We start from the raw sequence: 72,089 nt of genomic DNA on the forward strand, positions 1-72,089 counted from the left end.
ATTTTATCTAAAACTTCAGTGCACGGTTGCAGGGATCAGCTGACACAGATCGCTGGCACAGGCTGGTTAGTTATTTAATGGTTTCAGCTTAGTTTATCTAAAACTTCAGTGCACGGTTGCAGGGATCAGATGAAACAGATCGCTGGCACAGGCTGGCTAGTTATTTAATGGTTTCAGCTTAGTTTATCTAAAACTTCAGTGCATGGTCGCAAAGATCAGCTGACACAGATCCCTGACACACGCTGGTTAGTTATTTAATGGTTTCAACTTAGTTTATTTTCTCTAAAACTTCAGTGCACGGTTGCAGGGATCAGCTGACACAGATCGCTGGCACAGGCTGGTTAGTTATTTAGTGGTTTCAGCTTAGTTTATTTGATCTAAAACTTCAGTGCACGGTCGCAGTGATCAGCTGACACAGATCTCTGGCACAGCCTGGTTGGTTATTTAATGGTTTCAACTTAGTTTATTTGATCTAAAACTTCAGTGCATGGTCGCAAAGATCAGCTGACACAGATCCCTGGCACAGGCTGGTTAGTTATTTAATTGTTTCAGCTTACTTTATTTTCTGTAAAACTTCAGTGCACAGTTGCAGGGATCAGCTGACACAGATCTCTGGCACAGCCTGGTTGGTTATTTAATGGTTTCAGCTTAGTTTATTTGATCTAAAACTTCAGTGCACAGCTGCAGGGATCAGCTGACACAGATCGCTCGCACCGGCTGGTTGGTTATTTAATGGTTTCAGGTTAGTTTATTTGATCTAAGACTTCAGTGCACGGTCGCAGGGATCCGCTGACACAGATCGCTGGTTAGTTATTTAATGGTTTCAGCTTAGTTTATTTTATCTAAAACTTCAGTCCACGGTCGCAGGGATCAGCTGACACAGATCGCTGGTTAGTTATTTAGTGGTTTCAGCTTAGTTTATTTGATCTAAGACTTCAGTGCACGTTCGCAAAGATCAGCTGACACAGATCCCTGGCACAGGCTGGCTAGTTATTTAATGGTTTCAGCTTAGTTTATCTAAAACTTCAGTGCACGGTTGCAGGGATCAGCTGAAACAGATCGCTGGTACAGGCTGGTTAGTTATTTAATGGTTTCGGTTTGGTTTTTTTTATATAAAACTTCAGTGCACGGTTGCAGGGATCAGCTGACACAGATCGCTGGCACAGGCTGGTTAGTTATTTAATGGTTTCAGCTTAGTTTATCTAAAACTTCAGTGCACGGTTGCAGGGATCAGCTGAAACAGATCGCTGGTACAGGCTGGTTAGTTATTTAATGGTTTCAGCTTAGTTTATCTAAAACTTCAGTGCACGGTTGCAGGGATCAGCTGACACAGATCCCTGGCACAGGCTGGCTAGTTATTTAATGGTTTCAGCTTAGTTTATCTAAAACTTCAGTGCACGGTTGCAGGAATCAGCTGACACAGATCGCTGGCACAGGCTGGTTAGTTATTTAATGGTTTCGGTTTGGTTTATTTTATCTAAAACTTCAGTGCACGGTTGCAGGGATCAGCTGACACAGATCGCTGGCACAGGCTGGTTAGTTATTTAATGGTTTCAGCTTAGTTTATCTAAAACTTCAGTGCACGGTTGCAGGGATCAGATGAAACAGATCGCTGGCACAGGCTGGCTAGTTATTTAATGGTTTCAGCTTAGTTTATCTAAAACTTCAGTGCATGGTCGCAAAGATCAGCTGACACAGATCCCTGGCACAGGCTGGTTAGTTATTTAATGGTTTCAACTTAGTTTATTTTATCTAAAACTTCAGTGCACGGTCGCAGGGATCCGCTGACACAGATCGCTGGCACAGGCTGGTTAGTTATTTAATGGTTTCAGCTTAGTTTATTTTATCTAAAACTTCAGTGCGCGGTTGCAGGGATCAGCTGACACAGATCCCTTGCACAGGCTGGTTAGTTCTTTAATGGTTTCAACTTAGTTTATTTTATCTAAAACTTCAGTGCACGGTCGCAGGGATCCGCTGACACAGATCGCTGGCACAGGCTGGTTAGTTATTTAATGGTTTCAGCTTTGTTTATTTGATCTAAGACTTCAGTCCACGTTCGCAGGGATCAGCTGACACAGATCTCTGGCACAGGCTGGTTGGTTATTTAATGGTTTCAGCTTAGTTTATTAGAGCTAAAACTTCAGTGCACGGTTGCAGGGATCAGCTGACACAGATCTCTGGCACAGCCTGGTTGGTTATTTAATGGTTTCAGGTTAGTTTATTTGATCTAAAACTTCAGTGCACACTTGCAGGGATCAGCTGACACAGATCCCTGACACACGCTGGTTAGTTATTTAATGGTTTCAACTTAGTTTATTTTCTCTAAAACTTCAGTGCACGTTCGCAGGGATCAGCTGACACAGATCTCTGGCACAGGCTGGTTGGTTATTTAATGGTTTCAGCTTAGTTTATTTGATCTAAAACTTCAGTGCACGGTTGCAGGGATCAGCTGACACAGATCTCTGGCACAGCCTGGTTGGTTATTTAATGGTTTCAGCTTAGTTTATTTGATCTAAAACTTCAGTGCACGGTTGCAGGGATCAGCTGACACAGATGGCTCGCACAGGCTGGTTAGTTATTTAATGGTTTCAGGTTAGTTTATTTGATCTAAGACTTCAGTGCATGGTCGCAAAGATCAGCTGACACAGATCCCTGGCACAGGCTGGTTAGTTATTTAATTGTTTCAGCTTACTTTATTTTCTGTAAAACTTCAGTGCACATTTGCAGGGATCAGCTGACACAGATCCCTGACACACGCTGGTTAGTTATTTAATGGTTTCAACTTAGTTTATTTTCTCTAAAAATTCAGTGCACGGTTGCAGGGATCAGTTGACAAAGATTCCTGGCACAGGCTGGTTAGTTATTTAATGGTTTCAGCTTAGTTTATCTAAAACTTCAGTGCACGGTTGCAGGGATCAGCTGAAACAGATCGCTGGTACAGGCTGGTTAGTTATTTAATGGTTTCAGCCAAGTTTATCTAAAACTTCAGTGCACGGTTGCAGGGATCCGCTGACACAGATCACTGTCACAGGCTGGTTAGTTATTTAAATGGTTTCAGGTTAGTTTATTTGATCTAAGACTTCAGTGCATGGTCGCAAAGATCAGCTGACACAGATCCCTGGCACAGGCTGGTTAGTTATTTAATTGTTTCAGCTTACTTTATTTTCTGTAAAACTTCAGTGCACGGTTGCAGGGATCAGCTGACACAGATCGCTGGTTAGTTATTTAATGGTTTCAGCTTAGTTTATTTGATCTAAAACTTCAGTGCACGGTTGCAGGGATCAGCTGACACAGATCTCTGGCACAGGCGGGTTGGTTATTTAATGGTTTCAGCTTAGTTTATTTGATCTAAAACTTCAGTGCACGGTTGCAGGGATCAGCTTACACAGATCTCTGGCACAGCCTGGTTGGTTATTTAATGGTTTCAGCTTAGTTTATTTGATCTAAAACTTCAGTGCACGGTTGCAGGGATCAGCTGACACAGATCGCTCGCACAGGCTGGTTAGTTATTTAATGGTTTCAGGTTAGTTTATTTGATCTAAGACTTCAGTGCATGGTCGCAAAGATCAGCTGACACAGATCCCTGGCACAGGCTGGTTAGTTATTTAATTGTTTCAGCTTACTTTATTTTCTGTAAAACTTCAGTGCACATTTGCAGGGATCAGCTGACACAGATCCCTGACACACGCTGGTTAGTTATTTAATGGTTTCAACTTAGTTTATTTTCTCTAAAAATTCAGTGCACGGTTGCAGGGATCAGTTGACAAAGATTCCTGGCACAGGCTGGTTAGTTATTTAATGGTTTCAACTTAGTTTATTTTCTCTAAAACTTCAGTGCACGATTGCAGGGATCAGCTGAAACAGATCGCTGGTACAGGCTGGTTAGTTATTTAATTGTTTCAGCTTAGTTTATCTAAAACTTCAGTGCACGGTCGCAGGGATCAGCTGACACAGATCTCTGGCACAGCCTGGTTAGTTATTTAATGGTTTCAACTTAGTTTATTTTATCTAAAACTTCAGTGCACGGTCGCAGGGATCCGCTGACACAGATCGCTGTCACAGGCTGGTTAGTTATTTAAATGGTTTCAGGTTAGTTTATTTGATCTAAGACTTCAGTGCATGGTCGCAAAGATCAGCTGACACAGATCCCTGACACACGCTGGTTAGTTATTTAATGGTTTCAACTTAGTTTATTTTCTCTAAAACTTCAGTGCACGGTTGCAGGGATCAGCTGACACAGATCGCTGGCACAGGCTGGTTGGTTATTTAATGGTTTCAACTTAGTTTATTTGATCTAAAACTTCAGTGCACGGTCGCAGTGATCAGCTGACACAGATCGCTGGCACAGGCTGGTTAGTTATTTAGTGGTTTCAGCTTAGTTTATTTTATCTACAACTTCAGTCCACGTTCACAGGGATCAGCTGACACAGATCTCTGCCACAGCCTGGTTGGTTATTTAATGGTTTCAGCTTAGTTTATTTGATCTAAAACTTCAGTGCACGGTTGCAGGGATCAGCTGACACAGATCGCTCGCACAGGCTGGTTAGTTATTTAATGGTTTCAGCTTAGTTTATTATATCTAAAACTTCAGTGCATGGTCGCAAAGATCAGCTGACACAGATCCCTGGCACAGGCTGGTTAGTTATTTAATGGTTTCAGCTTAGTTTATTTGATCTAAGACGTAAGTGCACGGTTGCAGGGATCAGCTGACACAGATCTCTGGCACAGGCTGGTTAGTTATTTAGTGTTTTCAGCTTAGTTTATTTGATCTAAAACTTCAGTACACGTTCGCAGGGATCAGCTGACACAGATCTCTGGCACAGCCTGGTTGGTTATTTAATGGTTTCAGCTTAGTTTATTTGATCTAAAACTTCAGTGCACGGCTGCAGGGATCAGCTGACACAGATCGCTGGCACAGCCTGGTTGGTTATTTAATGGTTTCAGGTTAGTTTATTTGATCTAAGACTTCAGTGCACGGTCGCAGGGATCCGCTGACACAGATCGCTGGTTAGTTATTTAATGGTTTCAGCTTAGTTTATTTTATCTAAAACTTCAGTGCACGGTCGCAGGGATCAGCTGACACAGATCGCTGGTTAGTTATTTAGTGGTTTCAGCTTAGTTTATTTGATCTAAGACTTCAGTGCACGTTCGCAAAGATCAGCTGACACAGATCGCTGGCACAGGCTGGTTAGTTATTTAATGGTTTCAGCTTAGTTTATTTTATCTAAAACTTCAGTGCACGGTTGCAGGGATCAGCTGACACAGATCGCTGACACAAGCTGGTTAGTTATTTCGTGGTTTCAGCTAGAGCTGGGCGATATATCGAGTTTTTAAAAAATATCGATATATTTTTATACGAGATATAAGATGTGACAATATCCTTTATATCGATATAGTCTATGTTACGTTATAATTATACTTGTGGAGCCGCAGGTTTGCCTCTCTTTCGTCCACTTTCGTCTTTACGCAATGTTACTCGGCCTCGCCTCTCCTTCACTGAACACAACTCCTCGTCCCCCATCGCTTCACCTGCAGGAAGCGACAAGATGGACACGGCAAATCTCCGTTAACGAGTTACTGCGCATCGACCCGTGCGTGGGGCTGGACGGCGTCAACGTGTTAGCTAGCTAACCATGCTAACGAGCTAACCAGCCCATGCAGCCCAGAGGGGCTGCACGGACTAAAATCCTTTCATTTTCTCAAAAGTTGACAGCGCGCCTTATGTATGAATTCTGGTTGTGCTTGATGGCCGCGAACCGATTTTATGTGGAACACGGCGCTCAGCAATCTGTCAAAAAATGTTTTAGTACGACTTTAGTAAGCTACGGAGCTGCACCGCTTGATGGATTGTCGGAGCATTACGGCTGAGCCTCGCGGAGTGATACGTACTGTGCTTCAACGTAATATTACCCTACTGTGTATAAGGACTATAAATGGCACCTGTTAAGAGACGCGGTTGCGAAGCGGATTTCAAACTCCAGGCTGTCAGTCAACAGTACAAGTTGGGAACAGAGCAGCTGTGAAATCTGTCTTTGTTATTGTGCTCAGCATCTTTTAGTTTACATTTTGACTGCACAATTGTGAGCTTTTTGTTATGCACAAAAACAACATTGTTTTCTTTTATTTATGGAGCATTATTATTTAATAAATGCTCATAATTTATTTTTGAGTAAATTTTATGTACATCTGCTCTATGTTAATAAAAGTGCCTGTGTGACATCTGGGACACAGCTTTGACTAAGAACTCTCTTTTTGTTCTTACTTTATGGCTTTAAAAAAATATATCGAGATATATATCTTATATCGCCATCCAGCTAAAAAATATCGAGATATGAATTTTGGGTCATATCGCCCAGCCCTAGTTTCAGCTTAGTTTATTTTGATCTAAGACTTCAGTGCACGTTCGCAAAGATCAGCTGAAACAAATCCCTTGCACAGGCTGGTTAGTTATTTAATGGTTTCAACTTAGTTTATTTTCTCTAAAACTTCAGTGCACGGTCGCAGGGATCCGCTGACACAGATCGCTGGCACAGGCTGGTTAGTTATTTAATGGTTTCAGCTTAGTTTATTTGATCTAAAACTTCAGTCCACGTTCGCAGGGATCAGCTGACACAGATCGCTGGCACAGGCTGGTTAGTTATTTAATGGTTTCAGCTTAGTTTATCTAAAACTTCAGTGCACGGTTGCAGCGATCAGCTGACACAGATCCCTGGCACAGGCTGGTTAGTTATTTAATGGTTTTAACTTAGTTTATTTTCTCTAAAACTTCAGTGCACGGTTGCAGGGATCAGCTAACACAGATTCCTGACACACGCTGGTTAGTTATTTAATGGTTTCAACTTAGTTAATTTTATCTAAAACTTCAGTGCACAGTCGCAGGGATCAGCTAACACAGATTCCTGACACACGCTGGTTAGTTATTTAATGGTTTCAGCTTAGTTTATTTGATCTAAAACTTCAGTCCACGTTCGCAGGGATCAGCTGACAAAGATCGCTGGTTAGTTATTTAATGGTTTCAGCTTTGTTTATTTGATCTAAAACTTCAGTCCACGTTCGCAGGGATCAGCTGACAAAGATCGCTGGCACAGGCTGGTTAGTTATTTAATGGTTTCAGCTTAGTTTATCTAAAACTTCAGTGCACGGTCGCAGGGATCCGCTGACACAGATCGCTGGCACAGGCTGGTTAGTTATTTAATGGTTTCAACTTAGTTTATTTGATCTAAAACTTCAGTGCACGCTTGCAGGGATCAGCTTACACAGATCGCTGTCACAGGCTGGTTAGTTATTTAAATGGTTTCAGGTTAGTTTATTTGATCTAAGACTTCAGTGCATGGTCGCAGGGATCAGCTAACACAGATCCCTGACACACGCTGGTTAGTTATTTAATGGTTTCGGTTTGGTTTATTTTATCTAAAACTTCAGTGCACAGTTGCAGGGATCAGCTGACACAGATCCCTGGCACACGCTGGTTAGTTATTTAATGGTTTCAACTTAGTTTATCTAAAACTTCAGTGCACAGTTGCAGGGATCAGCTGACACAGATCCCTGGCACAGGCTGGTTAGTTATTTAATGGTTTCAGCTTAGTTTATCTAAAACTTCAGTGCACGGTTGCAGGGATCAGATGAAACAGATCCCTGGCACAGGCTGGTTAGTTATTTAATGGTTTCAACTTAGTTTATTTTCTCTAAAACTTCAGTGCACGGTTGCAGGGATCAGCTGACACAGATCGCTGGCACAGGCTGGTTAGTTATTTAATGGTTTCAGCTTAGTTTATTTTCTGTAAAACTTCAGTGCACAGTTGCAGGGATCAGCTAACACAGACCGCTGGCACAGGCTGGTTAGTTATTTAATGGTTTCAACTTAGTTTATTTTCTGTAAAACTTCAGTGCACGGTTGCAGGGATCAGCTGACACAGATCGCTGGCACAGGCTGGTTAGTTATTTAATGGTTTCAACTTAGTTTATCTAAAACTTCAGTGCACGGTTGCAGGGATCAGCTGACACAGATCGCTGGCACAGGCTGGTTAGTTATTTAGTGGTTTCAGCTTAGTTTATTTTATCTTAAACTTCAGTGCACGGTCGCAGGGATCAGCTGACACAGATCTCTGGCACAGGCTGGTTAGTTATTTAATGGTTTCAACTTAGTTTATCTAAAACTTCAGTGCACGGTTGCAGGGATCAGCTGACACAGATCGCTGGCACAGGCTGGTTAGTTATTTAATGGTTTCAGCTTAGTTTATCTAAAACTTCAGTGCACGGTTGCAGGGATCAGCTGAAACAGATCGCTGGTACAGGCTGGTTAGTTATTTAATGGTTTCGGTTTGGTTTTTTTTATATAAAACTTCAGTGCACGGTTGCAGGGATCAGCTGACACAGATCGCTGGCACAGGCTGGTTAGTTATTTAATGGTTTCAGCTTAGTTTATCTAAAACTTCAGTGCACGGTTGCAGGGATCAGCTGAAACAGATCGCTGGTACAGGCTGGTTAGTTATTTAATGGTTTCAGCTTAGTTTATCTAAAACTTCAGTGCACGGTTGCAGGGATCAGCTGACACAGATCCCTGGCACAGGCTGGCTAGTTATTTAATGGTTTCAGCTTAGTTTATCTAAAACTTCAGTGCACGGTTGCAGGAATCAGCTGACACAGATCGCTGGCACAGGCTGGTTAGTTATTTAATGGTTTCGGTTTGGTTTATTTTATCTAAAACTTCAGTGCACGGTTGCAGGGATCAGCTGACACAGATCGCTGGCACAGGCTGGTTAGTTATTTAATGGTTTCAGCTTAGTTTATCTAAAACTTCAGTGCACGGTTGCAAAGATCAGCTGACACAGATCCCTGACACACGCTGGTTAGTTATTTAATGGTTTCAACTTAGTTTATTTTCTCTAAAACTTCAGTGCACGGTTGCAGGGATCAGCTGACACAGATCGCTGGCACAGGCTGGTTAGTTATTTAGTGGTTTCAGCTTAGTTTATTTGATCTAAAACTTCAGTGCACGGTCGCAGTGATCAGCTGACACAGATCTCTGGCACAGCCTGGTTGGTTATTTAATGGTTTCAACTTAGTTTATTTGATCTAAAACTTCAGTGCATGGTCGCAAAGATCAGCTGACACAGATCCCTGGCACAGGCTGGTTAGTTATTTAATTGTTTCAGCTTACTTTATTTTCTGTAAAACTTCAGTGCACAGTTGCAGGGATCAGCTGACACAGATCTCTGGCACAGCCTGGTTGGTTATTTAATGGTTTCAGCTTAGTTTATTTGATCTAAAACTTCAGTGCACAGCTGCAGGGATCAGCTGACACAGATCGCTCGCACCGGCTGGTTGGTTATTTAATGGTTTCAGGTTAGTTTATTTGATCTAAGACTTCAGTGCACGGTCGCAGGGATCCGCTGACACAGATCGCTGGTTAGTTATTTAATGGTTTCAGCTTAGTTTATTTTATCTAAAACTTCAGTCCACGGTCGCAGGGATCAGCTGACACAGATCGCTGGTTAGTTATTTAGTGGTTTCAGCTTAGTTTATTTGATCTAAGACTTCAGTGCACGTTCGCAAAGATCAGCTGACACAGATCCCTGGCACAGGCTGGCTAGTTATTTAATGGTTTCAGCTTAGTTTATCTAAAACTTCAGTGCACGGTTGCAGGAATCAGCTGACACAGATCGCTGGCACAGGCTGGTTAGTTATTTAATGGTTTCGGTTTGGTTTATTTTATCTAAAACTTCAGTGCACGGTTGCAGGGATCAGCTGACACAGATCCCTGGCACAGGCTGGTTAGTTATTTAATAGTTTCAACTTAGTTTATTTTATCTAAAACTTCAGTGCACGGTCGCAGGGATCCGCTGACACAGATCGCTGGCACAGGCTGGTTAGTTATTTAATGGTTTCAGCTTAGTTTATTTAATCTAAAACTTCAGTGCGCGGTTGCAGGGATCAGCTGACACAGATCCCTTGCACAGGCTGGTTAGTTCTTTAATGGTTTCAACTTAGTTTATTTTATCTAAAACTTCAGTGCACGGTCGCAGGGATCCGCTGACACAGATCGCTGGCACAGGCTGGTTAGTTATTTAATGGTTTCAGCTTTGTTTATTTGATCTAAGACTTCAGTCCACGTTCGCAGGGATCAGCTGACACAGATCTCTGGCACAGGCTGGTTGGTTATTTAATGGTTTCAGCTTAGTTTATTAGAGCTAAAACTTCAGTGCACGGTTGCAGGGATCAGCTGACACAGATCTCTGGCACAGCCTGGTTGGTTATTTAATGGTTTCAGGTTAGTTTATTTGATCTAAAACTTCAGTGCACACTTGCAGGGATCAGCTGACACAGATCCCTGACACACGCTGGTTAGTTATTTAATGGTTTCAACTTAGTTTATTTTCTCTAAAACTTCAGTGCACGTTCGCAGGGATCAGCTGACACAGATCTCTGGCACAGGCTGGTTGGTTATTTAATGGTTTCAGCTTAGTTTATTTGATCTAAAACTTCAGTGCACGGTTGCAGGGATCAGCTGACACAGATCTCTGGCACAGCCTGGTTGGTTATTTAATGGTTTCAGCTTAGTTTATTTGATCTAAAACTTCAGTGCACGGTTGCAGGGATCAGCTGACACAGATGGCTCGCACAGGCTGGTTAGTTATTTAATGGTTTCAGGTTAGTTTATTTGATCTAAGACTTCAGTGCATGGTCGCAAAGATCAGCTGACACAGATCCCGGGCACAGGCTGGTTAGTTATTTAATTGTTTCAGCTTACTTTATTTTCTGTAAAACTTCAGTGCACATTTGCAGGGATCAGCTGACACAGATCCCTGACACACGCTGGTTAGTTATTTAATGGTTTCAACTTAGTTTATTTTCTCTAAAAATTCAGTGCACGGTTGCAGGGATCAGTTGACAAAGATTCCTGGCACAGGCTGGTTAGTTATTTAATGGTTTCAGCTTAGTTTATCTAAAACTTCAGTGCACGGTTGCAGGGATCAGCTGAAACAGATCGCTGGTACAGGCTGGTTAGTTATTTAATGGTTTCAGCCAAGTTTATCTAAAACTTCAGTGCACGGTTGCAGGGATCCGCTGACACAGATCGCTGTCACAGGCTGGTTAGTTATTTAAATGGTTTCAGGTTAGTTTATTTGATCTAAGACTTCAGTGCATGGTCGCAAAGATCAGCTGACACAGATCCCTGGCACAGGCTGGTTAGTTATTTAATTGTTTCAGCTTACTTTATTTTCTGTAAAACTTCAGTGCACGGTTGCAGGGATCAGCTGACACAGATCGCTGGTTAGTTATTTAATGGTTTCAGCTTAGTTTATTTGATCTAAAACTTCAGTGCACGGTTGCAGGGATCAGCTGACACAGATCTCTGGCACAGGCTGGTTGGTTATTTAATGGTTTCAGCTTAGTTTATTTGATCTAAAACTTCAGTGCACGGTTGCAGGGATCAGCTGACACAGATCTCTGGCACAGCCTGGTTGGTTATTTAATGGTTTGAGGTTAGTTTATTTGATCTAAGACTTCAGTGCATGGTCGCAAAGATCAGCTGACACAGATCCCTGACACACGCTGGTTAGTTATTTAATGGTTTCAACTTAGTTTATTTTCTCTAAAACTTCAGTGCACGGTTGCAGGGATCAGCTTACACAGATCTCTGGCACAGCCTGGTTGGTTATTTAATGGTTTCAGCTTAGTTTATTTGATCTAAAACTTCAGTGCACGGTTGCAGGGATCAGCTGACACAGATCGCTCGCACAGGCTGGTTAGTTATTTAATGGTTTCAGGTTAGTTTATTTGATCTAAGACTTCAGTGCATGGTCGCAAAGATCAGCTGACACAGATCCCTGGCACAGGCTGGTTAGTTATTTAATTGTTTCAGCTTACTTTATTTTCTGTAAAACTTCAGTGCACATTTGCAGGGATCAGCTGACACAGATCCCTGACACACGCTGGTTAGTTATTTAATGGTTTCAACTTAGTTTATTTTCTCTAAAACTTCAGTGCACGATTGCAGGGATCAGCTGAAACAGATCGCTGGTACAGGCTGGTTAGTTATTTAATTGTTTCAGCTTAGTTTATCTAAAACTTCAGTGCACGGTCGCAGGGATCAGCTGACACAGATCTCTGGCACAGCCTGGTTAGTTATTTAATGGTTTCAACTTAGTTTATTTTATCTAAAACTTCAGTGCACGGTCGCAGGGATCCGCTGACACAGATCGCTGGCACAGGCTGGTTAGTTATTTAATGGTTTCAGCTTAGTTTATTTGATCTAAAACTTCAGTCCACGTTCGCAGGGATCAGCTGACACAGATCGCTGGCACAGGCTGGTTAGTTATTTAATGGTTTCAGCTTAGTTTATCTAAAACTTCAGTGCACGGTTGCAGCGATCAGCTGACACAGATCCCTGGCACAGGCTGGTTAGTTATTTAATGGTTTTAACTTAGTTTATTTTCTCTAAAACTTCAGTGCACGGTTGCAGGGATCAGCTAACACAGATTCCTGACACACGCTGGTTAGATATTTAATGGTTTCAACTTAGTTAATTTTATCTAAAACTTCAGTGCACAGTCGCAGGGATCAGCTAACACAGATTCCTGACACACGCTGGTTAGTTATTTAATGGTTTCAGCTTAGTTTATTTGATCTAAAACTTCAGTCCACGTTCGCAGGGATCAGCTGACAAAGATCGCTGGTTAGTTATTTAATGGTTTCAGCTTTGTTTATTTGATCTAAAACTTCAGTCCACGTTCGCAGGGATCAGCTGACAAAGATCGCTGGCACAGGCTGGTTAGTTATTTAATGGTTTCAGCTTAGTTTATCTAAAACTTCAGTGCACGGTCGCAGGGATCCGCTGACACAGATCGCTGGCACAGGCTGGTTAGTTATTTAATGGTTTCAACTTAGTTTATTTGATCTAAAACTTCAGTGCACGCTTGCAGGGATCAGCTTACACAGATCGCTGTCACAGGCTGGTTAGTTATTTAAATGGTTTCAGGTTAGTTTATTTGATCTAAGACTTCAGTGCATGGTCGCAGGGATCAGCTAACACAGATCCCTGACACACGCTGGTTAGTTATTTAATGGTTTCGGTTTGGTTTATTTTATCTAAAACTTCAGTGCACAGTTGCAGGGATCAGCTGACACAGATCCCTGGCACACGCTGGTTAGTTATTTAATGGTTTCAACTTAGTTTATCTAAAACTTCAGTGCACAGTTGCAGGGATCAGCTGACACAGATCCCTGGCACAGGCTGGTTAGTTATTTAATGGTTTCAGCTTAGTTTATCTAAAACTTCAGTGCACGGTTGCAGGGATCAGATGAAACAGATCCCTGGCACAGGCTGGTTAGTTATTTAATGGTTTCAACTTAGTTTATTTTCTCTAAAACTTCAGTGCACGGTTGCAGGGATCAGCTGACACAGATCGCTGGCACAGGCTGGTTAGTTATTTAATGGTTTCAGCTTAGTTTATTTTCTGTAAAACTTCAGTGCACAGTTGCAGGGATCAGCTAACACAGACCGCTGGCACAGGCTGGTTAGTTATTTAATGGTTTCAACTTAGTTTATTTTCTGTAAAACTTCAGTGCACGGTTGCAGGGATCAGCTGACACAGATCGCTGGCACAGGCTGGTTAGTTATTTAATGGTTTCAACTTAGTTTATTTTATCTTAAACTTCAGTGCACGGTCGCAGGGATCAGCTGACACAGATCTCTGGCACAGGCTGGTTAGTTATTTAATGGTTTCAACTTAGTTTATCTAAAACTTCAGTGCACGGTTGCAGGGATCAGCTGACACAGATCGCTGGCACAGGCTGGTTAGTTATTTAATGGTTTCAGCTTAGTTTATCTAAAACTTCAGTGCACGGTTGCAGGGATCAGCTGAAACAGATCGCTGGTACAGGCTGGTTAGTTATTTAATGGTTTCGGTTTGGTTTTTTTTATATAAAACTTCAGTGCACGGTTGCAGGGATCAGCTGACACAGATCGCTGGCACAGGCTGGTTAGTTATTTAATGGTTTCAGCTTAGTTTATCTAAAACTTCAGTGCACGGTTGCAGGGATCAGCTGAAACAGATCGCTGGTACAGGCTGGTTAGTTATTTAATGGTTTCAGCTTAGTTTATCTAAAACTTCAGTGCACGGTTGCAGGGATCAGCTGACACAGATCCCTGGCACAGGCTGGCTAGTTATTTAATGGTTTCAGCTTAGTTTATCTAAAACTTCAGTGCACGGTTGCAGGAATCAGCTGACACAGATCGCTGGCACAGGCTGGTTAGTTATTTAATGGTTTCGGTTTGGTTTATTTTATCTAAAACTTCAGTGCACGGTTGCAGGGATCAGCTGACACAGATCGCTGGCACAGGCTGGTTAGTTATTTAATGGTTTCAGCTTAGTTTATCTAAAACTTCAGTGCACGGTTGCAAAGATCAGCTGACACAGATCCCTGACACACGCTGGTTAGTTATTTAATGGTTTCAACTTAGTTTATTTTCTCTAAAACTTCAGTGCACGGTTGCAGGGATCAGCTGACACAGATCGCTGGCACAGGCTGGTTAGTTATTTAGTGGTTTCAGCTTAGTTTATTTGATCTAAAACTTCAGTGCACGGTCGCAGTGATCAGCTGACACAGATCTCTGGCACAGCCTGGTTGGTTATTTAATGGTTTCAACTTAGTTTATTTGATCTAAAACTTCAGTGCATGGTCGCAAAGATCAGCTGACACAGATCCCTGGCACAGGCTGGTTAGTTATTTAATTGTTTCAGCTTACTTTATTTTCTGTAAAACTTCAGTGCACAGTTGCAGGGATCAGCTGACACAGATCTCTGGCACAGCCTGGTTGGTTATTTAATGGTTTCAGCTTAGTTTATTTGATCTAAAACTTCAGTGCACAGCTGCAGGGATCAGCTGACACAGATCGCTCGCACCGGCTGGTTGGTTATTTAATGGTTTCAGGTTAGTTTATTTGATCTAAGACTTCAGTGCACGGTCGCAGGGATCCGCTGACACAGATCGCTGGTTAGTTATTTAATGGTTTCAGCTTAGTTTATTTTATCTAAAACTTCAGTCCACGGTCGCAGGGATCAGCTGACACAGATCGCTGGTTAGTTATTTAGTGGTTTCAGCTTAGTTTATTTGATCTAAGACTTCAGTGCACGTTCGCAAAGATCAGCTGACACAGATCCCTGGCACAGGCTGGCTAGTTATTTAATGGTTTCAGCTTAGTTTATCTAAAACTTCAGTGCACGGTTGCAGGAATCAGCTGACACAGATCGCTGGCACAGGCTGGTTAGTTATTTAATGGTTTCGGTTTGGTTTATTTTATCTAAAACTTCAGTGCACGGTTGCAGGGATCAGCTGACACAGATCCCTGGCACAGGCTGGTTAGTTATTTAATGGTTTCAACTTAGTTTATTTTATCTAAAACTTCAGTGCACGGTCGCAGGGATCCGCTGACACAGATCGCTGGCACAGGCTGGTTAGTTATTTAATGGTTTCAGCTTAGTTTATTTAATCTAAAACTTCAGTGCGCGGTTGCAGGGATCAGCTGACACAGATCCCTTGCACAGGCTGGTTAGTTCTTTAATGGTTTCAACTTAGTTTATTTTATCTAAAACTTCAGTGCACGGTCGCAGGGATCCGCTGACACAGATCGCTGGCACAGGCTGGTTAGTTATTTAATGGTTTCAGCTTTGTTTATTTGATCTAAGACTTCAGTCCACGTTCGCAGGGATCAGCTGACACAGATCTCTGGCACAGGCTGGTTGGTTATTTAATGGTTTCAGCTTAGTTTATTAGAGCTAAAACTTCAGTGCACGGTTGCAGGGATCAGCTGACACAGATCTCTGGCACAGCCTGGTTGGTTATTTAATGGTTTCAGGTTAGTTTATTTGATCTAAAACTTCAGTGCACACTTGCAGGGATCAGCTGACACAGATCCCTGACACACGCTGGTTAGTTATTTAATGGTTTCAACTTAGTTTATTTTCTCTAAAACTTCAGTGCACGTTCGCAGGGATCAGCTGACACAGATCTCTGGCACAGGCTGGTTGGTTATTTAATGGTTTCAGCTTAGTTTATTTGATCTAAAACTTCAGTGCACGGTTGCAGGGATCAGCTGACACAGATGGCTCGCACAGGCTGGTTAGTTATTTAATGGTTTCAGGTTAGTTTATTTGATCTAAGACTTCAGTGCATGGTCGCAAAGATCAGCTGACACAGATCCCGGGCACAGGCTGGTTAGTTATTTAATTGTTTCAGCTTACTTTATTTTCTGTAAAACTTCAGTGCACATTTGCAGGGATCAGCTGACACAGATCCCTGACACACGCTGGTTAGTTATTTAATGGTTTCAACTTAGTTTATTTTCTCTAAAAATTCAGTGCACGGTTGCAGGGATCAGTTGACAAAGATTCCTGGCACAGGCTGGTTAGTTATTTAATGGTTTCAGCTTAGTTTATCTAAAACTTCAGTGCACGGTTGCAGGGATCAGCTGAAACAGATCGCTGGTACAGGCTGGTTAGTTATTTAATGGTTTCAGCCAAGTTTATCTAAAACTTCAGTGCACGGTTGCAGGGATCCGCTGACACAGATCGCTGTCACAGGCTGGTTAGTTATTTAAATGGTTTCAGGTTAGTTTATTTGATCTAAGACTTCAGTGCATGGTCGCAAAGATCAGCTGACACAGATCCCTGGCACAGGCTGGTTAGTTATTTAATTGTTTCAGCTTACTTTATTTTCTGTAAAACTTCAGTGCACGGTTGCAGGGATCAGCTGACACAGATCGCTGGTTAGTTATTTAATGGTTTCAGCTTAGTTTATTTGATCTAAAACTTCAGTGCACGGTTGCAGGGATCAGCTGACACAGATCTCTGGCACAGGCTGGTTGGTTATTTAATGGTTTCAGCTTAGTTTATTTGATCTAAAACTTCAGTGCACACTTGCAGGGATCAGCTGACACAGATCCCTGACACACGCTGGTTAGTTATTTAATGGTTTCAACTTAGTTTATTTTCTCTAAGACTTCAGTCCACGTTCGCAGGGATCAGCTGACACAGATCTCTGGCACAGGCTGGTTGGTTATTTAATGGTTTCAGCTTAGTTTATTAGAGCTAAAACTTCAGTGCACGGTTGCAGGGATCAGCTGACACAGATCTCTGGCACAGCCTGGTTGGTTATTTAATGGTTTCAGGTTAGTTTATTTGATCTAAAACTTCAGTGCACACTTGCAGGGATCAGCTGACACAGATCCCTGACACACGCTGGTTAGTTATTTAATGGTTTCAACTTAGTTTATTTTCTCTAAAACTTCAGTGCACGTTCGCAGGGATCAGCTGACACAGATCTCTGGCACAGGCTGGTTGGTTATTTAATGGTTTCAGCTTAGTTTATTTGATCTAAAACTTCAGTGCACGGTTGCAGGGATCAGCTGACACAGATCTCTGGCACAGCCTGGTTGGTTATTTAATGGTTTCAGCTTAGTTTATTTGATCTAAAACTTCAGTGCACGGTTGCAGGGATCAGCTGACACAGATGGCTCGCACAGGCTGGTTAGTTATTTAATGGTTTCAGGTTAGTTTATTTGATCTAAGACTTCAGTGCATGGTCGCAAAGATCAGCTGACACAGATCCCGGGCACAGGCTGGTTAGTTATTTAATTGTTTCAGCTTACTTTATTTTCTGTAAAACTTCAGTGCACATTTGCAGGGATCAGCTGACACAGATCCCTGACACACGCTGGTTAGTTATTTAATGGTTTCAACTTAGTTTATTTTCTCTAAAAATTCAGTGCACGGTTGCAGGGATCAGTTGACAAAGATTCCTGGCACAGGCTGGTTAGTTATTTAATGGTTTCAGCTTAGTTTATCTAAAACTTCAGTGCACGGTTGCAGGGATCAGCTGAAACAGATCGCTGGTACAGGCTGGTTAGTTATTTAATGGTTTCAGCCAAGTTTATCTAAAACTTCAGTGCACGGTTGCAGGGATCCGCTGACACAGATCGCTGTCACAGGCTGGTTAGTTATTTAAATGGTTTCAGGTTAGTTTATTTGATCTAAGACTTCAGTGCATGGTCGCAAAGATCAGCTGACACAGATCCCTGGCACAGGCTGGTTAGTTATTTAATTGTTTCAGCTTACTTTATTTTCTGTAAAACTTCAGTGCACGGTTGCAGGGATCAGCTGACACAGATCGCTGGTTAGTTATTTAATGGTTTCAGCTTAGTTTATTTGATCTAAAACTTCAGTGCACGGTTGCAGGGATCAGCTGACACAGATCTCTGGCACAGGCTGGTTGGTTATTTAATGGTTTCAGCTTAGTTTATTTGATCTAAAACTTCAGTGCACGGTTGCAGGGATCAGCTGACACAGATCTCTGGCACAGCCTGGTTGGTTATTTAATGGTTTGAGGTTAGTTTATTTGATCTAAGACTTCAGTGCATGGTCGCAAAGATCAGCTGACACAGATCCCTGACACACGCTGGTTAGTTATTTAATGGTTTCAACTTAGTTTATTTTCTCTAAAACTTCAGTGCACGGTTGCAGGGATCAGCTGACACAGATCGCTGGTTAGTTATTTAATGGTTTCAGCTTTGTTTATTTGATCTACAACTTCAGTCCACGTTCGCAGGGATCAGCTGACACAGATCGCTGGCACAGGCTGGTTGGTTATTTAATGGTTTCAGCTTAGTTTATTTGATCTAAAACTTCAGTGCACGGTTGCAGGGATCAGCTTACACAGATCTCTGGCACAGCCTGGTTGGTTATTTAATGGTTTCAGCTTAGTTTATTTGATCTAAAACTTCAGTGCACGGTTGCAGGGATCAGCTGACACAGATCGCTCGCACAGGCTGGTTAGTTATTTAATGGTTTCAGGTTAGTTTATTTGATCTAAGACTTCAGTGCATGGTCGCAAAGATCAGCTGACACAGATCCCTGGCACAGGCTGGTTAGTTATTTAATTGTTTCAGCTTACTTTATTTTCTGTAAAACTTCAGTGCACATTTGCAGGGATCAGCTGACACAGATCCCTGACACACGCTGGTTAGTTATTTAATGGTTTCAACTTAGTTTATTTTCTCTAAAACTTCAGTGCACGATTGCAGGGATCAGCTGAAACAGATCGCTGGTACAGGCTGGTTAGTTATTTAATTGTTTCAGCTTAGTTTATCTAAAACTTCAGTGCACGGTCGCAGGGATCAGCTGACACAGATCTCTGGCACAGCCTGGTTAGTTATTTAATGGTTTCAACTTAGTTTATTTTATCTAAAACTTCAGTGCACGGTCGCAGGGATAGGGATCCGCTGACACAGATCGCTGTCACAGGCTGGTTAGTTATTTAAATGGTTTCAGGTTAGTTTATTTGATCTAAGACTTCAGTGCATGGTCGCAAAGATCAGCTGACACAGATCCCTGACACACGCTGGTTAGTTATTTAATGGTTTCAACTTAGTTTATTTTCTCTAAAACTTCAGTGCACGGTTGCAGGGATCAGCTGACACAGATCGCTGGCACAGGCTGGTTGGTTATTTAATGGTTTCAACTTAGTTTATTTGATCTAAAACTTCAGTGCACGGTCGCAGTGATCAGCTGACACAGATCGCTGGCACAGGCTGGTTAGTTATTTAGTGGTTTCAGCTTAGTTTATTTTATCTACAACTTCAGTCCACGTTCGCAGGGATCAGCTGACACAGATCTCTGCCACAGCCTGGTTGGTTATTTAATGGTTTCAGCTTAGTTTATTTGATCTAAAACTTCAGTGCACGGTTGCAGGGATCAGCTGACACAGATCGCTCGCACAGGCTGGTTAGTTATTTAATGGTTTCAGCTTAGTTTATTTTATCTAAAACTTCAGTGCATGGTCGCAAAGATCAGCTGACACAGATCCCTGGCACAGGCTGGTTAGTTATTTAATTGTTTCAGCTTAGTTTATTTGATCTAAAACTTCAGTACACGTTCGCAGGGATCAGCTGACACAGATCTCTGGCACAGGCTGGTTAGTTATTTAGTGTTTTCAGCTTAGTTTATTTGATCTAAAACTTCAGTACACGTTTGCAGGGATCAGCTGACACAGATCTCTGGCACAGCCTGGTTGGTTATTTAATGGTTTCAGCTTAGTTTATTTGATCTAAAACTTCAGTGCACGGCTGCAGGGATCAGCTGACACAGATCGCTGGCACAGCCTGGTTGGTTATTTAATGGTTTCAGGTTAGTTTATTTGATCTAAGACTTCAGTGCACGGTCGCAGGGATCCGCTGACACAGATCGCTGGTTAGTTATTTAATGGTTTCAGCTTAGTTTATTTTATCTAAAACTTCAGTGCACGGTCGCAGGGATCAGCTGACACAGATCGCTGGTTAGTTATTTAGTGGTTTCAGCTTAGTTTATTTGATCTAAGACTTCAGTGCACGTTCGCAAAGATCAGCTGACACAGATCGCTGGCACAGGCTGGTTAGTTATTTAATGGTTTCAGCTTAGTTTATTTTATCTAAAACTTCAGTGCACGGTTGCAGGGATCAGCTGACACAGATCGCTGACACAAGCTGGTTAGTTATTTCGTGGTTTCAGCTAGAGCTGGGCGATATATCGAGTTTTTAAAAAATATCGATATATTTTTATACGAGATATAAGATGTGACAATATCCTTTATATCGATATAGTCTATGTTACGTTATAATTATACTTGTGGAGCCGCAGGTTTGCCTCTCTTTCGTCCACTTTCGTCTTTACGCAATGTTACTCGGCCTCGCCTCTCCTTCACTGAACACAACTCCTCGTCCCCCATCGCTTCACCTGCAGGAAGCGACAAGATGGACACGGCAAATCTCCGTTAACGAGTTACTGCGCATCGACCCGTGCGTGGGGCTGGACGGCGTCAACGTGTTAGCTAGCTAACCATGCTAACGAGCTAACCAGCCCATGCAGCCCAGAGGGGCTGCACGGACTAAAATCCTTTCATTTTCTCAAAAGTTGACAGCGCGCCTTATGTATGAATTCTGGTTGTGCTTGATGGCCGCGAACCGATTTTATGTGGAACACGGCGCTCAGCAATCTGTCAAAAAATGTTTTAGTACGACTTTAGTAAGCTACGGAGCTGCACCGCTTGATGGATTGTCGGAGCATTACGGCTGAGCCTCGCGGAGTGATACGTACTGTGCTTCAACGTAATATTACCCTACTGTGTATAAGGACTATAAATGGCATCTGTTAAGAGACGTGGTTGCGAAGCGGATTTCAAACTCCAGGCTGTCAGTCAACAGTACAAGTTGGGAACAGAGCAGCTGTGAAATCTGTCTTTGTTATTGTGCTCAGCATCTTTTAGTTTACATTTTGACTGCACAATTGTGAGCTTTTTGTTATGCACAAAAACAACATTGTTTTCTTTTATTTATGGAGCATTATTATTTAATAAATGCTCATAATTTATTTTTGAGTAAATTTTATGTACATCTGCTCTATGTTAATAAAAGTGCCTGTGTGACATCTGGGACACAGCTTTGACTAAGAACTCTCTTTTTGTTCTTACTTTATGGCTTTAAAAAAATATATCGAGATATATATCTTATATCGCCATCCAGCTAAAAAATATCGAGATATGAATTTTGGGTCATATCGCCCAGCCCTAGTTTCAGCTTAGTTTATTTTGATCTAAGACTTCAGTGCACGTTCGCAAAGATCAGCTGAAACAAATCCCTTGCACAGGCTGGTTAGTTATTTAATGGTTTCAACTTAGTTTATTTTCTCTAAAACTTCAGTGCACGGTCGCAGGGATCCGCTGACACAGATCGCTGGCACAGGCTGGTTAGTTATTTAATGGTTTCAGCTTAGTTTATTTGATCTAAAACTTCAGTCCACGTTCGCAGGGATCAGCTGACACAGATCGCTGGCACAGGCTGGTTAGTTATTTAATGGTTTCAGCTTAGTTTATCTAAAACTTCAGTGCACGGTTGCAGCGATCAGCTGACACAGATCCCTGGCACAGGCTGGTTAGTTATTTAATGGTTTTAACTTAGTTTATTTTCTCTAAAACTTCAGTGCACGGTTGCAGGGATCAGCTAACACAGATTCCTGACACACGCTGGTTAGTTATTTAATGGTTTCAACTTAGTTAATTTTATCTAAAACTTCAGTGCACAGTCGCAGGGATCAGCTAACACAGATTCCTGACACACGCTGGTTAGTTATTTAATGGTTTCAGCTTAGTTTATTTGATCTAAAACTTCAGTCCACGTTCGCAGGGATCAGCTGACAAAGATCGCTGGTTAGTTATTTAATGGTTTCAGCTTTGTTTATTTGATCTAAAACTTCAGTCCACGTTCGCAGGGATCAGCTGACAAAGATCGCTGGCACAGGCTGGTTAGTTATTTAATGGTTTCAGCTTAGTTTATCTAAAACTTCAGTGCACGGTCGCAGGGATCAGCTAACACAGATTCCTGACACACGCTGGTTAGTTATTTAATGGTTTCAGCTTAGTTTATTTGATCTAAAACTTCAGTGCACGGTTGCAGGGATCAGCTGACACAGATCGCTGGCACAGGCTGGTTAGTTATTTAATGGTTTAGGTTCGGTTTATTTAATCTAAAACTTCAGTGCACGGTCGCAGAGATCAGCTAACACAGATTCCTGACACACGCTGGTTAGTTATTTAATGGTTTCAACTTAGTTAATTTTCTCTAAAACTTCAGTGCACGGTTGCAGGGATCAGCTGACACAGATCGCTGACACAGGCTGGTTAGTTATTTCGTGGTTTCAGCTTAGTTTATTTTGATCTAAGACTTCAGTGCACGTTCGCAAAGATCAGCTGAAACAGAACCCTGGCACAGGCTGGTTAGTTATTTAGTGGTTTCAGCTTAGTTTATTTGATCTAAGACTCCAGTCCACGTTCGCAGGGATCCGCTGACACAGATCGCTGGTTAGTTATTTAATGGTTTCAGCTTAGTTTATTTGATCTAAGACTTCAGTCCACGTTCGCAGGGATCCGCTGACACAGATCGCTGGTTAGTTATTTAATGGTTTCAGCTTAGTTTATTTGATCTAAAACTTCAGTCCACGTTCGCATGGATCAGCTGACACAGATCGCTGGCACAGGCTGGTTAGTTATTTAATAGTTTCAGCTTAGTTTATTTGATCTAAGACTTCAGTGCACGGTTGCAGGGATCAGCTGACACAGATCGCTGACACAGGCTGGTTAGTTATTTAATGGTTTCAGCTTAGTTTATCTAAAACTTCAGTGCACGGTCGCAGGGATCCGCTGACACAGATCGCTGGCACAGGCTGGTTAGTTATTTAATGGTTTTAACTTTGTTTATTTGATCTAAAACTTCAGTCCACGTTCGCAGGGATCAGCTGACACAGATCGCTGGTTAGTTATTTAATGGTTTCAGCTTAGTTTATTTGATCTAAGACTTCAGTGCACGGTCGCAGAGATCAGCTAACACAGATTCCTGACACACGCTGGTTAGTTATTTAATGGTTCCAACTTAGTTAATTTTATCTAAAACTTCAGTGCACGGTTGCAGGGATTAGCTGACACAGATCGCTGGCACAGGCTGGTTAGTTATTTAATGGTTTCAGCTTAGTTTATTTGATCTAAAACTTCAGTGCACGGTTGCAGGGATCAGCTGACACAGATCGCTGGCACAGGCTGGTTAGTTATTTAATGGTTTCAGCTTAGTTTATTTGATCTAAAACTTCAGTCCACGTTCGCAGGGATCCGCTGACACAGATCGCTGGCACAGGCTGGTTAGTTATTTAATGGTTTCAGCTTAGTTTATTTTCTCTAAAACTTCAGTGCACGGTCGCAGGGATCAGCTGACACAGATCGCTGGTTAGTTATTTAATGGTTTCAGCTTAGTTTATTTTATCTAAAACTTCAGTGCACGGTTGCAGGGATCAGCTGACACAGATCGCTGGCACAGGCTGGTTAGTTATTTAATGGTTTCAGCTTAGTTTATTTGATCTAAGACTTCAGTGCACGGTTGCAGGGATCAGCTGACACAGATCGCTGGCACAGGCTGGTTAGTTATTTAATGGTTTCAACTTAGTTTATTTTATCTAAAACTTCAGTGCACGGTCGCAGTGATCAGCTGACACAGATCCCTGACACACACTGGTTGGTTATTTAATGGTTTCAGCTTAGTTTATCTAAAACTTCAGTGCACAGTTGCAGGGATCAGCTAACACAGATCCCTGACACACACTGGTTGGTTATTTAATGGTTTCAGCTTAGTTTATCTAAAACTTCAGTGCACGGTTGCAGGGATCAGCTGACACAGATCGCTCGCACAGGCTGGTTAGTTATTTAATGGTTTCAGCTTACTTTATTTTCTGTAAAACTTCAGTGCACAGTTGCAGGGATCAGCTAACACAGATCCCTGACACACGCTGGTTAGTTATTTAATGGTTTCAACTTAGTTTATTTTCTCTAAAAATTCAGTGCACGGTTGCAGGGATCAGTTGACAAAGATTCCTGGCACAGGCTGGTTAGTTATTTAGTGGTTTCAGCTTAGTTTATTTGATCTAAAGCTTCAGTCCACGTTCGCAGGGATCAGCTGACACAGATCTCTGGCACAGCCTGGTTGGTTATTTAATGGTTTCAGCTTAGTTTATTTGATCTAAAACTTCAGTGCACGGTTGCAGGGATCAGCTGACACAGATCGCTCGCACAGACTGGTTGGTTATTTAATGGTTTCAGGTTAGTTTATTTGATCTAAGACTTCAGTGCACGTTCGCAAAGATCAGCTGAAACAGATCGCTGGCACAGATCCCTTGCACAGGCTGGTTGGTTATTTAATGGTTTCAACTTAGTTTATTTTATCTTAAACTTCAGTGCACGGTCGCAGGGATCCGCTGACACAGATCGCTGGTTAGTTATTTAATGGTTTCAGCTTAGTTTATTTTATCTAAAACTTCAGTGCACGGTCGCAGGGATCCGCTGACACAGATCGCTGGTTAGTTATTTAATGGTTTCAGCTTAGTTTATTTGATCTAAAACTTCAGTGCACGGTTGCAGGGATCAGCTGACACAGATCGCTGGCACAGGCTGGTTAGTTATTTCGTGGTTTCAGCTTAGTTTATTTTGATCTAAGACTTCAGTGCACGTTCGCAAAGATCAGCTGAAACAGATTGCTGGCACAGGCTGGTTAGTTATTTAATGGTTTCAACTTAGTTTATTTTCTCTAAAACTTCAGTGCACGGTCGCAGGGGTCCGCTGACACAGATCGCTGGCACAGGCTGGTTAGTTATTTAATGGTTTCAGCTTAGTTTATCTAAAACTTCAGTGCACGGTTGCAGGGATCAGCTGACACAGATCGCTGGCACAGGCTGGTTAGGTATTTCGTGGTTTCAGCTTAGTTTATTTTGATCTAAGACTTCAGTGCACGTTCGCAAAGATCAGCTGAAACAGATTGCTGGCACAGGCTGGTTAGTTATTTAATTGTTTCAGCTTAGTTTATCTAAAACTTCAGTGCACAGTTGCAGGGATCAGCTGACACAGATCCCTGGCACAGGCTGGTTAGTTATTTAATGGTTTCAACTTAGTTTATTTTCTCTAAAACTTCAGTGCACGGTCGCAGGGATCCGCTGACACAGATCCCTGGCACAGGCTGGTTAGTTATTTAATGGTTTCAGGTTAATTTATTTGATCTAAAACTTCAGTCCACGTTCGCAGGGATCAGCTGACACAGATCGCTGGCACAGGCTGGTTAGTTATTTAATGGTTTCAGCCAAGTTTATCTAAAACTTCAGTGCACGGTTGCAGGGATCAGCTAACACAGATCCCTGACACACGCTGGTTAGTTATTTAATGGTTTCAACTTAGTTTATTTTCTCTAAAACTTCAGTGCACGGTTGCAGGGATCAGTTGACAAAGATTCCTGGCACAGGCTGGTTAGTTATTTTAAAATTAGTGCGCATGCGCCAACCAGCGTGCAGCCTGTTACAGTCGCTCCTGCTTTTCTCTTAGTTTAGCTCTTTTTTCTTACGTATTCTTTTTTTTTCTGACTTGTATTTTCCTCCGTTTTCTATCTCTTACTCAATCATGTGGATTGAGAGAGTTTTTGTTCTTCTGGTGGCCGTGGAACTGTTACTTTTATCATGGAACGGGACCGCGGCACATCTCCTACACGCACGGACTGTTTACTCCAGAGATCAGCTGATCGCCCTGATGCCGGCCGGCTCGCTGGCCAGGCCCGCAGAAGTACCAGCTGAAATTTGGAGGAAAACACATCGGGGATGCAGAGGTCAAGGACAGAAGAGAAGAAAAAAGGTGACGGTGAGACAGCGGAGGCTCGAAGCGAGGAGGAGGTTTAAACCGTGTCTGCCGTCTATCGTGATGGGAAATGTGCGATCGTTGGCAAGTAAAATCGACGAGCTCTCAGCACTGGTACGGAGTCAGAGGGAATACCGAGAGTGTAGCCTGATGTGTTTCACCGAATCATGGCTGCACCAGGTCATTCCCGATGAGAATGCTTCCGTGGAAGGCTTCCACACTGTTCGGGCGGACAGGGACAGCATCGCTAGCGGTAAGCGTAAAGGAGGTGGGCTTGCTGTTTTAGTTAACAACCGGTGGTGTAACCCTGCCAACATAACAATCAAAGAAAGGATTTGTTGCCCGGACACTGAACTGTGTGCTGTTGGACTCAGGCCGTATTATTTACCCAGGGAATTCTCTCACGTCATCTTGGTGGCTGTTTATGTTCCCCCCTCTGCTAACCCCACAGCTGCATGTGACACTATCCACTCTGCCATAGCTCGGCTACAGACCCAGCACCCGAGTGCCTTTATTGTGATCTCGGGTGACTTCAACCATGTATCACTGGACAATACACTACCAACATTCAAACAATATGTGGACTGTCCCACCAGGGGAGAGAAAACTTTAGACTTACTGTATGCTAACGTCAAGGATGCATACAGCTCCTCCTCCCTCCCCCCACTTGGTAGGTCAGATCATAACCTGATTCACCTCACCCCCCGCTATGTGCCAATTGTGAGGAGGGAACCTGTGACCACCAGGACTGTTAGGAGGTGGTCAGAGGAGGCAATAGCGGAACTACAGGGCTGTTTCGAGGTGACCGACTGGGAAACACTCTGTGAGCCTCACGCCGAGGACATCAATGGGCTTACTGAGTGTATCACAGACTACATAACTTTCTGCACCGACTCCATTGTTCCAGCTCAGACTGTTCATTGTTACCCAAATAACAAGCCGTGGGTGACTAAGGACATCAAAGCCCTCCTCAACAACAAGAAGAGGGCTTTCAGAGGGGGCAACAAAGAGGAGGTGAGGAAGGTCCAGGTGTTACTAAAGGACAAGATCAGAGAGGCTAAGGACAATTACAGGAGGAAGCTGGAGTGGAAACTCCAGCAGAACAGCATGAGAGAGGTGTGGAGGGGCATGAAGACCATCACTGGATTCAGGCCAACCAACAGCAGGGGAGCTGAGGGAGGTGAGAATAGAGCCGACGAGTTGAATCTGTTTTTCAATAGATTTGACACCACAGTGTCTGCTCCTACCCCCACAACCTCACCTGCAGTCAGCCTGGAATCCAGAGCCACACCACTGTGCCAGCCTCTCTCTTCACGTGTTGCCTCCTGTGAGATTCCTGACACCCCTCCCCCACCCATCACCTTCACTCAATACCAGGTTGAGATGCAAATGAGGAGACTTCACTCAGGCAAGTCTGCTGGACCAGACGGAGTGAGTCCCCTTGTCCTCAAGGCCTGTGCCCCCCAGCTGTGTGGAGTCTTTCATAAACTGTTTATGCTGAGTCTGAGTCTGCAGAGGGTCCCGGTGATGTGGAAGACATCATGCCTCGTCCCTGTACCAAAGACGCCTCGTCCCAGTAGCCCCCAGGATTACAGGCCCGTGGCACTGACCTCCCACATCATGAAGACCCTGGAAAGGCTCATCCTGGACCAGCTGCGACCCATAGTAAGACCACATCTGGATCCCCTTCAGTTCGCTTATCAGCCTCGTCTCGGAACAGAGGACGCCATCATCTACCTGCTCAATCGTGTCTACACCCATCTGGACCAGCCGGCGAGCACTGTGAGGGTCATGTTTTTTGACTTTTCCAGTGCTTTCAACACCATCAGGCCGACCCTCCTGGGTGATAAGTTAGCAGCGATGCAGGTGGATGCTTCTCTGGTGTCCTGGATTGTTGATTACCTGACAGGAAGACCACAATATGTACGTCTCCCACAGTGTGTGTCTGACAAGGTGATTAGCAACACAGGGGCACCACAGGGGACTGTCCTCTCCCCCTTCCTCTTCACCCTCTACACCACAGACTTCAGCCACTGCACAGAGACCTGCCATCTTCAGAAGTTTTCTGATGACTCTGCGGTGGTTGGATGCATCAGCAGGGATGATGAGACAGAGTACCGGGCTGTGGTCGACTCCTTTGTCACGTGGTGTGAGCAGAATCATCTGCAGCTCAACGTGGCAAAGACCAAGGAACTGATCGTGGACTTCAGGAAGACCAGGAAACACTTGACCCCTGTTTCAATCCAGGGGGTCAGTGTTGACATTGTGGAGGACTATAAATACCTTGGAGTACACATTGACAATAAACTGGACTGGGCTAAAAACGCCACAGCACTTTACAGGAAGGGCCAGAGTCGTCTCTATTTTTTGAGGCGACTGAGGTCCTTCAACATCTGTCAGAAAATGCTGAGGATTTTCTATGAGTCTGTTGTGGCCAGTGCGATCCTCTATGCTGTTGCATGCTGGGGGAGCAGGCTGAGGGTCGCAGATGCCAACAGACTTAATAAACTGATCCGTAAGGCCAGCAATGTTGTGGGGATGGAGCTGGACTCCCTCAAGGTGGTGTCGGAGAGGCGGATGCTGTCCAAGATAAAGACAATGTTGGATAACACCTCCCACCCACTCCACGACATGTTGGTCAGTCACAGGAGCTCGTTCAGTGAGAGACTGAGATTACCGAAAAGCACCACTGAACGACACAGGAAATCATTCCTGCCTGTGACCATCTCCCTGTACAATGCATCCACTTAACACACTGTTTGCTGCTACAACTACACATGTTTCTTTTCCAAATATTTATTTATAAGTGACTTATGTATGTATGTATGTATATATATGTATATATTGTACTATTCTTAGTTAGCGTATTGTCTGTCTTGTCTTAATGTTGGTTTAAAATGGAGCACTGTAACAAAAAATAATTTCCCCCAGGGATCAATAAAGTATTCTGATTCTGATTCTGATTATTTAATGGTTTCAGCTTTGTTTATTTGATCTAAAACTTCAGTCCACGTTCGCAGGGATCAGCTGACACAGATCGCTGGCACAGGCTGGTTAGTTATTTAATGGTTTCAGCTTAGTTTATTTGATCTAAAACTTCAGTGCACGGTCGCAGGGATCTGCTGACACAGATCGCTGGCACAGGCTGGTTAGTTATTTAATGGTTTCAGCTTAGTTTATTTGATGTAAAACTTCAGTGCACGGTTGCAGGGATCAGCTGACACAGATCGCTGTCACAGGCTGGTTAGTTATTTAAATGGTTTCAGGTTAGTTTATTTGATCTAAGACTTCAGTGCACGGTCGCAAAGATCAGCTGACACAGATCCCTGGCACAGGCTGGTTAGTTATTTAATGGTTTCAGCTTACTTTATTTTCTGTAAAACTTCAGTGCACAGTTGCAGGGATCAGCTAACACAGATCCCTGACACACGCTGGTTAGTTATTTAATGGTTTCAGCTTAGTTTATTTGATCTACAACTTCAGTCCACGTTCGCAGGGATCAGCTGACACAGATCGCTGGCACAGGCTGGTTGGTTATTTAATGGTTTCAGCTTAGTTTATTTGATCTACAACTTCAGTTTATGGTCGCAAAGATCAGCTGACACAGATCGCTGGCACAGGCTGGTTAGTTATTTAATGGTTTCAGCTTAGTTTATCTAAAACTTCAGTGCACGGTTGCAGGGATCAGCTGACACAGATCGCTGGCACAGGCTGGTTAGTTATTTAATGGTTTCAGCTTAGTTTATTTGATCTAAAACTTCAGTGCACGATTGCAGGGATCAGCTGAAACAGATCGCTGGTACAGGCTGGTTAGTTATTTAATGGTTTCAGCCAAGTTTATCTAAAACTTCAGTGCACGGTTGCAGGGATCAGCTGAAACAGATCGCTGGTACAGGCTGATTAGTTATTTAATGGTTTCAGGTTAGTTTATTTGATCTAAGACTTCAGTGCACGTTCGCAAAGATCAGCTGAAACAGATCGCTGGCACAGACTGGTTAGTTATTTAATGGTTTCAGCTTAGTTTATCTAAAACTTCAGTGCACGGTTGCAGAGATCAGCTGACAGATCCCTTGCACAGGCTGGTTAGTTATTTAATGGTTTTAACTTAGTTTATTTTATCTTAAACTTCAGTGCACGGTCGCAGGGATCCGCTGACACAGATCGCTGGTTAGTTATTTAATGGTTTCAGCTTAGTTTATTTTATCTAAAACTTCAGTGCACGGTCGCAGGGATCAGCTGACACAGATCGCTGGTTAGTTATTTAATGGTTTCAGCTTTGTTTATTTTATCTAAAACTTCAGTCCACGTTCGCAGGGATCAGCTGACACAGATCGCTGGCACAGGCTGGTTAGTTATTTAATGGTTTCAACTTAGTTTATTTTATCTAAAACTTCAGTGCACGGTCGCAGTGATCAGCTGACACAGATCGCTGGTTAGTTATTTAATGGTTTCAGCTTAGTTTATTTGATGTAAAACTTCAGTGCACGGTTGCAGGGATCAGCTGACACAGATCGCTGTCACAGGCTGGTTAGTTATTTAAATGGTTTCAGGTTAGTTTATTTGATCTAAGACTTCAGTGCATGGTCGCAAAGATCAGCTGACACAGATCCCTGGCACAGGCTGGTTAGTTATTTAATGGTTTCAGCTTACTTTATTTTCTGTAAAACTTCAGTGCACAGTTGCAGGGATCAGCTAACACAGATCCCTGACACACGCTGGTTAGTTATTTAATGGTTTCAGCTTAGTTTATTTGATCTACAACTTCAGTCCACGTTCGCAGGGATCAGCTGACACAGATCTCTGGCACAGGCTGGTTGGTTATTTAATGGTTTCAGCTTAGTTTATTTGATCTACAACTTCAGTTTATGGTCGCAAAGATCAGCTGACACAGATCGCTGGCACAGGCTGGTTAGTTATTTAATGGTTTCAGCTTAGTTTATCTAAAACTTCAGTGCACGGTTGCAGGGATCAGCTGACACAGATCGCTGGCACAGGCTGGTTAGTTATTTAATGGTTTCAGCTTAGTTTATTTGATCTAAAACTTCAGTGCACGATTGCAGGGATCAGCTGAAACAGATCGCTGGTACAGGCTGGTTAGTTATTTAATGGTTTCAGCCAAGTTTATCCAAAACTTCAGTGCACGGTTGCAGGGATCAGCTGAAACAGATCGCTGGTACAGGCTGATTAGTTATTTAATGGTTTCAGGTTAGTTTATTTGATCTAAGACTTCAGTGCACGTTCGCAAAGATCAGCTGAAACAGATCGCTGGCACAGACTGGTTAGTTATTTAATGGTTTCAGCTTAGTTTATCTAAAACTTCAGTGCACGGTTGCAGAGATCAGCTGACAGATCCCTTGCACAGGCTGGTTAGTTATTTAATGGTTTTAACTTAGTTTATTTTATCTTAAACTTCAGTGCACGGTCGCAGGGATCCGCTGACACAGATCGCTGGTTAGTTATTTAATGGTTTCAGCTTAGTTTATTTTATCTAAAACTTCAGTGCACGGTCGCAGGGATCAGCTGACACAGATCGCTGGTTAGTTATTTAATGGTTTCAGCTTTGTTTATTTGATCTAAAACTTCAGTCCACGTTCGCAGGGATCAGCTGACACAGATCGCTGGCACAGGCTGGTTAGTTATTTAATGGTTTCAACTTAGTTTATTTTATCTAAAACTTCAGTGCACGGTCGCAGTGATCAGCTGACACAGATCGCTGGTTAGTTATTTAATGGTTTCAGCTTTGTTTATTTGATCTAAAACTACAGTCCACGTTCGCAGGGATCAGCTGACGCAGATCGCTGGCACAGGCTGGTTAGTTATTTAATGGTTTAAGCTTAGTTTATTTGATCTAAAACTTCAGTGCACGGTTGCAGGGATCAGCTGACATAGATCGCTGGCACAGGCTGGTTAGTTATTTAATGGTTTCAGCTTAGTTTATTTGATCTAAGACTTCAGTGCACGTTAGAGGGATCAGATGAAACAGATCGCTGGCACAGGCTGGCTAGTTATTTAATGGTTTCAGCTTAGTTTATATAAAACTTCAGTGCACGGTTGCAGAGATCAGCTGACAGATCCCTGGCACAGGCTGGTTAGTTATTTAATGGTTTTAACTTAGTTTATTTGATCTAAAACTTCAGTGCACGATTGCAGGGATCAGCTGAAACAGATCGCTGGTACAGGCTGGTTAGTTATTTAATGGTTTCAGCCAAGTTTATCTAAAACTTAAGTGCGCGGTTGCAGGGATCAGCTGAAACAGATCGCTGGCACAGGCTGGTTAGTTATTTAATGGTTTCAGCTTAGTTTATTTGATCTAAAACTTCAGTGCACGCTTGCAGGGATCAGCTGACACAGATCGCTGTCACAGGCTGGTTAGTTATTTAAATGGTTTCAGCTTAGTTTATTTGATCTAAGACTTCAGTGCATGGTCGCAAAGATCAGCTGACACAGATCCCTGGCACAGGCTGGTTAGTTATTTAATGGTTTCAGCTTAGTTTATCTAAAACTTCAGTGCACGGTTGCAGGGATCAGCTGACACAGATCGCTGGCACAGGCTGGTTAGTTATTTAGTGGTTTCAGCTTAGTTTATTTGATCTACAACTTCAGTCCACCTTCGCAGGGATCAGCTGACACAGATCTCTGGCACAGCCTGGTTGGTTATTTAATGGTTTCAGCTTAGTTAATTTGATCTAAAACTTCAGTGCACGGTTGCAGGGATCAGCTGACACAGATCGCTCGCACAGGCTGGTTAGTTATTTAATGGTTTCAGGTTAGTTTATTTGATCTAAAACTTCAGTGCACGGTTGCAGGGATCAGCTGACACAGATCGCTGGCACAGGCTGGTTAGTTATTTAATGGTTTCAGCTTAGTTTATCTAAAACTTCAGTGCACGGTTGCAGGAATCAGCTGACACAGATCGCTGGCACAGGCTGGTTAGTTATTTAATGGTTTCGGTTTGGTTTATTTTATCTAAAACTTCAGTGCACGGTTGCAGGGATCAGATGAAACAGATCCCTGGCACAAGCTGGCTAGTTATTTAATGGTTTCAGCTTAGTTTATCTAAAACTTCAGTGCACGGTTGCAGGAATCAGCTGACACAGATCGCTGGCACAGGCTGGTTAGTTATTTAATGGTTTCAGCTTAGTTTATCTAAAACTTAAGTGCACGGTTGCAGGGATCAGCTGAAACAGATCGCTGGTACAGGCTGGTTAGTTATTTAATGGTTTCTGCCAAGTTTATCTAAAACTTCAGTGCACGGTTGCAGGGATCAGCTGACACAGATCGCTGGCACAGGCTGGTTAGTTATTTAATGGTTTCAGCTTAGTTTATCTAAAACTTAAGTGCACGGTTGCAGGGATCAGCTGAAACAGATCGCTGGTACAGGCTGGTTAGTTATTTAATGGTTTCTGCCAAGTTTATCTAAAACTTCAGTGCACGGTTGCAGGGATCAGCTGACACAAATCCCTGGCACAGGCTGGCTAGTTATTTAATGGTTTCAGATTAGTTTATCTAAAACTTCAGTGCACGGTTGCAGGGATCAGATGAAACAGATCGCTGGTACAGGCTGGTTAGTTATTTAATGGTTTCAGCCAAGTTTATCTAAAACTTCAGTGCGCGGTTGCAGGGATCAGCTGACACAGATCCCTTGCACAGGCTGGTTAGTTATTTAATGGTTTCAGCTTAGTTTATTTGATCTAAAACTTCAGTGCACGGTTGCAGGGATCAGCTGACACAGATCGCTGGTTAGTTATTTAATGGTTTCAACTTAGTTTATTTTCTCTAAAACTTCAGTCCACGTTCGCAGGGATCAGCTGACACAGATCTCTGGCACAGGCTGGTTGGTTATTTAATGGTTTCAGCTTAGTTTATTTGATCTAAAACTTCAGTGCACGATTGCAGGGATCAGCTGAAAAAGATCGCTGGTACAGGCTGGTTAGTTATTTAATGGTTTCAGCCAAGTTTATCTAAAACTTCAGTCCACGGTTGCAGGGATCAGCTGAAACAGATCGCTGGTACAGGCTGGTTAGTTATTTAATGGTTTCAGGTTAGTTTATTTGATCTAAGACTTCAGTGCACGTTCGCAAAGATCAGCTGAAACAGATCGCTGGCACAGATCCCTTGCACAGGCTGGTTAGTTATTTAATGGTTTCAACTTAGTTTATTTTATCTTAAACTTCAGTGCACGGTCGCAGGGATCCGCTGACACAGATCGCTGGTTAGTTATTTAATGGTTTCAGCTTAGTTTATTTTATCTAAAACTTCAGTGCACGGTCGCAGGGATCAGCTGACACAGATCGCTGGTTAGTTATTTAATGGTTTCAGCTTTGTTTATTTGATCTAAAACTTCAGTCCACGTTCGCAGGGATCAGCTGACACAGATCGCTGGCACAGGCTGGTTAGTTATTTAATGGTTTAAGCTTAGTTTATTTGATCTAAAACTTCAGTGCACGGTTGCAGGGATCAGCTGACATAGATCGCTGGCACAGGCTGGTTAGTTATTTAATGGTTTCAGTTTAGTTTATTTGATCTAAGACTTCAGTGCACGGTTGCAGGGATCAGATGAAACAGATCGCTGGCACAGGCTGGCTAGTTATTTAATGGTTTCAGCTTAGTTTATCTAAAACTTCAGTGCACGGTTGCAGAGATCAGCTGACAGATCCCTGGCACAGGCTGGTTAGTTATTTAATGGTTTTAACTTAGTTTATTTTATCTTAAACTTCAGTGCACGGTCGCAGGGATCCGCTGACACAGATCGCTGGTTAGTTATTTAATGGTTTCAGCTTAGTTTATTTTATCTAAAACTTCAGTGCACGGTTGCAGGGATCAGCTGACACAGATCGCTGGTTAGTTATTTAATGGTTTCAGCTTTGTTTATTTGATCTAAAACTTCAGTCCACGTTCGCAGGGATCAGCTGACACAGATCGCTGGCACAGGCTGGTTAGTTATTTAATGGTTTCAACTTAGTTTATTTTATCTAAAACTTCAGTGTACGGTCGCAGTGATCAGCTGACACAGATCGCTGGTTAGTTATTTAATGGTTTCAGCTTTGTTTATTTGATCTAAAACTTCAGTCCACGTTCGCAGGGATCAGCTGACACAGATCGCTGGCACAGGCTGGTTAGTTATTTAATGGTTTAAGCTTAGTTTATTTGATCTAAAACTTCAGTGCACGGTTGCAGGGATCAGCTGACATAGATCGCTGGCACAGGCTGGTTAGTTATTTAATGGTTTCAGCTTAGTTTATTTGATCTAAGACTTCAATGCACGGTTGCAGGGATCAGATGAAACAGATCGCTGGCACAGGCTGGTTAGTTATTTAATGGTTTCAGCTTAGTTTATTTGATCTAAGACTTCAGTGCGCGGTTGCAGGGATCAACTGACACAGATCCCTTGCACAGGCTGGTTAGTTATTTAATGGTTTCAGCTTAGTTTATTTGATCTAAAACTTCAGTGCACGCTTGCAGGGATCAGCTGACACAGATCGCTGTCACAGGCTGGTTAGTTATTTAAATGGTTTCAGGTTAGTTTATTTGATCTAAGACTTCAGTGCATGGTCGCAAAGATCAGCTGACACAGATCCCTGGCACAGGCTGGTTAGTTATTTAATGGTTTCAACTTAGTTTATTTTCTCTAAAACTTCAGTGCACGGTTGCAGGGATCAGCTAACACAGATCCCTGACACACGCTGGTTAGTTATTTAATGGTTTCAACTTAGTTTATTTTCTCTAAAACTTCAGTGCACGGTTGCAGGGATCAGCTGACACAGATCGCTGGCACAGGCTGGTTAGTTATTTAGTGGTTTCAGCTTAGTTTATTTGATCTAAAACTTCAGTGCACGGTCGCAGTGATCAGCTGACACAGATCGCTGTTTAGTTATTTAATGGTTTCAGCTTTGTTTATTTGATCTACAACTTCAGTCCACCTTCGCAGGGATCAGCTGACACAGATCTCTGGCACAGCCTGGTTGGTTATTTAATGGTTTCATCTTAGTTTATTTGATCTAAAACTTCAGTGCACGGTTGCAGGGATCAGCTGACACAGATCGCTCGCACAGGCTGGTTAGTTATTTAATGGTTTCAGGTTAGTTTATTTGATCTAAAACTTCAGTGCACGGTTGCAGGAATCAGCTGACACAGATCGCTGGCACAGGCTGGTTAGTTATTTAATGGTTTCGGTTTGGTTTATTTTATCTAAAACTTCAGTGCACGGTTGCAGGGATCAAATGAAACAGATCGCTGGCACAAGCTGGTTAGTTATTTAATGGTTTCAGCTTAGTCTATCTAAAACTTCAGTGCACGGTTGCAGGAATCAGCTGACACAGATCGCTGGCACAGGCTGGTTAGTTATTTAATGGTTTCGGTTTGGTTTATTTTATCTAAAACTTCAGTGCACGGTTGCAGGGATCAGCTGACACAGATCGCTGGCACAGGCTGGTTAGTTATGTAATGGTTTCAGCTTAGTTTATCTAAAACTTAAGTGCACGGTTGCAGGGATCAGCTGAAACAGATCGCTGGTACAGGCTGGTTAGTTATTTAATGGTTTCTGCCAAGTTTATCTAAAACTTCAGTGCACGGTTGCAGGGATCAGCTGACACAGATCCCTGGCACAGGCTGGCTAGTTATTTAATGGTTTCAGCTTAGTTTATCTAAAACTTCAGTGCACGGTTGCAGGAATCAGCTGACACAGATCGCTGGCACCGGCTGGTTAGTTATTTAATGGTTTCAGCTTAGTTTATCTAAAACTTCAGTGCACGGTTGCAGGGATCAGATGAAACAGATCGCTGGTACAGGCTGGTTAGTTATTTAATGGTTTCAGCCAAGTTTATCTAAAACTTCAGTGCGCGGTTGCAGGGATCAGCTGACACAGATCCCTTGCACAGGCTGGTTAGTTATTTAATGGTTTCAACTTAGTTAATTTGATCTAAAACTTCAGTGCACGGTTGCAGGGATCAGCTGACACAGATCGCTGTCACAGGCTGGTTAGTTATTTAAATGGTTTCAGGTTAGTTTATTTGATCTAAGACTTCAGTGCATGGTCGCAAAGATCAGCTGACACAGATCCCTGGCACAGGCTGGTTAGTTATTTAATGGTTTCAGCTTACTTTATTTTCTGTAAAACTTCAGTGCACAGTTGCAGGGATCAGCTAACACAGATCCCTGACACACGCTGGTTAGTTATTTAATGGTTTCAACTTAGTTTATTTTCTCTAAAACTTCAGTGCACGGTCGCAGGGATCAGCTGACACAGATCGCTGGTTAGTTATTTAATGGTTTCAGCTTAGTTTATTTGATCTACAACTTCAGTCCACCTTCGCAGGGATCAGCTGACACAGATCTCTGGCACAGCCTGGTTGGTTATTTAATGGTTTCAGCTTAGTTTATTTGATCTAAAACTTCAGTGCACGGTTGCAGGGATCAGCTGACACAGATCGCTCGCACAGGCTGGTTAGTTATTTAATGGTTTCAGGTTAGTTTATTTGATCTAAAACTTCAGTGCACGGTTGCAGGGATCAGCTGACACAGATCGCTGGCACAGGCTGGTTAGTTATTTAATGGTTTCAGCTTAGTTTATTTGATCTAAAACTTCAGTGCACGGTTGCAGGTATCAGCTGACACAGATCCCTGGCACAGGCTGGTTAGTTATTTAATGGTTTCAGCTTAGTTTATCTAAAACTTCAGTGCACGGTTGCAGGAATCAGCTGACACAGATCGCTGGCACAGGCTGGTTAGTTATTTAATGGTTTCGGTTTGGTTCATTTTATCTAAAACTTCAGTGCACGGTTGCAGGGATCAGATGAAACAGATCGCTGGCACAAGCTGGCTAGTTATTTAATGGTTTCAGCTTAGTTTATCTAAAACTTCAGTGCACGGTTGCAGGAATCAGCTGACACAGATCGCTGGTTAGTTATTTAATGGTTTCAGCTTAGTTTATTTGATCTACAACTTCAGTCCACCTTCGAAGGGATCAGCTGACACAGATCTCTGGCACAGCCTGGTTGGTTATTTAATGGTTTCAGCTTAGTTTATTTGATCTAAAACTTTAGTGCACGGTTGCAGGGATCAGCTGACACAGATCGCTCGCACAGGCTGGTTAGTTATTTAATGGTTTCAGGTTAGTTTATTTGATCTAAAACTTCAGTGCACGGTTGCAGGGATCAGCTGACACAGATCGCTGGCACAGGCTGGTTGGTTATTTAATGGTTTCAGCTTAGTTTATTTGATCTAAAACTTCAGTGCACGGTTGCAGGGATCAGCTGACACAGATCCCTGGCACAGGCTGGTTAGTTATTTAATGGTTTCAGCTTAGTTTATCTAAAACTTCAGTGCACGGTTGCAGGAATCAGCTGACACAGATCGCTGGCACAGGCTGGTTAGTTATTTAATGGTTTCGGTTTGGTTCATTTTATCTAAAACTTCAGTGCACGGTTGCAGGGATCAGATGAAACAGATCGCTGGCACAAGCTGGCTAGTTATTTAATGGTTTCAGCTTAGTTTATCTAAAACTTCAGTGCACGGTTGCAGGAATCAGCTGACACAGATCGCTGGCACAGGCTGGTTAGTTATTTAATGGTTTCGGTTTGGTTTATTTTATCTAAAACTTCAGTGCACGGTTGCAGGGATCAGCTGACACAGATCGCTGGCACAGGCTGGTTAGTTATTTAATGGTTTCAGCTTAGTTTAACTAAAACTTCAGTGCACGGTCGCAGGGATCAGCTGACACAGATCGCTGGTACAGGCTGGTTAGTTATTTAATGGTTTCAACTTAGTTAATTTTCTCTAAAACTTCAGTGCACGGTTGCAGGGATCAGCTGACACAGATCCCTGGCACAGGCTGGTTAGTTATTTAATGGTTTTAACTTAGTTTATTTTCTCTAAAACTTCAGTGCACGGTTGCAGGGATCAGCTGACACAGATCCCTGGCACAGGCTGGTTAGTTATTTAATGGTTTCAACTTAGTTTATCTAAAACTTCAGTGCACGGTCGTAGGGATCCGCTGACACAGATCGCTGGTTAGTTATTTAATGGTTTCAGCTTAGTTTAATTTATCTAAAACTTCAGTGCACGGTTGCAGGGATCAGCTGACACAGATCCCTGGCACAGGCTGGTTAGTTATTTAATGGTTTCAGCCAAGTTTATCTAAAACTTCAGTGCGCGGTTGCAGGGATCAGCTGACACAGATCCCTTGCACAGGCTGGTTAGTTATTTAATGGTTTCAACTTAGTTAATTTGATCTAAAACTTCAGTGCACGGTTGCAGGGATCAGCTGACACAGATCGCTGTCACAGGCTGGTTAGTTATTTAAATGGTTTCAGGTTAGTTTATTTGATCTAAGACTTCAGTGCATGGTCGCAAAGATCAGCTGACACAGATCGCTGGCACAGGCTGGTTAGTTATTTAATGGTTTCAGCTTACTTTATTTTCTGTAAAACTTCAGTGCACAGTTGCAGGGATCAGCTAACACAGATCCCTGACACACGCTGGTTAGTTATTTAATGGTTTCAACTTAGTTTATTTTCTCTAAAACTTCAGTGCACGGTCGCAGGGATCAGCTGACACAGATCGCTGGTTAGTTATTTAATGGTTTCAGCTTAGTTTATTTGATCTACAACTTCAGTCCACCTTCGCAGGGATCAGCTGACACAGATCTCTGGCACAGCCTGGTTGGTTATTTAATGGTTTCAGCTTAGTTTATTTGATCTAAAACTTCAGTGCACGGTTGCAGGGATCAGCTGACACAGATCGCTCGCACAGGCTGGTTAGTTATTTAATGGTTTCAGGTTAGTTTATTTGATCTAAAACTTCAGTGCACGGTTGCAGGGATCAGCTGACACAGATCGCTGGCACAGGCTGGTTAGTTATTTAATGGTTTCAGCTTAGTTTATTTGATCTAAAACTTCAGTGCACGGTTGCAGGGATCAGCTGACACAGATCCCTGGCACAGGCTGGTTAGTTATTTAATGGTTTCAGCTTAGTTTATCTAAAACTTCAGTGCACGGTTGCAGGAATCAGCTGACACAGATCGCTGGCACAGGCTGGTTAGTTATTTAATGGTTTCGGTTTGGTTCATTTTATCTAAAACTTCAGTGCACGGTTGCAGGGATCAGATGAAACAGATCGCTGGCACAAGCTGGCTAGTTATTTAATGGTTTCAGCTTAGTTTATCTAAAACTTCAGTGCACGGTTGCAGGAATCAGCTGACACAGATCGCTGGCACAGGCTGGTTAGTTATTTAATGGTTTCGGTTTGGTTTATTTTATCTAAAACTTCAGTGCACGGTTGCAGGGATCAGCTGACACAGATCGCTGGCACAGGCTGGTTAGTTATTTAATGGTTTCAGCTTAGTTTAACTAAAACTTCAGTGCACGGTCGCAGGGATCAGCTGACACAGATCGCTGGTACAGGCTGGTTAGTTATTTAATGGTTTCAGCCAAGTTTATCTAAAACTTCAGTGCGCGGTTGCAGGGATCAGCTGACACAGATCCCTTGCACAGGCTGGTTAGTTATTTAATGGTTTCAACTTAGTTTATTTTATCTAAAACGTCAGTGCACGGTCGCAGGGATCCGCTGACACAGATCGCTGGCACAGGCTGGTTAGTTATTTAATGGTTTCAGCTTAGTTTATTTGATCTAAAACTTCAGTGCACGGTTGCAGGGATCAGCTGACACAGATCGCTGTCACAGGCTGGTTAGTTATTTAAATGGTTTCAGGTTAGTTTATTTGATCTAAGACTTCAGTGCATGGTCGCAAAGATCCGCTGACACAGATCCCTGGCACAGGCTGGTTAGTTATTTAATGGTTTCAGCTTACTTTATTTTCTGTAAAACTTCAGTGCACAGTTGCAGGGATCAGCTAACACAGATCCCTGACACACGCTGGTTAGTTATTTAATGGTTTCAACTTAGTTTATTTTCTCTAAAACTTCAGTGCACGGTCGCAGGGATCAGCTGACACAGATCGCTGGTTAGTTATTTAATGGTTTCAGCTTAGTTTATTTGATCTACAACTTCAGTCCACCTTCGCAGGGATCAGCTGACACAGATCTCTGGCACAGCCTGGTTGGTTATTTAATGGTTTCAGCTTAGTTTATTTGATCTAAAACTTTAGTGCACGGTTGCAGGGATCAGCTGACACAGATCGCTCGCACAGGCTGGTTAGTTATTTAATGGTTTCAGGTTAGTTTATTTGATCTAAAACTTCAGTGCACGGTTGCAGGGATCAGCTGACACAGATCGCTGGCACAGGCTGGTTGGTTATTTAATGGTTTCAGCTTAGTTTATTTGATCTAAAACTTCAGTGCACGGTTGCAGGGATCAGCTGACACAGATCCCTGGCACAGGCTGGTTAGTTATTTAATGGTTTCAGCTTAGTTTATCTAAAACTTCAGTGCACGGTTGCAGGAATCAGCTGACACAGATCGCTGGCACAGGCTGGTTAGTTATTTAATGGTTTCGGTTTGGTTCATTTTATCTAAAACTTCAGTGCACGGTTGCAGGGATCAGATGAAACAGATCGCTGGCACAAGCTGGCTAGTTATTTAATGGTTTCAGCTTAGTTTATCTAAAACTTCAGTGCACGGTCGCAGGAATCAGCTGACACAGATCGCTGGCACAGGCTGGTTAGTTATTTAATGGTTTCGGTTTGGTTTATTTTATCTAAAACTTCAGTGCACGGTTGCAGGGATCAGCTGACACAGATCGCTGGCACAGGCTGGTTAGTTATTTAATGGTTTCAGCTTAGTTTAACTAAAACTTCAGTGCACGGTCGCAGGGATCAGCTGACACAGATCGCTGGTACAGGCTGGTTAGTTATTTAATGGTTTCAACTTAGTTAATTTTCTCTAAAACTTCAGTGCACGGTTGCAGGGATCAGCTGACACAGATCCCTGGCACAGGCTGGTTAGTTATTTAATGGTTTTAACTTAGTTTATTTTCTCTAAAACTTCAGTGCACGGTTGCAGGGATCAGCTGACACAGATCCCTGGCACAGGCTGGTTAGTTATTTAATGGTTTCAACTTAGTTTATCTAAAACTTCAGTGCACGGTCGTAGGGATCCGCTGACACAGATCGCTGGTTAGTTATTTAATGGTTTCAGCTTAGTTTAATTTATCTAAAACTTCAGTGCACGGTTGCAGGGATCAGCTGACACAGATCGCTGGCACAGGCTGGTTAGTTATTTAATGGTTTCAGCTTAGTTTAATTTATCTAAATATTCAGTGCACGTTTGCAGGGATCAGCTGACACAGATCACTGGCACAGGCTGGTTAGTTATTTAATGGTTTCAACTTAGTTAATTTTCTCTAAAACTTCAGTGCACGGTTGCAGGGATCAGCTGACACAGATCCCTGGCACAGGCTGGTTAGTTATTTAATGGTTTCAGCTTAGTTTAACTAAAACTTCAGTGCACGGTTGCAGAGATCAGCTGACACAGATCGCTGGCACAGGCTGGTTAGTTATTTAATGGTTTCAACTTGGTTTATCTAAAACTTCAGTGCACGGTCGCAGGGATCCGCTGACACAGATCGCTGGTTAGTTATTTAATGGTTTCAGCTTAGTTTAATTTATCTAAAACTTCAGTGCACGGTTGCAGGGATCAGCTGACACAGATCGCTGGCACAGGCTGGTTAGTTATTTAATGGTTTCAGCTTAGTTTATTTGATCTAAGACTTCAGTGCACGGTCGCAGGGATCAGCTGAAACAGATCGCTGGCACAGGCTGGTTAGTTATTTAATGGTTTCAGCTTAGTTTATTTGATCTAAGACTTCAGTGCACGGTCGCAGGGATCAGCTGACACAGATCGCTGGCACAGGCTGGTTAGTTATTTAATGGTTTCAGCTTAGTTTAATTTATCTAAAACTTCAGTGCACGGTTGCAGGGATCAGCTGACACAGATCGCTGGCACAGGCTGGTTAGTTATTTAATTGTTTCAGCTTAGTTTATCTGAAACTTCAGTGCACAGTTGCAGGGATCAGCTGACACAGATCGCTGGCACAGGCTGGTTAGTTATTTAATGGTTTCAGCTTAGTTTACTTTCTCTAAAACTTCAGTGCACGGTCGCAGGGATCAGCTGACACAGATCGCTGGTACAGGCTGGTTAGTTATTTAATGGTTTTAACTTAGTTTATTTTCTCTAAAACTTCAGTGCACGGTTGCAGGGATCAGCTGACACAGATCGCTGGCACAGGCTGGTTAGTTATTTAATGGTTTCAGCTTAGTTTATCTAAAACTTCAGTGCACGGTTGCAGGGATCAGCTGACACAGATCCCTGGCATAGGCTGGTTAGTTATTTAATGGTTTTAACTTAGTTTATTTTCTCTAAAACTTCAGTGCACGGTTGCAGGGATCAGCTGACACAGATCGCTGGCACAGGCTGGTTAGTTATTTAATGGTTTCAACTTAGTTTATCTAAAACTTCAGTGCACGGTCGCAGGGATCAGCTGACACAGATCGCTGGCACAGGCTGGTTAGTTATTTAATGGTTTCAACTTAGTTTATCTAAAACTTCAGTGCACGGTCGCAGGGATCCGCTGACACAGATCGCTGGTTAGTTATTTAATGGTTTCAGCTTATTTTAATTTATCTAAAACTTCAGTGCACGGTTGCAGGGATCAGCTGACACAGATCGCTGGCACAGGCTGGTTAGTTATTTAATGGTTTCAGCTTAGTTTAATTTATCTAAATCTTCAGTGCACGGTTGCAGGGATCAGCTGACACAGATCGCTGGCACAGGCTGGTTAGTTATTTAATGGTTTCAACTTAGTTTATCTAAAACTTCAGTGCACGGTCGCAGGGATCCGCTGACACAGATCGCTGGTTAGTTATTTAATGGTTTCAGCTTAGTTTAATTTATCTAAAACTTCAGTGCACGGTTGCAGGGATCAGCTGACACAGATCGCTGGCACAGGCTGGTTAGTTATTTAATGGTTTCAGCTTAGTTTATTTGATCTAAGACTTCAGTGCACGGTCGCAGGGATCAGCTGAAACAGATCGCTGGCACAGGCTGGTTAGTTATTTAATGGTTTCAGCTTAGTTTATCTGAAACTTCAGTGCACAGTTGCAGGGATCAGCTGAAACAGATCGCTGGCACAGGCTGGTTAGTTATTTAATGGTTTCAGCTTAGTTTATTTTCTCTAAAACTTCAGTGCACGTTCGCAAAGATCAGCTGAAACAGATCGCTGGCACAGGCTGGTTAGTTATTTAATGGTTTCAGCTTAGTTTATCTGAAACTTCAGTGCACAGTTGCAGGGATCAGCTGAAACAGATCGCTGGCACAGGCTGGTTAGTTATTTAATGGTTTCAGCTTAGTTTATTTGATCTAAAACTTCAGTCCACGTTCGCAGGGATCAGCTGACACAGATCCCTTGCACAGGCTGGTTAGTTATTTAATGGTTTCAGCTTAGTTTATTTGATCTAAAACTTCAGTGCACGGTTGCAGGGATCAGCTGACACAGATCGCTGGTACAGGCTGGTTAGTTATTTAATGGTTTTAAGTTAGTTTATTTTCTCTAAAACTTCAGTGCACGGTTGCAGGGATCAGCTAACACAGATTCCTGACACACGCTGGTTAGTTATTTAATGGTTTCAACTTAGTTAATTTTATCTAAAACTTCAGTGCACGGTTGCAGGGATCAGCTGACACAGATCCCTGGTACAGGCTGGTTAGTTATTTAATGGTTTCAGCTTAGTTTATTTTATCTAAAACTTCAGTGCACGGTTGCAGGGATCAGCTGACACAGATCGCTGGCACAGGCTGGTTAGTTATTTAATGGTTTCAGCTTAGTTTATTTGATCTAAGACTTCAGTGCACGGTTGCAGGGATCAGCTGACACAGATCGCTGACACAGGCTGGTTAGTTATTTCGTGGTTTCAGCTTAGTTTATTTTGATCTAAGACTTCAGTGCACGTTCGCAAAGATCAGCTGAAACAGAACCCTGGCACAGGCTGGTTAGTTATTTAATGGTTTTAACTTAGTTTATTTTCTGTAAAACTCCAGTGCACGGTTGCAGGGATTAGCTGACACAGATCGCTGGCACAGGCTGGTTAGTTATTTAATGGTTTCAGCTTAGTTTATTTTATCTAAAACTTCAGTGCACGGTTGCAGGGATCAGCTGACACAGATCGCTGGCACAGGCTGGTTAGTTATTTAATGGTTTCAGCTTAGTTTATTTGATCTAAGACTTCAGTGCACGGTTGCAGGGATCAGCTGACACAGATCGCTGACACAGGCTGGTTAGTTATTTCGTGGTTTCAGCTTAGTTTATTTTGATCTAAGACTTCAGTGCACGTTCGCAAAGATCAGCTGAAACAGAACCCTGGCACAGGCTGGTTAGTTATTTAATGGTTTCAGCTTAGTTTATCTAAAACTTCAGTGCACGGTCGCAGGGATCCGCTGACACAGATCGCTGGCACAGATCCCTTGCACAGGCTGGTTAGTTATTTAATGGTTTCAACTTTGTTTATTTGATCTAAAACTTCAGTCCACCTTCGCAGGGATCAGCTGACACAGATCGCTGGCACAGGCTGGTTAGTTATTTAATGGTTTCAGCTTAGTTTATTTGATCTAAGACTTCAGTGCACGGTTGCAGGGATCAGCTGACACAGATCGCTGGCACAGGCTGGTTAGTTATTTAATGGTTTCAGCTTAGTTTATCTAAAACTTCAGTGCACGGTCGCAGGGATCCGCTGACACAGATCCCTGGCACAGGCTGGTTAGTTATTTAATGGTTTCAGCTTAGTTTATTTGATCTCAAACTTCAGTCCACGTTCGCAGGGATCAGCTGACACAGATCGCTGGCACAGGCTGGTTAGTTATTTAATGGTTTCATCTTAGTTTATCTAAAACTTCAGTGCACGGTTGCAGGGATCAGCTGACACAGATCGCTGGCACAGGCTGGTTAGTTATTTAATGGTTTCGGTTTGGTTCATTTTATCTAAAACTTCAGTGCACGGTTGCAGGGATCAGATGAAACAGATCGCTGGCACAAGCTGGCTAGTTATTTAATGGTTTCAGCTTAGTTTATCTAAAACTTCAGTGCACGGTTGCAGGAATCAGCTGACACAGATCGCTGGCACAGGCTGGTTAGTTATTTAATGGTTTCGGTTTGGTTTATTTTATCTAAAACTTCAGTGCACGGTTGCAGGGATCAGCTGACACAGATCGCTGGCACAGGCTGGTTAGTTATTTAATGGTTTCAGCTTAGTTTAACTAAAACTTCAGTGCACGGTCGCAGGGATCAGCTGACACAGATCGCTGGTACAGGCTGGTTAGTTATTTAATGGTTTCAACTTAGTTAATTTTCTCTAAAACTTCAGTGCACGGTTGCAGGGATCAGCTGACACAGATCCCTGGCACAGGCTGGTTAGTTATTTAATGGTTTTAACTTAGTTTATTTTCTCTAAAACTTCAGTGCACAGTTGCAGGGATCAGCTGACACAGATCCCTGGCACAGGCTGGTTAGTTATTTAATGGTTTCAACTTAGTTTATCTAAAACTTCAGTGCACGGTCGTAGGGATCCGCTGACACAGATCGCTGGTTAGTTATTTAATGGTTTCAGCTTAGTTTAATTTATCTAAAACTTCAGTGCACGGTTGCAGGGATCAGCTGACACAGATCGCTGGCACAGGCTGGTTAGTTATTTAATGGTTTCAGCTTAGTTTAATTTATCTAAATATTCAGTGCACGTTTGCAGGGATCAGCTGACACAGATCACTGGCACAGGCTGGTTAGTTATTTAATGGTTTCAACTTAGTTAATTTTCTCTAAAACTTCAGTGCACGGTTGCAGGGATCAGCTGACACAGATCCCTGGCACAGGCTGGTTAGTTATTTAATGGTTTCGGCTTAGTTTAACTAAAACTTCAGTGCACGGTTGCAGAGATCAGCTGACACAGATCGCTGGCACAGGCTGGTTAGTTATTTAATGGTTTCAACTTGGTTTATCTAAAACTTCAGTGCACGGTCGCAGGGATCCGCTGACACAGATCGCTGGTTAGTTATTTAATGGTTTCAGCTTAGTTTAATTTATCTAAAACTTCAGTGCACGGTTGCAGGGATCAGCTGACACAGATCGCTGGCACAGGCTGGTTAGTTATTTAATGGTTTCAGCTTAGTTTATTTGATCTAAGACTTCAGTGCACGGTCGCAGGGATCAGCTGAAACAGATCGCTGGCACAGGCTGGTTAGTTATTTAATTGTTTCAGCTTAGTTTATCTGAAACTTCAGTGCACAGTTGCAGGGATCAGCTGACACAGATCGCTGGCACAGGCTGGTTAGTTATTTAATGGTTTCAGCTTAGTTTACTTTCTCTAAAACTTCAGTGCACGGTCGCAGGGATCAGCTGACACAGATCGCTGGTACAGGCTGGTTAGTTATTTAATGGTTTTAACTTAGTTTATTTTCTCTAAAACTTCAGTGCACGGTTGCAGGGATCAGCTGACACAGATCGCTGGCACAGGCTGGTTAGTTATTTAATGGTTTCAGCTTAGTTTATCTAAAACTTCAGTGCACGGTTGCAGGGATCAGCTGACACAGATCCCTGGCATAGGCTGGTTAGTTATTTAATGGTTTTAACTTAGTTTATTTTCTCTAAAACTTCAGTGCACGGTTGCAGGGATCAGCTGACACAGATCGCTGGCACAGGCTGGTTAGTTATTTAATGGTTTCAACTTAGTTTATCTAAAACTTCAGTGCACGGTCGCAGGGATCAGCTGACACAGATCGCTGGTACAGGCTGGTTAGTTATTTAATGGTTTCAACTTAGTTTATTTGATCTAAAACTTCAGTGCACGGTCGCAGGGATCAGCTGACACAGATCGCTGGCACAGGCTGGTTAGTTATTTAATGGTTTCAACTTAGTTTATCTAAAACTTCAGTGCACGGTCGCAGGGATCAGCTGACACAGATCGCTGGCACAGGCTGGTTAGTTATTTAATGGTTTCAACTTAGTTTATCTAAAACTTCAGTGCACGGTCGCAGGGATCCGCTGACACAGATCGCTGGTTAGTTATTTAATGGTTTCAGCTTATTTTAATTTATCTAAAACTTCAGTGCACGGTTGCAGGGATCAGCTGACACAGATCGCTGGCACAGGCTGGTTAGTTATTTAATGGTTTCAGCTTAGTTTAATTTATCTAAATCTTCAGTGCACGGTTGCAGGGATCAGCTGACACAGATCGCTGGCACAGGCTGGTTAGTTATTTAATGGTTTCAACTTAGTTTATCTAAAACTTCAGTGCACGGTCGCAGGGATCCGCTGACACAGATCGCTGGTTAGTTATTTAATGGTTTCAGCTTAGTTTAATTTATCTAAAACTTCAGTGCACGGTTGCAGGGATCAGCTGACACAGATCGCTGGCACAGGCTGGTTAGTTATTTAATGGTTTCAGCTTAGTTTATTTGATCTAAGACTTCAGTGCACGGTCGCAGGGATCAGCTGAAACAGATCGCTGGCACAGGCTGGTTAGTTATTTAATGGTTTCAGCTTAGTTTATCTGAAACTTCAGTGCACAGTTGCAGGGATCAGCTGAAACAGATCGCTGGCACAGGCTGGTTAGTTATTTAATGGTTTCAGCTTAGTTTATTTTCTCTAAAACTTCAGTGCACGTTCGCAAAGATCAGCTGAAACAGATCGCTGGCACAGGCTGGTTAGTTATTTAATGGTTTCAGCTTAGTTTATTTGATCTAAAACTTCAGTCCACGTTCGCAGGGATCAGCTGACACAGATCCCTTGCACAGGCTGGTTAGTTATTTAATGGTTTCAGCTTAGTTTATTTGATCTAAAACTTCAGTGCACGGTTGCAGGGATCAGCTGACACAGATCGCTGGTACAGGCTGGTTAGTTATTTAATGGTTTTAAGTTAGTTTATTTTCTCTAAAACTTCAGTGCACGGTTGCAGGGATCAGCTAACACAGATTCCTGACACACGCTGGTTAGTTATTTAATGGTTTCAACTTAGTTAATTTTATCTAAAACTTCAGTGCACGGTTGCAGGGATCAGCTGACACAGATCCCTGGTACAGGCTGGTTAGTTATTTAATGGTTTTAACTTAGTTTATTTTATCTAAAACTTCAGTGCACGGTTGCAGGGATCAGCTGACACAGATCGCTGGCACAGGCTGGTTAGTTATTTAATGGTTTCAGCTTAGTTTATTTTATCTAAAACTTCAGTGCACGGTTGCAGGGATCAGCTGACACAGATCGCTGGCACAGGCTGGTTAGTTATTTAATGGTTTCAGCTTAGTTTATTTGATCTAAGACTTCAGTGCACGGTTGCAGGGATCAGCTGACACAGATCGCTGACACAGGCTGGTTAGTTATTTCGTGGTTTCAGCTTAGTTTATTTTGATCTAAGACTTCAGTGCACGTTCGCAAAGATCAGCTGAAACAGAACCCTGGCACAGGCTGGTTAGTTATTTAATGGTTTTAACTTAGTTTATTTTCTGTAAAACTTCAGTGCACGGTTGCAGGGATTAGCTGACACAGATCGCTGGCACAGGCTGGTTAGTTATTTAATGGTTTCAGCTTAGTTTATTTTATCTAAAACTTCAGTGCACGGTTGCAGGGATCAGCTGACACAGATCGCTGGCACAGGCTGGTTAGTTATTTAATGGTTTCAGCTTAGTTTATTTGATCTAAGACTTCAGTGCACGGTTGCAGGGATCAGCTGACACAGATCGCTGACACAGGCTGGTTAGTTATTTCGTGGTTTCAGCTTAGTTTATTTTGATCTAAGACTTCAGTGCACGTTCGCAAAGATCAGCTGAAACAGAACCCTGGCACAGGCTGGTTAGTTATTTAATGGTTTCAGCTTAGTTTATCTAAAACTTCAGTGCACGGTCGCAGGGATCCGCTGACACAGATCGCTGGCACAGATCCCTTGCACAGGCTGGTTAGTTATTTAATGGTTTCAACTTTGTTTATTTGATCTAAAACTTCAGTCCACCTTCGCAGGGATCAGCTGACACAGATCGCTGGCACAGGCTGGTTAGTTATTTAATGGTTTCAGCTTAGTTTATTTGATCTAAGACTTCAGTGCACGGTTGCAGGGATCAGCTGACACAGATCGCTGGCACAGGCTGGTTAGTTATTTAATGGTTTCAGCTTAGTTTATCTAAAACTTCAGTGCACGGTCGCAGGGATCCGCTGACACAGATCCCTGGCACAGGCTGGTTAGTTATTTAATGGTTTCAGCTTAGTTTATTTGATCTCAAACTTCAGTCCACGTTCGCAGGGATCAGCTGACACAGATCGCTGGCACAGGCTGGTTAGTTATTTAATGGTTTCATCTTAGTTTATCTAAAACTTCAGTGCACGGTTGCAGGGATCAGCTGACACAGATCGCTGGCACAGGCTGGTTAGTTATTTAATGGTTTCAGCTTAGTTTAACTAAAACTTCAGTGCACGGTCGCAGGGATCAGCTGACACAGATCGCTGGTACAGGCTGGTTAGTTATTTAATGGTTTCAACTTAGTTAATTTTCTCTAAAACTTCAGTGCACGGTTGCAGGGATCAGCTGACACAGATCCCTGGCACAGGCTGGTTAGTTATTTAATGGTTTCAGCTTAGTTTAACTAAAACTTCAGTGCACGGTTGCAGGGATCAGCTGACACAGATCCCTGGCACAGGCTGGTTAGTTATTTAATGGTTTTAACTTAGTTTATTTTCTCTAAAACTTCAGTGCACGGTTGCAGGGATCAGCTGACACAGATCGCTGGCACAGGCTGGTTAGTTATTTAATGGTTTCAACTTAGTTTATCTAAAACTTCAGTGCACGGTCGCAGGGATCCGCTGACACAGATCGCTGGTTAGTTATTTAATGGTTTCAGCTTAGTTTAATTTATCTAAAACTTCAGTGCACGGTTGCAGGGATCAGCTGACACAGATCGCTGGCACAGGCTGGTTAGTTATTTAATGGTTTCAGCTTAGTTTATTTGATCTAAGACTTCAGTGCACGGTCGCAGGGATCAGCTGAAACAGATCGCTGGCACAGGCTGGTTAGTTATTTAATTGTTTCAGCTTAGTTTATCTGAAACTTCAGTGCACAGTTGCAGGGATCAGCTGACACAGATCGCTGGCACAGGCTGGTTAGTTATTTAATGGTTTCAGCTTAGTTTATTTTCTCTAAAACTTCAGTGCACGGTCGCAGGGATCAGCTGACACAGATCGCTGGTACAGGCTGGTTAGTTATTTAATGGTTTTAACTTAGTTTATTTTCTCTAAAACTTCAGTGCACGGTTGCAGGGATCAGCTGACACAGATCGCTGGCACAGGCTGGTTAGTTATTTAATGGTTTCAGCTTAGTTTATCTAAAACTTCAGTGCACGGTTGCAGGGATCAGCTGACACAGATCCCTGGCATAGGCTGGTTAGTTATTTAATGGTTTTAACTTAGTTTATTTTCTCTAAAACTTCAGTGCACGGTTGCAGGGATCAGCTGACACAGATCGCTAGCACAGGCTGGTTAGTTATTTAATGGTTTCAGCTTAGTTTAATTTATCTAAACCTTCAGTGCACGGTTGCAGGGATCAGCTGACACAGATCGCTGGCACAGGCTGGTTAGTTATTTAATGGTTTCAACTTAGTTTATCTAAAACTTCAGTGCACGGTCGCAGGGATCCGCTGACACAGATCGCTGGTTAGTTATTTAATGGTTTCAGCTTAGTTTAATTTATCTAAATCTTCAGTGCACGGTTGCAGGGATCAGCTGACACAGATCGCTGGCACAGGCTGGTTAGTTATTTAATGGTTTCAACTTAGTTTATCTAAAACTTCAGTGCACGGTCGCAGGGATCCGCTGACACAGATCGCTGGTTAGTTATTTAATGGTTTCAGCTTAGTTTAATTTATCTAAAACTTCAGTGCACGGTTGCAGGGATCAGCTGACACAGATCGCTGGCACAGGCTGGTTAGTTATTTAATGGTTTCAGCTTAGTTTATCTGAAACTTCAGTGCACAGTTGCAGGGATCAGCTGAAACAGATCGCTGGCACAGGCTGGTTAGTTATTTAATGGTTTCAGCTTAGTTTATTTGATCTAAGACTTCAGCGCACGGTCGCAGGGATCAGCTGAAACAGATCGCTGGCACAGGCTGGTTAGTTATTTAATTGTTTCAGCTTAGTTTATCTGAAACTTCAGTGCACAGTTGCAGGGATCAGCTGAAACAGATCGCTGGCACAGGCTGGTTAGTTATTTAATGGTTTCAGCTTAGTTTATTTTCTCTAAAACTTCAGTGCACGTTCGCAAAGATCAGCTGAAACAGATCGCTGGCACAGGCTGGTTAGTTATTTAATGGTTTCAGCTTAGTTTATTTGATCTAAAACTTCAGTCCACGTTCGCAAAGATCAGCTGACACAGATCCCTTGCACAGGCTGGTTAGTTATTTAATGGTTTCAGCTTAGTTTATTTGATCTAAAACTTCAGTGCACGGTTGCAGGGATCAGCTGACACAGATCGCTGGCACAGGCTGGTTAGTTATTTAATGGTTTCAGCTTAGTTTATTTTCTCTAAAACTTCAGTGCACGGTCGCAGGGATCAGCTGACACAGATCGCTGGTACAGGCTGGTTAGTTATTTAATGGTTTTAACTTAGTTTATTTTCTCTAAAACTTCAGTGCACGGTTGCAGGGATCAGCTAACACAGATTCCTGACACACGCTGGTTAGTTATTTAATGGTTTCAACTTAGTTAATTTTATCTAAAACTTCAGTGCACGGTTGCAGGGATCAGCTGACACAGATCCCTGGTACAGGCTGGTTAGTTATTTAATGGTTTTAACTTAGTTTATTTTCTGTAAAACTTCAGTGCACGGTTGCAGGGATTAGCTGACACAGATCGCTGGCAAAGGCTGGTTAGTTATTTAGTGGTTTCAGCTTAGTTTATTTGATCTAAAACTTCAGTCCACGTTCGCAGGGATCAGCTGACACAGATCGCTGGCACAGGCTGGTTAGTTATTTAATGGTTTCAGCTTAGTTTATTTTATCTAAAACTTCAGTGCACGGTTGCAGGGATCAGCTGACACAGATCGCTGGCACAGGCTGGTTAGTTATTTCGTGGTTTCAGCTTAGTTTATTTTGATCTAAGACTTCAGTGCACGTTCGCAAAGATCAGCTGAAACAGAACCCTGGCACAGGCTGGTTAGTTATTTAATGGTTTCAGCTCAGTTTATCTAAAACTTCAGTGCACGGTCGCAGGGATCCGCTGACACAGATCCCTGGCACAGGCTGGTTAGTTATTTAATGGTTTCAGCTTAGTTTATTTGATCTCAAACTTCAGTCCACGTTCGCAGGGATCAGCTGACACAGATCGCTGGCACAGGCTGGTTAGTTATTTAATGGTTTCAGCTTAGTTTAACTAAAACTTCAGTGCACGGTCGCAGGGATCAGCTGACACAGATCGCTGGTACAGGCTGGTTAGTTATTTAATGGTTTCAACTTAGTTTATCTAAAACTTCAGTGCACGGTTGCAGGGATTAGCTGACACAGATCGCTGGCACAGGCTGGTTAGTTATTTAGTGGTTTCAGCTTAGTTTATTTGATCTAAAACTTCAGTCCACGTTCGCAGGGATCAGCTGACACAGATCTCTGGCACAGGCTGGTTAGTTATTTAATGGTTTCAGCTTAGTTTATTTTATCTAAAACTTCAGTGCACGGTTGCAGGGATCAGCTGACACAGATCGCTGGCACAGGCTGGTTAGTTATTTAATGGTTTCAGCTTAGTTTAACTAAAACTTCAGTGCACGGTCGCAGGGATCAGCTGACACAGATCGCTGGTACAGGCTGGTTAGTTATTTAATGGTTTCAACTTAGTTAATTTTCTCTAAAACTTCAGTGCACGGTTGCAGGGATCAGCTGACACAGATCCCTGGCACAGGCTGGTTAGTTATTTAATGGTTTCAGCTTAGTTTAACTAAAACTTCAGTGCACGGTTGCAGGGATCAGCTGACACAGATCCCTGGCACAGGCTGGTTAGTTATTTAATGGTTTTAACTTAGTTTATTTTCTCTAAAACTTCAGTGCACGGTTGCAGGGATCAGCTGACACAGATCGCTGGCACAGGCTGGTTAGTTATTTAATGGTTTCAACTTAGTTTATCTAAAACTTCAGTGCACGGTCGCAGGGATCCGCTGACACAGATCGCTGGTTAGTTATTTAATGGTTTCAGCTTAGTTTAATTTATCCAAAACTTCAGTGCACGGTTGCAGGGATCAGCTGACACAGATCGCTGGCACAGGCTGGTTAGTTATTTAATGGTTTCAGCTTAGTTTATTTGATCTAAGACTTCAGTGCACGGTCGCAGGGATCAGCTGAAACAGATCGCTGGCACAGGCTGGTTAGTTATTTAATTGTTTCAGCTTAGTTTATCTGAAACTTCAGTGCACAGTTGCAGGGATCAGCTGACACAGATCGCTGGCACAGGCTGGTTAGTTATTTAATGGTTTCAGCTTAGTTTATTTTCTCTAAAACTTCAGTGCACGGTCGCAGGGATCAGCTGACACAGATCGCTGGTACAGGCTGGTTAGTTATTTAATGGTTTTAACTTAGTTTATTTTCTCTAAAACTTCAGTGCACGGTTGCAGGGATCAGCTGACACAGATCGCTGGCACAGGCTGGTTAGTTATTTAATGGTTTCAGCTTAGTTTATCTAAAACTTCAGTGCACGGTTGCAGGGATCAGCTGACACAGATCCCTGGCATAGGCTGGTTAGTTATTTAATGGTTTTAACTTAGTTTATTTTCTCTAAAACTTCAGTGCACGGTTGCAGGGATCAGCTGACACAGATCGCTAGCACAGGCTGGTTAGTTATTTAATGGTTTCAGCTTAGTTTAATTTATCTAAACCTTCAGTGCACGGTTGCAGGGATCAGCTGACACAGATCGCTGGCACAGGCTGGTTAGTTATTTAATGGTTTCAACTTAGTTTATCTAAAACTTCAGTGCACGGTCGCAGGGATCCGCTGACACAGATCGCTGGTTAGTTATTTAATGGTTTCAGCTTAGTTTAATTTATCTAAATCTTCAGTGCACGGTTGCAGGGATCAGCTGACACAGATCGCTGGCACAGGCTGGTTAGTTATTTAATGGTTTCAACTTAGTTTATCTAAAACTTCAGTGCACGGTCGCAGGGATCCGCTGACACAGATCGCTGGTTAGTTATTTAATGGTTTCAGCTTAGTTTAATTTATCTAAAACTTCAGTGCACGGTTGCAGGGATCAGCTGACACAGATCGCTGGCACAGGCTGGTTAGTTATTTAATGGTTTCAGCTTAGTTTATCTGAAACTTCAGTGCACAGTTGCAGGGATCAGCTGAAACAGATCGCTGGCACAGGCTGGTTAGTTATTTAATGGTTTCAGCTTAGTTTATTTGATCTAAGACTTCAGCGCACGGTCGCAGGGATCAGCTGAAACAGATCGCTGGCACAGGCTGGTTAGTTATTTAATTGTTTCAGCTTAGTTTATCTGAAACTTCAGTGCACAGTTGCAGGGATCAGCTGAAACAGATCGCTGGCACAGGCTGGTTAGTTATTTAATGGTTTCAGCTTAGTTTATTTTCTCTAAAACTTCAGTGCACGTTCGCAAAGATCAGCTGAAACAGATCGCTGGCACAGGCTGGTTAGTTATTTAATGGTTTCAGCTTAGTTTATTTGATCTAAAACTTCAGTCCACGTTCGCAGGGATCAGCTGACACAGATCCCTTGCACAGGCTGGTTAGTTATTTAATGGTTTCAGCTTAGTTTATTTGATCTAAAACTTCAGTGCACGGTTGCAGGGATCAGCTGACACAGATCGCTGGCACAGGCTGGTTAGTTATTTAATGGTTTCAGCTTAGTTTATTTTCTCTAAAACTTCAGTGCACGGTCGCAGGGATCAGCTGACACAGATCGCTGGTACAGGCTGGTTAGTTATTTAATGGTTTTAAGTTAGTTTATTTTCTCTAAAACTTCAGTGCACGGTTGCAGGGATCAGCTAACACAGATTCCTGACACACGCTGGTTAGTTATTTAATGGTTTCAACTTAGTTAATTTTATCTAAAACTTCAGTGCACGGTTGCAGGGATCAGCTGACACAGATCCCTGGTACAGGCTGGTTAGTTATTTAATGGTTTTAACTTAGTTTATTTTCTGTAAAACTTCAGTGCACGGTTGCAGGGATTAGCTGACACAGATCGCTGGCAAAGGCTGGTTAGTTATTTAGTGGTTTCAGCTTAGTTTATTTGATCTAAAACTTCAGTCCACGTTCGCAGGGATCAGCTGACACAGATCGCTGGCACAGGCTGGTTAGTTATTTAATGGTTTCAGCTTAGTTTATTTTATCTAAAACTTCAGTGCACGGTTGCAGGGATCAGCTGACACAGATCGCTGGCACAGGCTGGTTAGTTATTTCGTGGTTTCAGCTTAGTTTATTTTGATCTAAGACTTCAGTGCACGTTCGCAAAGATCAGCTGAAACAGAACCCTGGCACAGGCTGGTTAGTTATTTAATGGTTTCAGCTCAGTTTATCTAAAACTTCAGTGCACGGTCGCAGGGATCCGCTGACACAGATCCCTGGCACAGGCTGGTTAGTTATTTAATGGTTTCAGCTTAGTTTATTTGATCTCAAACTTCAGTCCACGTTCGCAGGGATCAGCTGACACAGATCGCTGGCACAGGCTGGTTAGTTATTTAATGGTTTCAGCTTAGTTTAACTAAAACTTCAGTGCACGGTCGCAGGGATCAGCTGACACAGATCGCTGGTACAGGCTGGTTAGTTATTTAATGGTTTCAACTTAGTTAATTTTCTCTAAAACTTCAGTGCACGGTTGCAGGGATCAGCTGACACAGATCCCTGGCACAGGCTGGTTAGTTATTTAATGGTTTCAGCTTAGTTTATTTGATCTAAAACTTCAGTGCACGGTTGCAGGGATCAGCTGACACAGATCGCTGGCACAGGCTGGTTAGTTATTTAATGGTTTCAACTTGGTTTATCTAAAACTTCAGTGCACGGTCGCAGGGATCCGCTGACACAGATCGCTGGTTAGTTATTTAATGGTTTCAGCTTAGTTTATTTGATCTAAAACTTCAGTGCACGGTTGCAGGGATCAGCTGACACAGATCGCTGGCACAGGCTGGTTAGTTATTTAATGGTTTCAGCTTAGTTTATTTGATCTAAGACTTCAGTGCACGGTCGCAGGGATCAGCTGAAACAGATCGCTGGCACAGGCTGGTTAGTTATTTAATGGTTTCAGCTTAGTTTATTTTCTCTAAAACTTCAGTGCACGGTCGCAGGGATCAGCTGACACAGATCGCTGGTACAGGCTGGTTAGTTATTTAATGGTTTTAACTTAGTTTATTTTCTCTAAAACTTCAGTGCACGGTTGCAGGGATCAGCTGACACAGATCGCTGGCACAGGCTGGTTAGTTATTTAATGGTTTCAGCTTAGTTTATCTAAAACTTCAGTGCACGGTTGCAGGGATCAGCTGACACAGATCCCTGGCATAGGCTGGTTAGTTATTTAATGGTTTTAACTTAGTTTATTTTCTCTAAAACTTCAGTGCACGGTTGCAGGGATCAGCTGACACAGATCGCTGGCACAGGCTGGTTAGTTATTTAATGGTTTCAACTTAGTTTATCTAAAACTTCAGTGCACGGTCGCAGGGATCCGCTGACACAGATCGCTGGTACAGGCTGGTTAGTTATTTAATGGTTTCAACTTAGTTTATTTGATCTAAAACTTCAGTGCACGGTCGCAGGGATCAGCTGACACAGATCGCTGGTACAGGCTGGTTAGTTATTTAATGGTTTCAGCTTAGTTTATTTGATCTAAAACTTCAGTGCACGGTCGCAGGGATCCGCTGACACAGATCGCTGGTACAGGCTGGTTAGTTATTTAATGGTTTCAGCTTAGTTTATTTGATCTAAAACTTCAGTGCACGGTCGCAGGGATCAGCTGACACAGATCGCTGGTACAGGCTGGTTAGTTATTTAATGGTTTCAACTTAGTTAATTTTCTCTAAAACTTCAGTGCACGGTTGCAGGGATCAGCTGACACAGATCCCTGGCACAGGCTGGTTAGTTATTTAATGGTTTTAACTTAGTTGATTTTCTCTAAAACTTCAGTGCACGGTTGCAGGGATCAGCTGACACAGATCCCTGGCACAGGCTGGTTAGTTATTTAATGGTTTTAACTTAGTTTATTTTCTCTAAAACTTCAGTGCACGGTTGCAGGGATCAGCTGACACAGATCGCTGGCACAGGCTGGTTAGTTATTTAATGGTTTCAACTTAGTTTATCTAAAACTTCAGTGCACGGTCGCAGGGATCCGCTGACACAGATCGTTGGTTAGTTATTTAATGGTTTCAGCTTAGTTTAATTTATCTAAAACTTCAGTGCACGGTTGCAGGGATCAGCTGACACAGATCGCTGGCACAGGCTGGTTAGTTATTTAATGGTTTCAGCTTAGTTTATTTGATCTAAGACTTCAGTGCACGGTCGCAGGGATCAGCTGAAACAGATCGCTGGCACAGGCTGGTTAGTTATTTAATTGTTTCAGCTTAGTTTATCTGAAACTTCAGTGCACAGTTGCAGGGATCAGCTGAAACAGATCGCTGGCACAGGCTGGTTAGTTATTTAATGGTTTCAGCTTAGTTTATTTTCTCTAAAACTTCAGTGCACGTTCGCAAAGATCAGCTGAAACAGATCGCTGGCACAGGCTGGTTAGTTATTTAATGGTTTCAGCTTAGTTTATTTGATCTAAAACTTCAGTCCACGTTCGCAGGGATCAGCTGACACAGATCCCTTGCACAGGCTGGTTAGTTATTTAATGGTTTCAGCTTAGTTTATTTGATCTAAAACTTCAGTGCACGGTTGCAGGGATCAGCTGACACAGATCGCTGGTACAGGCTGGTTAGTTATTTAATGGTTTTAATTTAGTTTATTTTCTCTAAAACTTCAGTGCACGGTTGCAGGGATCAGCTAACACAGATTCCTGACACACGCTGGTTAGTTATTTAATGGTTTCAACTTAGTTAATTTTATCTAAAACTTCAGTGCACGGTTGCAGGGATCAGCTGACACAGATCCCTGGTACAGGCTGGTTAGTTATTTAATGGTTTCAGCTTTGTTTATTTTATCTAAAACTTCAGTGCACGGTTGCAGGGATCAGCTGACACAGATCGCTGGCACAGGCTGGTTAGTTATTTAATGGTTTCAGCTTAGTTTATTTTATCTAAAACTTCAGTGCACGGTTGCAGGCATCAGCTGACACAGATCGCTGGCACAGGCTGGTTAGTTATTTAATGGTTTCAGCTTAGTTTATTTTGATCTAAGACTTCAGTGCACGTTCGCAAAGATCAGCTGAAACAGAACCCTGGCACAGGCTGGTTAGTTATTTAATGGTTTCAGCTTAGTTTATCTAAAACTTCAGTGCACGGTCGCAGGGATCCGCTGACACAGATCCCTTACACAGGCTGGTTAGTTATTTAATGGTTTCAACTTTGTTTATTTGATCTAAAACTTCAGTCCACCTTCGCAGGGATCAGCTGACACAGATCGCTGGCACAGGCTGGTTAGTTATTTAATGGTTTCAGCTTAGTTTATTTGATCTAAGACTTCAGTGCACGGTTGCAGGGATCAGCTGACACAGATCGCTGGCACAGGCTGGTTAGTTATTTAATGGTTTCAGCTTAGTTTATCTAAAACTTCAGTGCACGGTCGCAGGGATCAGCTGACACAGATCCCTGGCACAGGCTGGTTAGTTATTTAATGGTTTTAACTTAGTTTATTTTCTCTAAAACTTCAGTGCACGGTTGCAGGGATCAGCTGACACAGATCCCTGGCACAGGCTGGTTAGTTATTTAATGGTTTTAACTTAGTTTATTTTCTCTAAAACTTCAGTGCACGGTTGCAGGGATCAGCTGACACAGATCGCTGGCACAGGCTGGTTAGTTATTTAATGGTTTCAACTTAGTTTATCTAAAACTTCAGTGCACGGTCGCAGGGATCCGCTGACACAGATCGCTGGTTAGTTATTTAATGGTTTCAGCTTAGTTTAATTTATCTAAAACTTAAGTGCACGGTTGCAGGGATCAGCTGACACAGATCGCTGGCACAGGCTGGTTAGTTATTTAATGGTTTCAGCTTAGTTTATTTGATCTAAGACTTCAGTGCACGGTCGCAGGGATCAGCTGAAACAGATCGCTGGCACAGGCTGGTTAGTTATTTAATTGTTTCAGCTTAGTTTATCTGAAACTTCTGTGCACAGTTGCAGGGATCAGCTGAAACAGATCGCTGGCACAGGCTGGTTAGTTATTTAATGGTTTCAGCTTAGTTTATTTTCTCTAAAACTTCAGTGCACGTTCGCAAAGATCAGCTGAAACAGATCGCTGGCACAGGCTGGTTAGTTATTTAATGGTTTCAGCTTAGTTTATTTGATCTAAAACTTCAGTCCACGTTCGCAGGGATCAGCTGACACAGATCCCTTGCACAGGCTGGTTAGTTATTTAATGGTTTCAGCTTAGTTTATTTGATCTAAAACTTCAGTGCACGGTTGCAGGGATCAGCTGACACAGATCGCTGGTACAGGCTGGTTAGTTATTTAATGGTTTTAATTTAGTTTATTTTCTCTAAAACTTCAGTGCACGGTTGCAGGGATCAGCTAACACAGATTCCTGACACACGCTGGTTAGTTATTTAATGGTTTCAACTTAGTTAATTTTATCTAAAACTTCAGTGCACGGTTGCAGGGATCAGCTGACACAGATCCCTGGTACAGGCTGGTTAGTTATTTAATGGTTTTAACTTAGTTTATTTTCTGTAAAACTTCAGTGCACGGTTGCAGGGATTAGCTGACACAGATCGCTGGCACAGGCTGGTTAGTTATTTAATGGTTTCAGCTTAGTTTATTTTATCTAAAACTTCAGTGCACGGTTGCAGGGATCAGCTGACACAGATCGCTGGCACAGGCTGGTTAGTTATTTAATGGTTTCAGCTTAGTTTATTTTATCTAAAACTTCAGTGCACGGTTGCAGGGATCAGCTGTCACAGATCGCTGGCACAGGCTGGTTAGTTATTTAATGGTTTCAGCTTAGTTTATTTTATCTAAAACTTCAGTGCACGGTTGCAGGGATCAGCTGACACAGATCGCTGGCACAGGCTGGTTAGTTATTTAATGGTTTCAGCTTAGTTTATCTAAAACTTCAGTGCACGGTCGCAGGGATCCGCTGACACAGATCGCTGGCACAGATCCCTTGCACAGGCTGGTTAGTTATTTAATGGTTTCAACTTTGTTTATTTGATCTAAAACTTCAGTCCACCTTCGCAGGGATCAGCTGACACAGATCGCTGGCACAGGCTGGTTAGTTATTTAATGGTTTCAGCTTAGTTTATTTGATCTAAGACTTCAGTGCACGGTTGCAGGGATCAGCTGACACAGATCGCTGGCACAGGCTGGTTAGTTATTTAATGGTTTCAGCTTAGTTTATCTAAAACTTCAGTGCACGGTCGCAGGGATCCGCTGACACAGATCCCTGGCACAGGCTGGTTAGTTATTTAATGGTTTCAGCTTAGTTTATTTGATCTCAAACTTCAGTCCACGTTCGCAGGGATCAGCTGACACAGATCGCTGGCACAGGCTGGTTAGTTATTTAATGGTTTCATCTTAGTTTATCTAAAACTTCAGTGCACGGTTGCAGGGATCAGCTGACACAGATCGCTGGCACAGGCTGGTTAGTTATTTAATGGTTTCAGCTTAGTTTAACTAAAACTTCAGTGCACGGTCGCAGGGATCAGCTGACACAGATCGCTGGTACAGGCTGGTTAGTTATTTAATGGTTTCAACTTAGTTAATTTTCTCTAAAACTTCAGTGCACGGTTGCAGGGATCAGCTGACACAGATCCCTGGCACAGGCTGGTTAGTTATTTAATGGTTTCAGCTTAGTTTAACTAAAACTTATGTGCACGGTTGCAGGGATCAGCTGACACAGATCCCTGGCACAGGCTGGTTAGTTATTTAATGGTTTTAACTTAGTTTATTTTCTCTAAAACTTCAGTGCACGGTTGCAGGGATCAGCTAACACAGATTCCTGACACACGCTGGTTAGTTATTTAATGGTTTTAACTTAGTTAATTTTATCTAAAACTTCAGTGCACGGTTGCAGGGATCAGCTGACACAGATCCCTGGTACAGGCTGGTTAGTTATTTAATGGTTTTAACTTAGTTTATTTTCTGTAAAACTTCAGTGCACGGTTGCAGGGATTAGCTGACACAGATCGCTGGCACAGGCTGGTTAGTTATTTAGTGGTTTCAGCTTAGTTTATTTGATCTAAAACTTCAGTCCACGTTCGCAGGGATCAGCTGACACAGATCTCTGGCACAGGCTGGTTAGTTATTTAATGGTTTCAGCTTAGTTTATTTTATCTAAAACTTCAGTGCACGGTTGCAGGGATCAGCTGACACAGATCGCTGGCACAGGCTGGTTAGTTATTTCGTGGTTTCAGCTTAGTTTATTTTGATCTAAGACTTCAGTGCATGTCCGTAAAGATCAGCTGAAACAGAACCCTGGCACAGGCTGGTTAGTTATTTAATGGTTTCAGCTCAGTTTATCTAAAACTTCAGTGCACGGTCGCAGGGATCCGCTGACACAGATCCCTGGCACAGGCTGGTTAGTTATTTAATGGTTTCAGCTTAGTTTATTTGATCTCAAACTTCAGTCCACGTTCGCAGGGATCAGCTGACAAAGATCGCTGGCACAGGCTGGTTAGTTATTTAATGGTTTCATCTTAGTTTATCTAAAACTTCAGTGCACGGTTGCAGGGATCAGCTGACACAGATCGCTGGCACAGGCTGGTTAGTTATTTAATGGTTTCAGCTTAGTTTAACTAAAACTTCAGTGCACGGTCGCAGGGATCAGCTGACACAGATCGCTGGTACAGGCTGGTTAGTTATTTAATGGTTTCAACTTAGTTAATTTTCTCTAAAACTTCAGTGCACGGTTGCAGGGATCAGCTGACACAGATCCCTGGCACAGGCTGGTTAGTTATTTAATGGTTTCAGCTTAGTTTATTTGATCTAAAACTTCAGTGCACGGTTGCAGGGATCAGCTGACACAGATCGCTGGCACAGGCTGGTTAGTTATTTAATGGTTTCAACTTGGTTTATCTAAAACTTCAGTGCACGGTCGCAGGGATCCGCTGACACAGATCGCTGGTTAGTTATTTAATGGTTTCAGCTTAGTTTAATTTATCTAAAACTTCAGTGCACGGTTGCAGGGATCAGCTGACACAGATCGCTGGCACAGGCTGGTTAGTTATTTAATGGTTTCAGCTTAGTTTATTTGATCTAAGACTTCAGTGCACGGTCGCAGGGATCAGCTGACACAGATCGCTGGTACAGGCTGGTTAGTTATTTAATGGTTTTAACTTAGTTTATTTTCTCTAAAACTTCAGTGCACGGTTGCAGGGATCAGCTGACACAGATCCCTGGCACAGGCTGGTTAGTTATTTAATGGTTTCAGCTTAGTTTATTTGATCTAAAACTTCAGTGCACGGTTGCAGGGATCAGCTGACACAGATCGCTGGCACAGGCTGGTTAGTTATTTAATGGTTTCAACTTGGTTTATCTAAAACTTCAGTGCACGGTCGCAGGGATCCGCTGACACAGATCGCTGGTTAGTTATTTAATGGTTTCAGCTTAGTTTAATTTATCTAAAACTTCAGTGCACGGTTGCAGGGATCAGCTGACACAGATCGCTGGCACAGGCTGGTTAGTTATTTAATGGTTTCAGCTTAGTTTATTTGATCTAAGACTTCAGTGCACGGTCGCAGGGATCAGCTGAAACAGATCGCTGGCACAGGCTGGTTAGTTATTTAATGGTTTCAGCTTAGTTTATTTTCTCTAAAACTTCAGTGCACGGTCGCAGGGATCAGCTGACACAGATCGCTGGTACAGGCTGGTTAGTTATTTAATGGTTTTAACTTAGTTTATTTTCTCTAAAACTTCAGTGCACGGTTGCAGGGATCAGCTGACACAGATCGCTGGCACAGGCTGGTTAGTTATTTAATGGTTTCAGCTTAGTTTATCTAAAACTTCAGTGCACGGTTGCAGGGATCAGCTGACACAGATCCCTGGCATAGGCTGGTTAGTTATTTGATGGTTTTAACTTAGTTTATTTTCTCTAAAACTTCAGTGCACGGTTGCAGGGATCAGCTGACACAGATCGCTGGCACAGGCTGGTTAGTTATTTAATGGTTTCAACTTAGTTTATCTAAAACTTCAGTGCACGGTCGCAGGGATCCGCTGACACAGATCGCTGGTACAGGCTGGTTAGTTATTTAATGGTTTCAACTTAGTTTATTTGATCTAAAACTTCAGTGCACGGTCGCAGGGATCAGCTGACACAGATCGCTGGTACAGGCTGGTTAGTTATTTAATGGTTTCAGCTTAGTTTATTTGATCTAAAACTTCAGTGCACGGTTGCAGGGATCCGCTGACACAGATCGCTGGTACAGGCTGGTTAGTTATTTAATGGTTTCAGCTTAGTTTATTTGATCTAAAACTTCAGTGCACGGTCGCAGGGATCAGCTGACACAGATCGCTGGTACAGGCTGGTTAGTTATTTAATGGTTTCAACTTAGTTAATTTTCTCTAAAACTTCAGTGCACGGTTGCAGGGATCAGCTGACACAGATCCCTGGCACAGGCTGGTTAGTTATTTAATGGTTTTAACTTAGTTTATTTTCTCTAAAACTTCAGTGCACGGTTGCAGGGATCAGCTGACACAGATCCCTGGCACAGGCTGGTTAGTTATTTAATGGTTTTAACTTAGTTTATTTTCTCTAAAACTTCAGTGCACGGTTGCAGGGATCAGCTGACACAGATCGCTGGCACAGGCTGGTTAGTTATTTAATGGTTTCAACTTAGTTTATCTAAGACTTCAGTGCACGGTCGCAGGGATCAGCTGAAACAGATCGCTGGCACAGGCTGGTTAGTTATTTAATTGTTTCAGCTTAGTTTATCTGAAACTTCAGTGCACAGTTGCAGGGATCAGCTGAAACAGATCGCTGGCACAGGCTGGTTAGTTATTTAATGGTTTCAGCTTAGTTTATTTTATCTAAAACTTCAGTGCACGGTTGCAGGGATCAGCTGACACAGATCGCTGGCACAGGCTGGTTAGTTATTTAATGGTTTCAGCTTAGTTTATTTTATCTAAAACTTCAGTGCACGGTTGCAGGCATCAGCTGACACAGATCGCTGGCACAGGCTGGTTAGTTATTTAATGGTTTCAGCTTAGTTTATTTTGATCTAAGACTTCAGTGCACGTTCGCAAAGATCAGCTGAAACAGAACCCTGGCACAGGCTGGTTAGTTATTTAATGGTTTCAGCTTAGTTTATCTAAAACTTCAGTGCACGGTCGCAGGGATCCGCTGACACAGATCCCTTACACAGGCTGGTTAGTTATTTAATGGTTTCAACTTTGTTTATTTGATCTAAAACTTCAGTCCACCTTCGCAGGGATCAGCTGACACAGATCGCTGGCACAGGCTGGTTAGTTATTTAATGGTTTCAGCTTAGTTTATTTGATCTAAGACTTCAGTGCACGGTTGCAGGGATCAGCTGACACAGATCGCTGGCACAGGCTGGTTAGTTATTTAATGGTTTCAGCTTAGTTTATTTTATCTAAAACTTCAGTGCACGGTTGCAGGGATCAGCTGACACAGATCGCTGGCACAGGCTGGTTAGTTATTTAATGGTTTCAGCTTAGTTTATTTTATCTAAAACTTCAGTGCACGGTTGCAGGCATCAGCTGACACAGATCGCTGGCACAGGCTGGTTAGTTATTTAATGGTTTCAGCTTAGTTTATTTTGATCTAAGACTTCAGTGCACGTTCGCAAAGATCAGCTGAAACAGAACCCTGGCACAGGCTGGTTAGTTATTTAATGGTTTCAGCTTAGTTTATCTAAAACTTCAGTGCACGGTCGCAGGGATCCGCTGACACAGATCCCTTACACAGGCTGGTTAGTTATTTAATGGTTTCAACTTTGTTTATTTGATCTAAAACTTCAGTCCACCTTCGCAGGGATCAGCTGACACAGATCGCTGGCACAGGCTGGTTAGTTATTTAATGGTTTCAGCTTAGTTTATTTGATCTAAGACTTCAGTGCACGGTTGCAGGGATCAGCTGACACAGATCGCTGGCACAGGCTGGTTAGTTATTTAATGGTTTCAGCTTAGTTTATCTAAAACTTCAGTGCACGGTCGCAGGGATCCGCTGACACAGATCCCTGGCACAGGCTGGTTAGTTATTTAATGGTTTCAGCTTAGTTTATTTGATCTAAGACTTCAGTGCACGGTTGCAGGGATCAGCTGACACAGATCCCTGGCACAGGCTGGTTAGTTATTTAATGGTTTTAACTTAGTTTATTTTCTCTAAAACTTCAGTGCACGGTTGCAGGGATCAGCTGACACAGATCCCTGGCACAGGCTGGTTAGTTATTTAATGGTTTTAACTTAGTTTATTTTCTCTAAAACTTCAGTGCACGGTTGCAGGGATCAGCTGACACAGATCGCTGGCACAGGCTGGTTAGTTATTTAATGGTTTCAACTTAGTTTATCTAAAACTTCAGTGCACGGTCGCAGGGATCCGCTGACACAGATCGCTGGTTAGTTATTTAATGGTTTCAGCTTAGTTTAATTTATCTAAAACTTCAGTGCACGGTTGCAGGGATCAGCTGACACAGATCGCTGGCACAGGCTGGTTAGTTATTTAATGGTTTCAGCTTAGTTTATTTGATCTAAGACTTCAGTGCACGGTCGCAGGGATCAGCTGAAACAGATCGCTGGCACAGGCTGGTTAGTTATTTAATTGTTTCAGCTTAGTTTATCTGAAACTTCAGTGCACAGTTGCAGGGATCAGCTGAAACAGATCGCTGGCACAGGCTGGTTAGTTATTTAATGGTTTCAGCTTAGTTTATTTTCTCTAAAACTTCAGTGCACGTTCGCAAAGATCAGCTGAAACAGATCGCTGGCACAGGCTGGTTAGTTATTTAATGGTTTCAGCTTAGTTTATTTGATCTAAAACTTCAGTCCACGTTCGCGGGGATCAGCTGACACAGATCCCTTGCACAGGCTGGTTAGTTATTTAATGGTTTCAGCTTAGTTTATTTGATCTAAAACTTCAGTGCACGGTTGCAGGGATCAGCTGACACAGATCCCTGGTACAGGCTGGTTAGTTATTTAATGGTTTTAACTTAGTTTATTTTCTGTAAAACTTCAGTGCACGGTTGCAGGGATTAGCTGACACAGATCGCTGGCACAGGCTGGTTAGTTATTTAGTGGTTTCAGCTTAGTTTATTTGATCTAAAACTTCAGTCCACGTTCGCAGGGATCAGCTGACACAGATCTCTGGCACAGGCTGGTTAGTTATTTAATGGTTTCAGCTTAGTTTATTTTATCTAAAACTTCAGTGCACGGTTGCAGGGATCAGCTGACACAGATCGCTGGCACAGGCTGGTTAGTTATTTCGTGGTTTCAGCTTAGTTTATTTTGATCTAAGACTTCAGTGCATGTCCGTAAAGATCAGCTGAAACAGAACCCTGGCACAGGCTGGTTAGTTATTTAATGGTTTCAGCTCAGTTTATCTAAAACTTCAGTGCACGGTCGCAGGGATCCGCTGACACAGATCCCTGGCACAGGCTGGTTAGTTATTTAATGGTTTCAGCTTAGTTTATTTGATCTCAAACTTCAGTCCACGTTCGCAGGGATCAGCTGACAAAGATCGCTGGCACAGGCTGGTTAGTTATTTAATGGTTTCATCTTAGTTTATCTAAAACTTCAGTGCACGGTTGCAGGGATCAGCTGACACAGATCGCTGGCACAGGCTGGTTAGTTATTTAATGGTTTCAGCTTAGTTTAACTAAAACTTCAGTGCACGGTCGCAGGGATCAGCTGACACAGATCGCTGGTACAGGCTGGTTAGTTATTTAATGGTTTCAACTTAGTTAATTTTCTCTAAAACTTCAGTGCACGGTTGCAGGGATCAGCTGACACAGATCCCTGGCACAGGCTGGTTAGTTATTTAATGGTTTCAGCTTAGTTTATTTGATCTAAAACTTCAGTGCACGGTTGCAGGGATCAGCTGACACAGATCGCTGGCACAGGCTGGTTAGTTATTTAATGGTTTCAACTTGGTTTATCTAAAACTTCAGTGCACGGTCGCAGGGATCCGCTGACACAGATCGCTGGTTAGTTATTTAATGGTTTCAGCTTAGTTTAATTTATCTAAAACTTCAGTGCACGGTTGCAGGGATCAGCTGACACAGATCGCTGGCACAGGCTGGTTAGTTATTTAATGGTTTCAGCTTAGTTTATTTGATCTAAGACTTCAGTGCACGGTCGCAGGGATCAGCTGAAACAGATCGCTGGCACAGGCTGGTTAGTTATTTAATGGTTTCAGCTTAGTTTATTTTCTCTAAAACTTCAGTGCACGGTCGCAGGGATCAGCTGACACAGATCGCTGGTACAGGCTGGTTAGTTATTTAATGGTTTTAACTTAGTTTATTTTCTCTAAAACTTCAGTGCACGGTTGCAGGGATCAGCTGACACAGATCCCTGGCACAGGCTGGTTAGTTATTTAATGGTTTCAGCTTAGTTTATTTGATCTAAAACTTCAGTGCACGGTTGCAGGGATCAGCTGACACAGATCGCTGGCACAGGCTGGTTAGTTATTTAATGGTTTCAACTTGGTTTATCTAAAACTTCAGTGCACGGTCGCAGGGATCCGCTGACACAGATCGCTGGTTAGTTATTTAATGGTTTCAGCTTAGTTTAATTTATCTAAAACTTCAGTGCACGGTTGCAGGGATCAGCTGACACAGATCGCTGGCACAGGCTGGTTAGTTATTTAATGGTTTCAGCTTAGTTTATTTGATCTAAGACTTCAGTGCACGGTCGCAGGGATCAGCTGAAACAGATCGCTGGCACAGGCTGGTTAGTTATTTAATGGTTTCAGCTTAGTTTATTTTCTCTAAAACTTCAGTGCACGGTCGCAGGGATCAGCTGACACAGATCGCTGGTACAGGCTGGTTAGTTATTTAATGGTTTTAACTTAGTTTATTTTCTCTAAAACTTCAGTGCACGGTTGCAGGGATCAGCTGACACAGATCGCTGGCACAGGCTGGTTAGTTATTTAATGGTTTCAGCTTAGTTTATCTAAAACTTCAGTGCACGGTTGCAGGGATCAGCTGACACAGATCCCTGGCATAGGCTGGTTAGTTATTTGATGGTTTTAACTTAGTTTATTTTCTCTAAAACTTCAGTGCACGGTTGCAGGGATCAGCTGACACAGATCGCTGGCACAGGCTGGTTAGTTATTTAATGGTTTCAACTTAGTTTATCTAAAACTTCAGTGCACGGTCGCAGGGATCCGCTGACACAGATCGCTGGTACAGGCTGGTTAGTTATTTAATGGTTTCAACTTAGTTTATTTGATCTAAAACTTCAGTGCACGGTCGCAGGGATCAGCTGACACAGATCGCTGGTACAGGCTGGTTAGTTATTTAATGGTTTCAGCTTAGTTTATTTGATCTAAAACTTCAGTGCACGGTTGCAGGGATCCGCTGACACAGATCGCTGGTACAGGCTGGTTAGTTATTTAATGGTTTCAGCTTAGTTTATTTGATCTAAAACTTCAGTGCACGGTCGCAGGGATCAGCTGACACAGATCGCTGGTACAGGCTGGTTAGTTATTTAATGGTTTCAACTTAGTTAATTTTCTCTAAAACTTCAGTGCACGGTTGCAGGGATCAGCTGACACAGATCCCTGGCACAGGCTGGTTAGTTATTTAATGGTTTTAACTTAGTTTATTTTCTCTAAAACTTCAGTGCACGGTTGCAGGGATCAGCTGACACAGATCGCTGGCACAGGCTGGTTAGTTATTTAATGGTTTCAACTTAGTTTATCTAAGACTTCAGTGCACGGTCGCAGGGATCAGCTGAAACAGATCGCTGGCACAGGCTGGTTAGTTATTTAATTGTTTCAGCTTAGTTTATCTGAAACTTCAGTGCACAGTTGCAGGGATCAGCTGAAACAGATCGCTGGCACAGGCTGGTTAGTTATTTAATGGTTTCAGCTTAGTTTATTTTATCTAAAACTTCAGTGCACGGTTGCAGGGATCAGCTGACACAGATCGCTGGCACAGGCTGGTTAGTTATTTAATGGTTTCAGCTTAGTTTATTTTATCTAAAACTTCAGTGCACGGTTGCAGGCATCAGCTGACACAGATCGCTGGCACAGGCTGGTTAGTTATTTAATGGTTTCAGCTTAGTTTATTTTGATCTAAGACTTCAGTGCACGTTCGCAAAGATCAGCTGAAACAGAACCCTGGCACAGGCTGGTTAGTTATTTAATGGTTTCAGCTTAGTTTATCTAAAACTTCAGTGCACGGTCGCAGGGATCCGCTGACACAGATCCCTTACACAGGCTGGTTAGTTATTTAATGGTTTCAACTTTGTTTATTTGATCTAAAACTTCAGTCCACCTTCGCAGGGATCAGCTGACACAGATCGCTGGCACAGGCTGGTTAGTTATTTAATGGTTTCAGCTTAGTTTATTTGATCTAAGACTTCAGTGCACGGTTGCAGGGATCAGCTGAAACAGATCGCTGGCACAGGCTGGTTAGTTATTTAATGGTTTCAGCTTAGTTTATTTTATCTAAAACTTCAGTGCACGGTTGCAGGGATCAGCTGACACAGATCGCTGGCACAGGCTGGTTAGTTATTTAATGGTTTCAGCTTAGTTTATTTTATCTAAAACTTCAGTGCACGGTTGCAGGCATCAGCTGACACAGATCGCTGGCACAGGCTGGTTAGTTATTTAATGGTTTCAGCTTAGTTTATCTAAAACTTCAGTGCACGGTCGCAGGGATCCGCTGACACAGATCCCTTACACAGGCTGGTTAGTTATTTAATGGTTTCAACTTTGTTTATTTGATCTAAAACTTCAGTCCACCTTCGCAGGGATCAGCTGACACAGATCGCTGGCACAGGCTGGTTAGTTATTTAATGGTTTCAGCTTAGTTTATTTGATCTAAGACTTCAGTGCACGGTTGCAGGGATCAGCTGACACAGATCGCTGGCACAGGCTGGTTAGTTATTTAATGGTTTCAGCTTAGTTTATCTAAAACTTCAGTGCACGGTCGCAGGGATCCGCTGACACAGATCCCTGGCACAGGCTGGTTAGTTATTTAATGGTTTCAGCTTAGTTTATTTGATCTAAGACTTCAGTGCACGGTTGCAGGGATCAGCTGACACAGATCCCTGGCACAGGCTGGTTAGTTATTTAATGGTTTTAACTTAGTTTATTTTCTCTAAAACTTCAGTGCACGGTTGCAGGGATCAGCTGACACAGATCCCTGGCACAGGCTGGTTAGTTATTTAATGGTTTTAACTTAGTTTATTTTCTCTAAAACTTCAGTGCACGGTTGCAGGGATCAGCTGACACAGATCGCTGGCACAGGCTGGTTAGTTATTTAATGGTTTCAACTTAGTTTATCTAAAACTTCAGTGCACGGTCGCAGGGATCCGCTGACACAGATCGCTGGTTAGTTATTTAATGGTTTCAGCTTAGTTTAATTTATCTAAAACTTCAGTGCACGGTTGCAGGGATCAGCTGACACAGATCGCTGGCACAGGCTGGTTAGTTATTTAATGGTTTCAGCTTAGTTTATTTGATCTAAGACTTCAGTGCACGGTCGCAGGGATCAGCTGAAACAGATCGCTGGCACAGGCTGGTTAGTTATTTAATTGTTTCAGCTTAGTTTATCTGAAACTTCAGTGCACAGTTGCAGGGATCAGCTGAAACAGATCGCTGGCACAGGCTGGT

This window comes from Astatotilapia calliptera, chromosome 3, assembly GCF_964374335.1.
Source record: "Astatotilapia calliptera chromosome 3, fAstCal68.1, whole genome shotgun sequence".
In the NCBI taxonomy this organism is placed as follows: Eukaryota; Metazoa; Chordata; class Actinopteri; order Cichliformes; family Cichlidae; genus Astatotilapia; species Astatotilapia calliptera.